Here is a 72,089-nt window from a genome sequence, read left to right on the forward strand (position 1 = left end):
GATCAACTCCCTCTGTATTTTTAGTTCAGTCAGAGAATTTTACTGTCAGGGAAAACAGCTTTTCTACCTTTCTGGTTTTCTACCTTTCTTAGTATTGTGAAGCAGTATTTTTCACATAAATTGTCCTTGCTTCCAAGTACAAACCTGTCCCATTTGTGGTAAGAATGGTGGCAGTTGAATACATTTTCCTTTTTCTGGGTCACTTATTCTTTCCTTGGTTCCTTTCCTCAGGATGGGAGAAGTTAAGCTGTGGGCCAGCAGGCAGCTAGGCCTTTATCAAACTTGTAGGAAATGTGTATTACTAGTGAAATAGCCATTTTTTAACACAATATTTTTGCTGAGCATTACATTGTTTGGAGACACTTTGTTATCAAGTACCTTTCTGATACATGCTTGTCAAAAATGACCACAAACTTCTGTGGTTTCAACCCCCCAATTGTGTGGAAGCAGGTCACTGATATCACAGATACAATTTGTTCTGCCAATATCTACTCCAGATAAATGCTCTCCCATGCCTGAGATTTTGTGTGCTGATTTGGCAAAGGTGCAAAAAAATACTTTTCCATTTACCTTTCTATTTTGTTGGTCTCGTTGGTCTTGTTTGTGACTTGTGGTTTTATGCAAAGTGGTTAGTTCTTTCTGACTATGACAGGGTGAAATAAATATATCTGGAGGTAAGTAGTCCTTATAAGGAAGTGTTGTGGTTTGAAAGTAAAGCGAGTGAGAGGCTCCAAGTCAGAAATACAATTTAATGAGAAGAAAAGGGAAAAAAGATAAAATAAAATAAAATAAAATAAAATAAAATAAAATAAAATAAAATAAAATAAAATAAAAGCAATAATACAAAAAGACCACTGACAGAGTCAGAATACATCCTGAGCAGGGTGATGGAAACAGTCCAGGTGAGATGGTCTTCCTGAAGTAGTGATGCTGTAGAAAGGTCTGGTTCCTCTGGGAATCCAGTGGGTAAGGGCTGCTTGCAGTGTCCCAAATCCCAGCTTTTATCCAGGTGAGAATGCTTGGCTCCTCCCCCTGGGTGGAGCATCTCACAGTGGGATGATGAGTCATACAGGGGGTCCTTGACGGCCCATTAAAGAGAGATAGCTCCTGGAGGGAGTTATCTATGAGTCATGCACAAGGTATTGATGGGCATTAACAGAAGGCACCCCAGAGGGAGGGGGGCCTGGGAAAACACTGCTCCAACAATTGGATTCATCAGTTCCTGGAGATGGTGATAGAATACATCCTATACTACAACCCAGGACAGAAAGAATCTTTGAAGCTTTTGTCTCTTGTAAATGGGGATCATTTACAAGCCATGAGAGTTCAAAAATGGTTTTTTTTTTTTCACTTTTGCAATCAGTGGAATATTGTTAGATTTTAGCAACATCTAGGTGCCAGACAGCAAAGCTGATGAGAAGTGTGGTAGAAGAGCCAAGTGAAGGCAGAGCATGCTGGCTCTTTGTGCTGTAGCTCTGGTGAGCACCACAAGCAGAACTTTACCCTTGTTGTACCCCCCAGGCAGAAGGCAGCAGTAAGGCTGAGGGTCTGGGAGAACCTAACACTGTCATGGATCCTAGACACACCCTGAAACCACAGTATGCCAGGCACTGCTGCTCATACACATTTGACTAAACATAAAGGGAAAAATCAGAGATTTCCTGCTCCTTTTCCATTCTTGACACCCTTCGGAAACTCTGAGTCTCAGCCAGACAAAGGGAAAAACTTCAGTTTTTACAGCTAATTCTGATTTTTGACCAAAGCAGCTAATATGTTTTATGGGACAACTTAAGTGAAGTAGGTTCCAAGGCTATTTATTACAGACAGAGCTTAAATGGGTTTTACAACTTTCTTGTTGAATTAGAAAAAGATCACAGACCTGTTTGTTTACTCCGCTTTCCCAAATGTCACAATTTAATAAACATGATTTTGGAAGATTTACTTCTTTAACAAATAACAACAAATAAGCAAGAAATCCTGTCATTCCTCTGTGGCCTTCCTCCTTACTCCTGCAACCCTGTTAATAGGCAAGCATTTCTTACACAGAATTTTCTCCAGATGACCTAATTTCTCTTTTTGCTTTCTCTCTGTTAGTGACCTAGAGCACTAAGGTAGCTCCAACTGTGTCTCAGTTTAAGGCAAACTTGCCTTTCATGCAATCTGAAGTTCTGATTTTTTTTTTTTTGGACGGGGGGTGGTGGGAATAAGAATGATACAAAAGCTTCAAAGAAGATTCCCAGTGACTGAACTGTCTCTGAGACAATTTTAAACCGGCACATGAAAAATACTAAGGATAATTTTCTAATCAAGAAGTGAAGAAACCAGAATCAAAAAGCTGGAAACATAAAAAAGACAAAAAGAAGGCTTGTGCACTTAAGAATTAAACATGTACAACCTCTTTCTTGCATGCACTACCACCTAATGTTAAATGCTTATTTTTCATATTTCCCCAGAAAGATATTTCCTGTTAATAGAACAAGAGCAACACAATGCTGCAAATGTAGTAGTATTATCAAATTCTTCTAATGGCAGCCTTCTGTACTTCCCTTTTAGATATTTTATCAGGTTATTTTAAGAAGTATCCAAATACATCTGTGTTGCAGTAGTATTGAAGGAGTTATTTTAAAGGTATTTTGCATGTGGTGGAATATAAACCTCTAAAACTAGTAGTTATCATAAACACCACTAGATATGATGCTGTCTCCAAGATGGAAACACCTTTCATTTACAGAGCACACGTGACAAGGATTTATGCCAACAATGCATCAGTTGCTATCATGTGTGCTTGAAAAATTTAAGTTTTCCATTGTGACATACTAACCATGATTCTCAAATTATGGAGCTTGTTCCTTATGTAGGAATTCTGTGTATTTCCTCTGCTGATTTGAAAAAACTTTTTCCTTAAATAAAAGAAGTGGTATTTATTTTTCTGATTCTTGTTTTAGTTATTGATTGCAGTGGCTTCTGACTTTTGTGTAAAAGTACGTTCCTTCCTTGGAAAGCAGATTGTAAAAATGCAAATGGAAGGAAATAACTGATTAGAAAGTTATTGTAAAACCTTTGCAAACAGGAAATCAGCTGCCATGAAATTATATATTAAAGAATTATGTATATGAAATAAACACCACCAGTTTACCAGGTGGTAACCAGATGTATGTAAGGCAACCAGAGTCCTATGTAACATGGCTTAAATATTGAAGAGGAATAATTTCCTTCTAATTTCCATTCTTACATGGTCCCACAATGTCTCATCTCCTGCTTTTGCAGATATGGTTAGAATCATGGGTCTTAATTTGTGTGGGGACTCTGAGATTTGCCAGTTTAGCAGTCAGAGCACTGATATTCCTTCAGCTTCCAGGGAAATCCAAGCTATAGAGAACGAAGTGGGACTTTAGACAACAAAGTCGACATCAGGTCTAGCCTGATTTCCTACTTTTAATTTGTTTGCTGTCACATTCAAAGTAGCTTTCAAAGACCTTTTCAGTACTATCACACTCTCTGGCTTCTTTTCCTGTTCTGTAGGAGTATCTAATTCCTTATTTCCTGTTACCTCCTAACAAATCATCCCAGGCAGACAGGCAACACCACGGACTCTTCAGGCCAACTCCACTCAGCCCATTCAGTTGCAGAAAAGAATCTTTAAGTGTGTAAATGGATATCGGAACTATGAATGTTTCGTTTGTTAACTACATTTCTGAGTAAAAAGCAATGAAGGAAGCAACAGAGTGACTGCTACAATGTGCCTTGCACCAACATAGTGCACTTGATGAGTGAACACTGTGGAAGGGTGGAGTTTGTGAAAGCATTGAGTAATGCCTCCTGACTCTTTAAATCACTACTGCCAGCTGAGATTAGTTAATGAAGTGGAAGGCCACCTGACCATTTATTAGGCTTCAGCAACAGTTCTGTGCAATGGTAGAAGGCAATTAAAGCTGTATTAATTATTTTTTAAATTACACAGTCATTCTTTATTAGCAGTCTGTAGCATCCTGAAGAATCTAAAGTATAGAACAGAGGCATTGTATTGACTGCAGAAAGAAACTAGAAAAATCCATAGTAGAAATGTATGTAGAATTTTGATCTGTTAACAACTGGGCTCTTTGGATTGATTCAGATTTTTCTTCCTCATGAAATTATACAAAATACTGAAAATCATGAGGTAATATAGAAAGTAATAACGCTTCTCTAGGTATAAAAGTAAAGAGATGAAAATTCTTTTTCTAGTTCCCATGAAAAATTGTATAAGCATGAAGCCTCCTTTTCCCAGGACAGGTAATTATGAAAGACAATGACAGTATGCTTACACATAGTTTATGCAGCTTTCACTCTACTTTTTGTTTCTCAGGGTACAAGTAAGGTCAGAGACAAAGGTAGTGACAAAGAAACAGGGAATTTCCTGACTTCCAGTGTCAAATCTCTCTCCACAATTGTCCCATAACCTGTGGGAACTGTGAACTAAACATCTTTCCAGAGACAGGCTGAGAAAATACGAGTTACTCATTAAAAAGACTTCACATATTGCAGGATTTGGAAATACGTTTTTCATTTTAGTACATGAAACTAGCCTCTAATTAGCTTTGAGTATCCTTAGAGTGTCTCCTATAAAAGCCATCCTTCTCAAATAATAGAGGGTGATCAGGCCTTTAGAAAGATGGAGGTTTTTATGGAAATGTTTCCAAATTTAGTGGGACAGTGCCAATTCAAGTGATAAAGCAGAACAGGCTATCAGAGTTTCTGGAAAAGTCCAGTTGTTTTTATGATTTTTCTGCAAGTTGCATCTCAGTGTCTCTGGGATTTTATTACATGCTTAGGTATATAAATGAAGAACTTGATCTATGAAAACCTGTAATGATGACTTACAAGTCATAATGAATAATATAATGAATTTGGGTGGAAACATTAAGCTCTGAAGTAAAAGAGGAACTAAGTAATGTGGAGGAATGAAACTATTGAGAAATCAAAGTTGCGTATCATTGCCTCTAAGGTTTATTCAAAGATTTAGATTACATACCAGATCCAAAATAATTCAAATGCTTCTTTCTCAAAATGCCTATAATTTGAATATGATCAATGTTCATCATAAAATAGTCAATACCACAACTTTCTTTATATGAAAAACGTGTTCTGAAGAGCTATGCTGTAACAATGGGCATAAAACAAGAGCAAGAAATTGACATCACAGATTATCTCACTATTGGTGCAGCAACACTGGCCTTTCTTCATCAGTTTTGCAGAGAAGAAGGAGTGAGAAAAAAAGAGAAAAAAATAGGATAAACTGTATTTCAGTCACATTTGCCAATTCTCTAGTAACAGAATTTCTCCTGTAAAAGGTTTTTGTCATTGTGGAACTACAAACAAGATGAAAGCCTCAAAGAAAGACAGGACACAATTCTCAGGAGTTGTTGATAACTCTGAGATATTTCTTAAGTGGAACACTCTATTTCAAAATATAAAGCTAATTTTCTATTAAAAAACAGGAACACCATTCAAATGCATCTTCTGAGCTTTAATAGGAAGGTTTTGGTTTACAGTTTTAGATTTGTATTGCTGGATCTATCACACTTCTTTTCTGTACGAAAAAGAGAAACTACTTCTCCCCAAACACCACCACCACCAACCAACCCAAAACCCTGAAATTATTTTCCTGGTATTTTCACAGAAAAGAGTGAGTGAGTGAGTTACTGATTTCTAGGATGGATAAGAAGATCTAACAGATCACTGTGAGACTTAGAAAGTATAAGCTTTAGAAATTCCTTCTTGAGACAAGCAGATTAGCCTGAAAAGAATGTGGAGCCAAAAGTGCCCTTGGTGAGATTCCACAATACAGAAGAAGGTTTTGCAGGGTGGCTGTGCAGAATAGGTGAAATAAAGCTTAGAAAATAGGGTATTATTTCCTTTACATTATTCATTAACCGACTCATGTCCTGCCTATACGGTTGGTGAACTTACAACTGCAGACGTAGGTGGTAAGGTTGAAATACTTCAGTTAAAAAACTGAAAACAAGAAAGACATCCTGAAAAGTGAGCCCCTACAAAGAGCTCCTTGCCTGCAAATATTTCATCCTGAAATCTTTAACATTTAAATGGTGGATAGTCTACCATATATTAATGCCACTAGCATGTGATACTACTTCAAGTGGGAGTGTCGTTTCACAGATCATTTTCAAATACATTTTTTCACCTCACAAGCCCTGCTCTTAAACTTTGCAGCACCAGCAATAAAATTATGCATTAAGATGTTCAGGACCAGAGTATATTCACAAACATAATGTCATGTCAATTTTTATTGACTCCTGTAATCACACTTAAAAATGATCATAGATCTAGAGTCAAATTGTAACATTCATGCAGAACAAGGGAATCCCAATACTCAACATATTTGCCTGCAATTGAGAAAATGATAGGAATTGCAGGAAGCAATTTAGACTTTGCTGTCTCATGTATAAGAACAAAATAATGTGTAATTACTCATCACCTAGAGAGTTTTAAACAATATAAATCAATAAACCTTGCTTTCCAAAGAGAGAAACTTCAGATAGCTTTTCCCTTCTCTGAGAGAAAAGTTTCCCTGTAGTATCTACTGGTACAAGAAAGAACTTATTGAATGCATGCATACTTTGGAAACACAGGGATTTCAATAGTGTGTACTCTTATGACTATTTGTATCTGGGAGCTTGTAAGTATGAGTTTAGTTAAGTACAATTGAATTACAATGGCAAACGTGGTCAACAGATGACTGTTAAATGTTCTCTGTAGTTCCTTAGGGTTTTATAAACAAGGCTTTGTAGATTCACTGTTCTGCTATGCAGCTTATTTATTTATTTTTAAACTAAGCCAATTATGAACATTTTATGTTAGCATTTTCTGAATAATTACATGAGGATTGATTTTTATCAATTAAAGTAGCAGCACATATTTTGTGTAACTAATATCCAAACTTCTGCTATTGGGGATTTTTTTTTGCTCTTTAAGACCTTTAGGTTGTATAATTTCATTTGAAGACAGTTGAAGAACATGGATGTGACTTCTCTCCAAATAACAATGAGAGATTTCGACCATAATTTTCCAAGAATACATGAGGTATTCCTCCTGTCTTTTCTTTTCCCATGATTTACAACAGAATTTTGTTCCACACTAACAGGATACCTCACTGAAGTTTCAGTCTGAAGACAGTACAGTACATGCAAAGTTGTTGCTTGGTCACTCAACATAATACCTAATTAATTTTAAATTTTAGTGATTTTTCAAAAGTTTCTAGGAAAATTGCCAAACATAAAGACTTAAAAGACATTTGTGAAGAATTAAATGGCATGCTGACCAATGTAAAATAGCATAAAAGAAGTAATTTTTTTGTTAAGGAATAAATATGATTTACAACAATTTTTTACTGAAAATGTTCAATTGGATAGCACTTGAGGTCTTCAGAATACTTCTGGTTTCAATCCTTTTTCTTCTGACCGAAGGCTTCTTCCATGCTCTCAGGGAACTTAATGTAAGACTCAAGGAATAGCATTACTTTTCTAGGAATGAAACTGATGAGACAAACATTGAATTAACCTTTTTTCTCTTTTTTTTCCAAAAAAGGTACTCTATAAATAAAGAAATGACAAATACATTATATGTGCTCAATACTTCTAATGTTTGGCAGTAACACATTTGGCACTTCAATGTTATAAGTTGGGAAAATGAATGACAGACCAAGAAGTTTTGTGAAAGCCCAGCCTGCAGTGGGGGCAGGGACTGGAAACAGACAGTGCTAGACCAGGTACTGCTCCCAATGTACCATCTCAGGAAAATTTTTGAACTTCCTATACCCAACTGCAGCTCAAAACATTTCTTAGAGACAGAAGAGGCCAGAGGAATGTTATTCACCCAGATTATGAAAAAATAAACCCCACTGTTTCTTTAAAATTTGGTACATGTAACTGGATTGACTGCAGGAATATTAACTAAAGGACTGTTTCGACTAAACTTTCCTGCTGATTTTACAGGCATATGGCAAAGGAAAGAAGGTAATGCTAGAAGACAAGTCACATGCTTACATTTTGAGACCAAGTATGTATACAGCTGGAGGCATGATCAGATAAAATTTTTCCTTTTTAATTGCATTCACAATCCTGCTGGCTGCATACTCTGGATCATAAACAGGAAACAAACAGGGTTTTCTGTAAAACAAGAAAAACGGGTTATGAAATTATAAAACTTTACTTTTGAGATAAATACACGCACATACGTAATGAAATAATTTATGTATTTCCCCCTTCCCCTCAACAAGTCTTGAAAAGGAATCTCCAAACCTTTTTGTCCCTGCTATCATCAAAATAAATTGAAAACACTTTGATGATGTTGTGAACTTAATGACTTTTCTTCTAAGCTGACCACAATGAAGTTGATTGGCTCCCATTGGTTTCAGCTTTGGAAGCTTCCAAGCTCAGCCATACTATGTGCTGTTCTATGCATCATTGCTCTCCAGCAGTCCTTTTCTGCTGTAAACGCTGAGGTGACAGCTAAACAGACCAGGACCAGGTTTGTCACCAGCCAGGAGAAGGGCTCTGCTCTGCATACATATGCTTGCATCATTCATTCACGATGATGAATGGTGCAAGCAGGAGCAGAGCAGTGAAAAACCAAGAGCACTGGTACTGCACTCCTGCAACGGCTCATCCAGTGCTTGCAGCCTCTCCCATCACTGCAGCCACAGAGCCACGCACCAGATACCATCACCACAGTTGCTCTCACTCAGAAGTACAGTACCTGCCAGTACAGACAGTGAGGCACAGTTAATAAGGACAGGTCATGGCTATCCTGAGAGCCATAACTGTAATTACACTGCCCAAATTACTTGGGGCAGAGAACATCAGCTCTCTCTTGACAAATAAGGTTCCCTTAGCCATTAAATATTGTTGTGTATCCCCAGCTGTTCCTTGACTGTGAGGTTATTACACAGTCCTTGCTATTGACTGTATGCAAGATTTGCATTTCTTTATGTCAAAAGACATAGTTGTCTGTGCCAATGGGGCAAAATTACTGAACTGAAAATCGTCAAATTAATTGAATATGATATACCTGGTGAGAGGCAATTATTTTTTAGATATGAAATAATACAAATCTAAGCTTTACTTACGCGCTTTTGAAGCCTTTGCTTAACCTAGAACTAATAAAATAAGGGCAAATGATTGTGGTTTTAATGCCGTGTTTTCCTCCATGATACAGTTCTGAATTTATGGCTTCCATCATTCCAATGAGTGCACTTTTACTTGCACTATAATCTAGAAAGTGAAGAAAGGAGAAATACCCAAAATTTTAAAAGCATCACAGTAAAAGCTATATACAGAACTGAATTCTGTGTAATACTATTTAAACCACAATGTTATTTAGTTCTATCATTACCAGTCTTGTAATTAGTATTTAAAGCATATTGGTGATCCTAACTCTGGAAATTAATGGCTCTTCCCACGAATAATGCACAGTTGCTTAAGAATAAAATGAAACCTTTTCAGAGGAGGGTTTTTTTACAGTACATTTATATATCTATAGAAAGATGCAGGCAAATGAGCTTATTCAGTATTTTCTATAGATTTCCAGATACTCAGATACTAGCCAGGCATTCTTTCAGTTCAGAATGTTTTCAACTTTTAATATCTCAGGTTACATTCCAGAAAGAACTATTCCTAGTGGTAAAATAAAAATACCCTACTTATAAATGCTGCTTCAGCCCATTACTTCTGATTTGCTCTGCAACTATAATACCATTTCGTTTGCCCAGGAAGATTGAAACTCATCTGATTTTTTATTGTTTGATTAATGTATGGAACCCCATCCTTGGAGAGAATCAAAACTTGCCCTCACACAGCCCTGTGCAACCTGACCTAAGCTGGGCCTGTTTTTATCTGGGGATATGGAGCAAATGACCTTCAGTCATTTGCTTCCTGCACAAATTATTCTACAGTTTTCCAGTTGTTAGAAACTAATTTAATGTAGTGCCTTATAAGTAATTGCCCAAAACTTTTTCAAGTGTGTTTGAAAATAGTTGTTAGATACAATGAAATCCAATTTTGCTAAAAGACTGACTCCAAAGACAGAAGTAGTTTGCTATTCTTCAGGAGTTTATTCTCAGTGAATGATGGAACCACACAGCCTAAAAATACATACCTAAGATGTAAAAGGTTATAATGCAGGGATGGGCAGGCCTACTCCCATAAGCCTTAGAGATGAAAGCTGAATGTGACTTATATTGACAATATATATTATATACGAAATATTGGTAATATATGAAGGTAACCCCTAGGTAACAGATGGCAAATAAACACTACAGTAACATCATCAATCAGCAGAAAAGACAAGAGATCCTTATTGCACTGAAGTTCAAGTTCTTATATGGTGACCTCAGAGATACAATCAACATGTACGAGAGGCTTGAGAAGAGACTGGGCAGCAGACTCAGACTGATGAAATAGGTTAGACAAGCAGATTTCTCTCCTGAGGGAAACAGTTGAGAATATTGAGCTTTAAATAGCTTAGACCACTCCATTCAAATTAATTTTACCGAAAATTCTGCCAAAATGCCTTCTGCACTTAAAAAACCATATTCCAACTGAGTGTGTAGTTCCAGGTATAATAACCCTTGTGTTTCTCAGGTCTCTGAACATTCTCCTGCAGGAAAGCTGTGATGAGGAAGTGTCAGACAACCTGTATGCAGGGCTCCCTCCCATTGCACATGTACGAGCTGAACTGTCCTTCTTACATGGGGTTAACCCAGTCTGTAACCTGAATGTAAAATCTGCAGAGAGCTCCCTGTGCCACTCAGGCATCGACACCACCACACTGCAGTAGTGTGTTAGCAGGTTTGTGTTAGCCATCACCTTTGGCACCCACAGGCTCTTGTCAGTACAGGCTGCTTAAGCCAATGAGGTGTCCAAGAAAAGTGATTAATATGTAGATCTAATTTGTAATGGCAATTGACAATAATTACCTGACATCCTGTAGAGTCCCAGTATTCCAGCTCCACTGGCTGTGCTAACCAGGTGCCCCCGGTTACAGGCCACCATGGCCGGAAGGAAGGCCTTGCAAGTCTAAAAGAATAGGAATATATTTATTGAAAAATCGCCTTTATAAATAGGCATAACAAAAAAACTTTCATTCCAAAATTAGGCGATACAACCTGATTTGCTTTCTAGGTCTTCAATATACAGGAAGCCGAAACAACATTTTATGTCCGTAATGATTTTTGAATGAGAGACATTTCCTTGAATGACTTCCCTCTGTATGAAGATCTAACAGCATTAAAATCATCTTATTAAATGCAGCAAAGTTTGTATTTTCTCTGCTTTCCTGGTTCCTCACAATTTGTCTATTGCCAAAGGTTTGGTACACAAGAGGGAGCTAGAAGTCAACACATTAAGGAGAGTTCAGCTCTTTGTGGGCCCTTTTTGTTACAAGCTGAACTGCCTGACAATTCCAGCACTCCAGAACACCACTGTGGGTCATACTAACTGGGGAGAATGCCAGTGTTTTACAAAGGGAGAGATAAGAAAAATAGACTAGAGCAGTAACAACTTTTTTTTCCAATATCTGAGGAAAACTATTAGACTCCAGATGTGAGTGCCTAGTACATTATTATCCTCCTGCCCTGGGTTTCTTCAGACCTGTCAGTCTGAAGAAAAAACCTCTCCTAGTCCATTTTCCTCAAGTATTTGGAAGAATGATGCATTGTGGCTGGGGAATATTTAGAGTTTTGCAATGATTTTCAATTGAGAACTGCCTTTTAACAAAGGAGTTGCAATGCTGTATTGTTCCCGAGGCAGGCTGCTCACTCAGGCATATAAACAAAAAGTGCAAGAGGGGGCAATATACACTCTTTCACAAAAAAACCCCTTCCTAAATCTACTAAAAAGAGACCCCAAATAACTGAGAATGCCTTCAGAGGTAAAAAAACCAAAAGAAATTCTTACTAGCCAGATTAGTTTTCTGTGTACTTCAATCAGATGGTGACTAGGAATGAAAGCACAGCCTGAAGACCAACATGTGCAGCACAAAATCATGGAATCATTTAGGCTGGAAGAGACCTTTAAAATCATTGAGTCCATCTCTAAATGTAAAACTGCTAAGTCTGCCAGTAAACCATGGTTGTATCTCCCTGAATGCTGCAAGTCTCTTAGGCAAAGCCTTCAGACGGCAGGAAACATCAGGAGCAGGGAAGTCACATGCCATCAAGTCAGCACTCCCTTCAACCACAGCTCTTACAGGTAGGGCGTGTTTCATGCTACAGCTGCACAAATTTTGATTTACCAGAGTGCCCAGGCAGGTTTGTGTTAACATTACTGACACATCCTGGGAAGACTGTCTCCAGTCACAGGATGATCATAAAAAGATGTATTTCCCCAATCAAGGTTCCTATTCCAAGCTGAGTTTTTAAGGTAGATGCCACCATTGTGGTTTCCACACCAAAATACTTGTCTGTACTTCTGGTCACTCAGGAGTAAAAAACCCACAAAAACTTTACCCAGACTTGAGCAAAGAAGTTGATTCTGAAGGTCTTTTCAAAATCTTCATCTGTAAGCTCACAGAACTTTTTCCCAATCAGTATGCCAGCATTATTGATTAAAATGGTAACATCCCCAACTTCTTTTCTGACCTGAATAAAAAAAAAAAAAAAAGAAAATAGGATAAACAGAAAGCTTTAGAAAGTATCCTTGCCTTTTGCGCTTCATTTATGAAAATGTTTAGAAATATTTGCAATAATTGATATGTATGAAAACATAAGTCTGCAAGAACTTATGTAAGAACTGTTGTATTGCATCAGATCACAGGTCCATCTAACCCCCCAGCCCTTGTCTCATGGTGGAAAGCAATGAAAAAAAGACCTGGGCTCTGAGGTCTCCCATGTGCTCAGCTTTTCACATGCTGCAACTTAGGATCTTTTAAGAGGTATAAGATACCTTTATCATTGTCTTTAATATATCCCAGTGATTTTCCACACTGCTCCCCTCCCCAGTTTTGTCTAACTGCTCGCTGAAATCCAGAATACTTTTGGCTTCCACAAAAACCAAAGGTAAATGTTATGAAGCTTTAGTGTGCACCATGAGCACGCTTTAACTGCAATTGGAATATTTCCAGTCTCCTATTCTTGGTATTGTGAGTACCTGCATTCCTCTGCCAAGCCTGCTCAACCCCTTTTTTATATAATTCCTACTGAACTAGAAAGAATTAGCTCAGGCAACTGGGGGATACCAATCCTCTGAACACAATAGCATCTACCATAAAATAGACAGATAAAATCAATATTAGCTCCATTTTGATTTGTTTTCAAAAGATTTTGTGCCATGATTTGGATTTATATCAAAGCAGAGGGCCAAGATTTACTTATAGTATGAAGAATTAGTCTCACAGATTCCTCTGCTAAAGGTGGATGATTATCTAGGATCTCAAAAATTGTATTTTGACTACAAAAATGTTAAAATCCTCCATGTGCTGCTGTCAGGCAATTTGGAAGCAGTTGATTGTATCTGGTGCCCCAACATCTGACCTTCCTTTGGCTCTCTCAGGGAATCTTAGCATTCAGTGAAGATTTGTTTGGTATTTCTCCAGCTGTGCCAGGTTTAGGCCTCTGAAGGGCTCAGATACTTGCACCTTTCCACCTGCATAAATGAATGCAAATCTAGGCACAGTTCAGTATGGCAGGAATACTCACTTCTTCCTTTGAGGAACACGTCTGTACTTTCTCCCCACTCTCTTAACTGCTGTGTCAGTCCATATGATGGTTCTCTTTTTGTTAACATGACAACATATCTTCACCAATAGCAGCATTTTATTTACCATGGCATTGCTTGTCCTGTTTACTCACTACTACAAAATATGTGTGAAGCTTGGCTTCCATTTTGAAAAAGTCAAGCTGATTATTCTACATTACGTATTTTTTAGGTGTCTGTTATTTCTTCTGCTAACATAGTTTCTACTAGTTTTCTGTAAGACAGATTCAGAGTGTGTTTGGATCCTTTCGAGTTCCCTTTAAGACTGGCATATTTACTATGCTTTGTTCCTTGATCATCTGTTATAGTGAAACACACATTCTGCATTTCTAGCCACCAGATCCATGTCTGATTTCCTTCAGAATTTCCAGGTGGACACCGCTTGTTCCTGAAAATTAGTTGTTGTTCTAAACTAGACCAGTTTGTTCTAAAACTTCTTTAGAGACTTCAGCGGTCTTTTTGTTTCCTAGAAACAAAACTTATATTATGGGAAAATACTTATGCTTTTTGGTAGTGAGTATACCAAATAAAACAAATTAATTTAACTTTCTTGCTATTGCTTTCTCTTCTGTGTTCAAGCTCAAGGCTCTTCATATTACCAATCAAAAATTTTCAGGTGCTCCTGAGAGCAGTGGAGGCCCATACTCAAAAAACTCTTCATCTAAGAAAATTTCCCTCTCCGCCAGGACTGAACAACACATGCAAGTATCTGTGATTATGCTGGTGTTGTTAACAATAAGTTGACACCTTAACAGCAATTTTTAAACTTTGAACGGCTTCTTAAGTTTCTGCTGTCAGGACAGTCTGTGCCCTTCAGAACAGCGTTTGCTGATTTGGGCACAGCAGATTTCCCAGGCTGCAGGCCTGTGGCTGATTTGGTTAACGTGCTTGGAGATCAGAAATTACTGGGGGGCACAAAATAAATCTTTTGAGACTTGGCTAAAATAAGAACAAACAAATAATTTTGAAATGTTAGTTTTTTTTTTTTTTCTCTGCTTTGTGAGTGAGCTGTGGCCCACATGCTACTTACAAGTATGGGTAAGAGAAACCCTTGCTGATTAGCAAGCATGAGAATTGCACTTCCAGATACTTACAGATCCTAAATCCAACTTACCTTTTAGAAGTACTTTTCCTCAAGAAATGTTCTTGAGGAAAAAAGGTGCTTCAAACTTTCATAACCTTGCTCAGAAAGACTTAATCTGCTTTGGTTAAAATTAAAAACAACAACCACAAAACAAAGAGCCAAGCCCCCTCATGTCCCCTACCTTTCCATCCAGAACTCATAGAAAATTAATATTACATTTCAAGCTTTTTCTGAAACAACCTATCAACATTCACATCATAAAATAATTTAGCTAATTTCTCTAATGTGTGCCTTCAGACACAGAATGTCAAAGATGTGACTTGACTGTCATGTATATAAGCACATACATCGAGAATACAACAGAAGTTTACACTTGGATGAAGTGGCAGAGGGGCTAACTGGATTATAAGTCAAGTTACACTGAGAGTCATTTTCAGGAAGTTTAAGGAAAAGTAAAAATTAATCATGTTAATTTATTATTGTCAGAGTCCAATTTCTGAACTCTGATAATAATAATAATAATAATAATAATAATAATAATAATAGTAAGGCAATAGTTTGCAAAGCGTAGGTCAGCACAGCAGAAGAGTTTAATTGAAAATGGAGCTCTTCTTTACCTTATTTTTCCACCTGTATTAATCAAAAAAGTAACTGAAGCTGAATCATCAGTTTAACAGGAGACCAGCCACATCCTCATGACATGTCTGAAAACATTGTATCTCACATCACCCTTAAAGAACTACAGGTTCCTAAACAAATAAGCAAAGGAAAGGATCCCTCTTTTACAATATCCATTGATTGTTCTTTTCTTTTAAAATTATTTATTGATATCTTAAAGAAATTATAAAGCCTAAGCCATTTAATATATAGAGGTAATCTCTGCTGCATGTTTTACCATTCTCTTAATCTAAACATTCCCATCTCACAATGAAGAATAGAAATGGATAAATCTCAACAAAACTGATTAAATCCAGTTACTTTGTTGCAACCATAGTTTAAGTTCCATCTAGAAACTATTCAAAAGGAGAAAGACATTGCCCTACATGATTACTTCCCCTAGGGAATAGTACGGTTTCTAAAAGACCCAATAAATTTAACAGGATATTCTATTAAAAAGAAGCAAAAATGCAGATCTTACCTTGTCTGCCTGTTCATAGACATCCTCCCTACTGCTGCAGTCACAGTGGTAGACAAACACCTGGCTGGCTCCATTCTGTTGGGCTAATCTGCTTGTTTCTTTGTTACCGTCATCATCGATGTCCCAAAGAACCAAGGTTACTCCCAAAGGAGCCAATTTTAAGGCAACCTGCCTTCCAATCCCATTTGCAGAGCCAGTAATAAGTACTATTTCACCAATGAAACTTTTTTTGCGTCGAGAAAATATACAGAAGGCGTTCTCAATCAGTAAAAACACAAAAGTTTTCAGGTACTGTAGTAACTTCTGGATGCATCTGAAGTTGAACATGATTTCTCAGGTACAAGCACCACTCTTCTGTTGTGCAAACCCAGAAACAAAATACATTACAACAGTGGGATATTGATTGAAAGAAAGAAAAGGTTGACCTTCAAAACATCAAATTCTTTTGCAGTGTTCTTCTGTGGGGATACAAAATACATGTTTAAAGATCTGCTTTGTGAAAGCTACCTTATTAGTAGGTACAAAGCAAATGTTAAAGCAAAAATTTAACAAACTTAAAAATAAAAGCAAAAATTCCTCTAGATCCTACAGAACTGTTTAATCCTGAGTTCCTCAGCTTCTAACTATTTTTACAAACTATTTTTACAAACTATTTTTACAAACTATTTTTGCTAACTTACATTTTAGGCAGGTACGTTGCGGCAATGCCTGCAAACTTTGTTTTCACAGCAAGGTGATGCTAGCTGAACAAAAAAGTACTGAACACCCTGGTGCGGTATCAACCTTAGGAAGGCAGGTGTCCTCCTTAGCAGGAAACGTGACCTGTTTCGCAAGCCAGGCAATTGGCGAGTTCCCACACCGTGTGTCTTTTCCAGCGCCGTGCGGCCGAAATCACACCGCGTATTCCCAACTGCCACCAACTGACCAGCCGCTGGGAAAAGCCTGGCCCTGGCACTCAGGAGCCCTGGTTTTCATCCTGCATTAGGCAGCTCCATTCCCTTTACGGTGTTTGTGACGGGACAGGAGAGGCTGAGGAGAAGAAGCGCCCGCACCGTCCCGGCGGATCGGACCCGTCCCGTCCCTTCCCGTCCAATCCTCCCGGCGCCCTCCCTGCCCTGCCCCCGCAGTCCCACCTTCGCCCCCTGCCTGCTCGCGGTCCCTGCGCACTCACAGCCGCCTCCCGCCCGTCCCGCAGCGCCTTCCCGCCGGGAGCAGCGCTGTCCCGTCGCGGCCCTGCCGGCCCCGGGGCTCGGCTCGGTGCGGGGGCGGCGCGGCCTGCGGGCCCGGGCGGGCGGCGCTTCCCGCCTGGGCGGCGGCGGGGCCGCCGGGCTCTGCGGCACGGGGGGCCGAGCCCGGGTGCCTTCCCGAGGGCGCCTGCTGGATGGCAGCGCCCTCTCCCGCGTCGGTGGCCCTCCCGCGCCCGGCCGGCCTCCACCCCGCCCGGCCGCTCCATCCCGCCCGGCCGAGGGCCCGGAGAGCAAGGGCTCTCTCCTCCCTCTGCTGCTGCTTCGCTGGAGATACAAAGTTAAACACTTCTTCATTTAAATCGTAAATTACTGTCCTCCAGCTTGCCGAGGTGGGAGCAAAAAGGCTGATGATTTTCATAAGAGTGCCCGCTAAAACAGTGAATCCCCTGATTATCGTTTCACACCTTTAAACTGACTTCTGTGTGTCCTCGGTTTCCAACACATGCATTATCCAACTCTAAAACTACAGTCCCGCACCACTGTATCGTCAATATTTTTTAATAGAAAATACTATAGTCCCGCAGCACACATATACTTAAGGTCGGTAAGAATGTGTTTCCGCCTGTGACATCAGCTTGTCCCGATCACCATGACGGCTTCCACACACTGTTTATTTCAAAAGGCAATGAAGAGAACACTACTTACTTGGTGTACTTTGCATTTCAAATGAGTTACATTAGAGGTCTTGCTTATTGGCTAGTCATAAAAGGAAAGAAATGGAACAAATTTGCAGTGTGCTCTGATGTACACATCTGTGTTGTATGACCAGTTTATGGGGATTAATAAGATATTTTTCTGTTAAGCTGAGAAAATGATAGCTCACAGAATTTGATGTAATTTACGCCAAGAAATATGGTGGAAAAGGATACGCTGTCAATGTAAACAGTTGTATGGAAGGGACATATTTCCATGCACAGTTAACTGTTGAATATTCTATTTGGGTGCCAGCAAAAAGGAAGCTGCAATACCCCCTCCTGAGGACGAAGGCAGATCTCAAAGCCTCAGTGAGCTGTGGTTCTAAATAAGGCGTCAAGAAATGCAAAATAGGTGGGTAATGTAACTCCAAGTGTCCCATGCTGTAATTACATTGCAAGAGCAGCAGATTATGGTGAGGGTAAACTGAAATGATTCAGCAATGAATTTCTGGTTATGAAACAAGCCAGGGAAGATGCTTGTTTATTATGATGACATTTCAAGGTGAACAACATCGGTGAGGAATGGTGTTGCAAGGAGAACTTCATGAGCTGCAAGTTAACAGGAGGAGCCTGTTTCCAAAACATGTGCTTGTGCAAGTATGAAAACACATGCCTTCCTTGCCCTTATGCTGAACTGACCTAAGGAGCAGCCAGCTATAATTCTGTAAGTGATGAAAATGACAATGATGATTAATAATTTATATACCTAAATTAGTCTCTTTGGTGTGGTAGTGGAATGTTACAGCTCATTGCTATCTTGAAGTAAAGAGCAGATGTGGTAAGTGACAAGGGTTTTGGGGAACACAGAGTGATTTTGGATAGCTTGCATTCCACTCACTGCCACCTAGATTTGATGATTCCTTTAGAGAATTGTTCAGCAGTTTAAAATTAGGTATTTGTGTGGTTTTTTGTCTCAGTTTTGTCCCAGTGTTTCAAAACATTGAATTTTGTTGTCAAACAGAAACTTATTCTCCTGACTGATGCATATATCTATGCACTGAAACTGGTTTCTAGCCCCAAACTTACCTTTCTCTGCAATTAACTTTGAATTGCAGAAGCTCCATTTCCTAAGTGATTGCAAGAACACAGGAATGAAATTGTCCACATTTGACTGCACTGAAAAAAAGAATCACAAACCTGCTGCAGCTAGAGAAGCCACAGAAACAGTTCCGTGAGTGCTATTTTTATTATTGACCTTCCAGTAACAAACCTTCACATGTTTGGCATTTGTTTTAAACATAACAAATCTACTAAACATAGGAAACAGGATAGATGCACAAATAGATAAATCTAAAAGTACATCACTAACAATATCAAGAGCAGGGATAACCACATGACCAAGAATGCCTAAAAATGACAGTTCACCAGCATGTTTATTCACGTCTATACACTTGTATATACTCCATGTTATGAGAATTTAAGAGGCATGATAAGAGGCTGTTGTCATCTAACCCTAGACATCAATTGAGCCCCATTCAGCCATTTGCTCACTCCCCACAAGTGGGATCAGGGAGAGAACTGAGAGTGCTAGAAAATCAGAAAACTTGTGAGATAAAGACAGTTTAATACAGCAAGCAAAAGCTGTGCACATCAGCAAAGTAAAACAAGGAATTAATTCACTGTTTCCCATGGGCAGGCAGGTGTTTGGCCTTTTCCAGGAGAGCAGGGCCCCAGTACATGTAAGGGTTACTCGGGAAAACAAATGTCATCACTCCAAAGGCCCCTTCCTCCTTCCTCCTCCCACATTGTATACTAGACATGATGCCATATGATCTGGAATATCTCCTTGGTCAGATGAGGTCACCTGTCCTGGCTGTGTCTGCTTCCAGCCTCCCATGGACTCCTGTACACTCATGGCAGCAGGAGAAGCAGAGAAGGCCTTGGTTCTGTGTAATCCCTGCTCAGAAACAACAAAAGCATCTTTACATTATCAACCCTGTGTTCAGCACAAAAATCCAAAACTGAGCCCTGTCGCAATAAGACATGAAATAAAGATGCCTGACTCCAGTCAGAAGGCAGTAGAAATCAGAAAACTTTATTTACAATTCATTCAGTCCTTTTATAACATGCTGTGCTGAAAAGACACATTATTGGTCTATAGGACTGACACCTCTCCCATTGGCTAAGTAACAGAAATAGCAAATAACACCTGTTGTTATGGGAAATTAATATTGTTTACACAAGGTTGTTTTGGGAAAAAGAAAACTGTTGAAAAGTTTCCCTTGGGAACAGTTCAGCAATTCTCAAGCTCAGAAAGTATCAAGCCCACAGAGCCCCAAATCAACCACTGTGAAGAAAACTAGTCCAGCGAAAACCAGTACAGGGGCATGTCAGATTAAGCCTATAAAGTCTCTCAAGCAAGTGTATTAAAATAATTCACTCTCCTTTTTTTATATGCAGAAAAATCAGTCAAACACACATGCTAAAATCTACCCATATAGTGGGGAATTTGGCTGAGGTTTCTCATGGTGTAAATCCTCTGGCATACTTGCAATTGTCAAGGTCATAAATTTCACAATATTTCAGTGAGTATATGCTTGTTTGATCCATGAAATTTTCACTATTGCTAATGGCCACACATAATAATTGCAAGTACAATTAATTTCACTGGCCTTTTGATTGGCAGTAAAGATTAGGGTTAGAGAATTACTCTTGTTCTCAAGCCAGCTGGACGTTTTGAATATTCCTAGTGGATTATACATTGACCAATATTTTTTGTTACTAAAAATGTGAAGATGTTTACTTGAGAGGTGCTGAGATGAATGGTATTAAAAAGTTTCTTCATTGCTGAGCTGCAATAGGCATTTTAAATATATGTTATTAATTATTGGTAATTATTATATCCCACAGCTTTTAATAAATGGTTATTAAGTATTAACCCGTATATTAATAAGTCATTTGTGTATTTTTAGCATGTAAAACTTAAAACTCTACTGCCAAAAAGAAAAATGTGGATTTAGTAGAATAGGATTACTTTATTAAAGCGCTTGATAAATAATTATCTTACTAGGCAGCTGAATTACTTGTGTTTGTCTTTTTAAAACTTGATATAAGCCATTCACCTGCAGCAAACAGATATGACAAGCAAATTCTTTGATAAATACAGACAAGTGATACTTAAACATTTCCTGACAAAACTCATTTCTGCAGGATCTAACAGTCCTTTAGGTCTCTGCCGCATTTGTGGAAGAATTTTATTTGACATTCAAAATGGTTTGATATCAATTTCAGTGCTAACAACTAATGTAGTTGTTTAAATCATGTGGCAATTTGCCTGCATATATTTGGAGGAACAAAAAATTCCCAAATATGCATAATTCTTCAAAAGGTGAAGTGTTTGGCACTGGTAAAGACTGGTGAGGGAAAGAACCTCTCTGTAGGTCACTAGTATTTGTTGAAGTCAGTGAATTGATATAATAAAAAGAAAATGTCCATGTTTATAAGGACCCAGAAAGAAGCATTTACTGTCTGTCTGTGATAGTGAATTAAGTCACTTTTAAGAGTAATCCAATCTGAAATGCAAGATGACAATTGGGAATCCCTTACTACACAGTGTATGTGACAACCTTGACTCCCCAGTTTTAATAATCTTAACTTTCAGAACAGCAGGAAGAGCTCCAGTTGTTTCCTGTGTCAAAACACTCCTCTGATCCATACAGGTCAAAGGCATCAGCCTGAAATCTCATCAGATAGCTATGTTTTATGTTAAATGAAATCAAAGTAATAATTTTATTAATTCATCAGAAGGAAACAAAATCTTCATCACGAATTCACTGTGTCCTTTGGATCTGTGCATATTCTTTCTAACAGCTTTGGCTAAAACTCAGGACTACAATGGAGCATCCACTAGGCAATGCACTCTGCAGTGAACTTGTCATCCTACGTCAAGATAAAGTTGATCAGAGATATGCAGGAAGTGGCTGTACACCCCATAAATGAAGAAGAAAAGGAGTTCTACCTCACAAAACGTGGATCTTGTGTCCTGAATCAAAGCATGAGTTGCTTGCTTTCCAAAGAATAGTAGGGACCACAGACCTTCTTTCCTATGGTTGTTTTTCTTTTTTATTTTGATTGGTTCAATATACTTCATCACACAGTCAGCCAAATAATTTAATCTCTACTGCACTCAAAATTATAGCTGCTGTATGAGATAGCTGTTGCAATACTGCTGAGGCATGATTCAGGGATTAACTAGAGGCTACTGCAGCTGTGGGAGGGTTTGTACTTACAGGCATGTAAGAAAAACTTTCAATACTGTAAAGAAAATCCTTAGCTAATGAATTTAAGCCATCCTACAGTGAGCCTAGAGAGACGCTGCAGCTCTAGAGCTCTGGAGATGTGCAGGGATCCCTCTGCAGGCCTGTACATGCCACACCCATCTTCAAAGATGTTGCTTATCTGCATCCACATGTAACCCTGCAGGTGCGTAATGTTCTGTAATTGCCATGTCAGTCAAAGAGCAACACCCTGTGACTGAGAAGGTGCTTGGAGTATGTGCCCCACCAGCTCCAGGTTTGTGACCTGGCAGTATCTAGGTGTGGTATCTGTGAGATTACAATCATATCTGGTGGAAGGGCACCAGCTGCAGGGCACCAGTGCTTGTCTGCTGCTTTAGTCCAGTGAAAACACACAGCTGATGCTACATTCCTTAGGAAGAGAGCGCAGAGCCTGTCATTATTGTGTCAAAAGACACTTAAGAATTTAAGCTGCAGAGCCTCACATCCCTGGAAATGTGAAACATCGGGGAAAAAGCTGCTGCTGACTGTGCTCTTCACAAGGGAAAATACAGGTATCTTGGGGACAACTTTAGGCAAATGAGGAGAAGACAAAACAGTAAAGTTTTCTATCATATGTAGAAAAATGGCTTTGCTTCCCAGAGTGAAATACCATATTCCCCAAAAGAAGCCAGGGAGGACAATGATGTCTTCTTTAAGTTGGTCAGACATAAAAAGCCATTTTGTATGTAGTCTGACCAGTTCTTCCTTTCAAATGGTATTCCCTTCCTCCCAATTAATTGAAAGGCTGAAATAACCCTCTTTTAACTCTTTTCAACTTGAATGCCAAGTATTTAGACTATTTTACTCGGATGGGTTGTTTATTTACACGTAGGTATAGTGGCACTTGAATGTACTTATAAATAATTCACACTTTTTCTTGTATACCGAAAAGAAGGAGTTCTTATTTAAGTGATGGTGGTACTGAGGGCTACAAAAATGGGTTACCTGATCTCTTTCAGCCTGACTAAACAATATTCAGTCACTGTGCAGCTGTAGAGCCTAAAAGTGATGGGGAGGCTGTTTGTAAGGGGAAGGAAAGATGGTATTCCTGCTCAGGAAGTATCCCTTTTCTGAGACCAGGGATGGGTTGGATTAGGAACTTTAGGAACTCCAAGAATACAGAGCAGAAGACAAAGGGTATGTGCTGAGAGCAGAAGACAAAGGGGATGTGCTGATGGATGTCTGGGCACTTAGGCTGACAAGTGAAGCTGAAGCTTCCTCAAGGTGTGACTCAATGTACCTGCTGAACTTGAATAATCAAATAGTCTGGAAATCACTAACCAGGAAGAAGTACAACCAGGAGACCAGAAGAGCTGGACTACACTAAAATTGCCAGCAAACCCCAAAAAAACCACAAAGCAGTGCAAGAACTGGAGGGGATGTCTTCAGCAGTGAGAGATATTATTCAGAAGAACATTTCCTCTAAGAATTAATTTTATCATTGCTATGCCCATTTATTTTGCCTCAGGTTAAGGTCATTTAGTAATTTAATTGCTCTTCTCATTAAGATACTGAGAAACTGAATGACGATGGTACTCACATTTACACAAAGAATGGAGAGCAGATTTGTTGTCATGCTGTCACCATTTTGGTCGTGATTCACCAGTGATCTTAGCCTTTTCAAGGCCCTCAAGGTTTGGTGCTGGGACAGTGAAGTTGGTGAGTTTGAAAGGCATTTGCAGGCATCACATGTTCTGAATGGTCATGATGCTGGGAATAGATTCTTTTTATGCAGTAATGGTAAAACTCCTGGAGCCTAAAGGGTCTCTGAAGAATCCACAGAGAGAAGATGTTACTTCTGAACCTCATCTAGCTTGAGAACCTTGTTTCAGACTTTTTGTCTGTTACTACAGAGGAATTCAGTACAATGGATACCTGGGAGTGAAACATATTCCCTGTCTTCAGTCTGCTGATCAGCAGTTTTGTTAACAAAGTTTAAGCATGCAACGACTCCCATAGAAGTTCTTTGCTTTGATTAATTTCCACTGTGTCTGTTCAGATGGAAGCTGACAGCTTTTTTTCTGGTTGATGGGCAAAGAATCAGTTAATCATGTTCTGGGAACGACTTTGTCACATTAACTGTGTCAATTGTTGCCACAGCATGACAGCTATGCTGTATTAACGAAAATTTAAACAAAAAAGGTATACTTCCACATGATAGTTTTCTAGCTAGAGAAATGTGGTGCAGTTGAAATTTCAGCCCTTGTCAGCTAGTTATTTGCAGAGATCAAAATGAAGAGAAATGTGGAAATCCCACTGTAAAACCCATTTATACTGCAGGTCATGATTGAAAAATGCTGGTTTATATGTACTAAGAGAGACTTATGTGGCTTATCTGCTTCAACTGCTTTTATGAGAGAAAATTGCCTATCATTTTTGCTGTTGCTGCCATTGTCTCCTGCTCAAGAAAAAAGCATTGCCCTGAATATGTGCTTTAGAATATTTTGCAGGCCATTAAGACTAGAAGTTAAGATTCAGATTCTCATAGGACTGTAGGAGTGGTTTTCCTCATCTGGAATCCTTTAATTTTATATGGATTGGAATTGTGATGAGCTCAGACCAGACAAAGGCATACAGATCTCACTGCAATTGGAGTGCAAGTCAGTGCATGCATTGAAACAGTGCAAACATTTAAAAAGTAGGAAAATACAGAGTCTCCTGTAAGCAACCACACGGGCTGGGGAAGACTGTGTTGAGAAACAGAGTAATGCCAGGAAGAGGCAAAGGTCATGTATGTCATGACAGCTGTGGACAGCTATGAAACATTTTAGCACTTACAATCTGTGCATAAGGAAATATCATCCTTCTCCTTGAGGAAGCAGTACAGCACAGAGCATTTAACTAATCTTTTAGCAGAGTGATGTGCTTTTGTGACAACTATTTAACCTTGAGAGATTTCATTTCGTGGTTTCAGCAAGGATTACAGTACATGATCAATTTAGGTAAAGTCGCAATCTAATTAAACAAATTCAGTCTAAATCCCTGCTGGGCCAGTAAAGATTTGTTTGTCAAATACCTCTAAGCATTTTCATTTTCTATAGCAACAGTTAATTGGATATGCAACTGCCAGTTTAAATGCTTTAAATGAGGCTGATGGGATTAGTAATTGAATGCTTGGATTAATGATTTACAGCTGGCTTTGCTGCCCTGTTCCTTGCTTACAGCTATGCTCATGATAACTCCCTAACCTTCTCAGGTGGATGGAATAGTGTACCTGCACTATAGTTATGATAGAATGAAATACATGTATGATACAGGTTGATGTACCCAGTGTATTCCTGTTGACACATGGAACTATTTTTAATACTGCAGCGAGCAAAGAATTATGATGGAAATGCTAAAAGCAAAAGATCTAAGAACAGCCAGCTAACGTCCACAGCTGGCAGCTGGAATGTAAGGTCTCAGTCACTCTCAAATTAAAGTAGTCTTTCATGGTTTGAGTCAGAAAGCAAACTTCAGTGTGGTGGGTGGTGAAATTAAATCCAAGGCTGTGAGTGGAGGCTGACAAAGGGATTTCTGCAAGAGGTAGTAGGATTTCAAAGGGAGTGGAAGAGATGAAGTCTGCATACTGCCAAAGTGTCTGGTGTTGGAGAAAAAGACCATACTGCAAAGTTTAGTCATGTACAGGAGCCTCATTGGTGATGCTTGAATCTCTCATCTTCTTGGGAACTGAAGAGAAGGATGGAAGCATTATGACTCTGATAGGGAAGTGGTTGCACTGTTCTCCGTGTGATTTTTAAGATCCCTCTCTACTGCTTTAAAAGACCAGAAATACAGTATGCACCTTGGGGTGTCATGGGTTTTAGGGACAGCTAACCTCTTCCAGGAATTTATTCATTCTCATGGCAACCCAGAGTCAGAAAAGTTTGTCATTTGTTTGCCTTTTAAGTTGAAAATTCTAGTATAGTCTTGTTGCTATAAAAAGGAATTTTGTTTTTTGTGTCCAGCTGATCACTGTAGTGCTTGAGGAAGAAAGCTCTAAGGAAACTTTCTGAGGCACTGAGATGTATACAAAAATTACAGAGCTGTGCTATGAATTTGTCATTTTGCCTTACACGTAGGCCTCCTCCTCCTTAACGACAGACTCTTATACACCATAAACTGAAAATTTAGGTTCTTCTTAATTAAGTTCCCTTCAGAATTAAAATGAGTCAGTGCATACTTACAGTCTCTGTTGAACACAGTATAATAATACTTATTTCAGTATATTAAATTAGAACATGTTTCTGTTCTAAAGATTCTATCTTGGGAAACATTATCTGAAAGAGCTAACAACATTAGATGTTATAATTACTTGTATTTATGATATAGTTATAAACAATTATAAAGTAGATTATTGTAACTATTCAGAAATAATTATAAAATAATGATTGTAATAATAACCTTGTAGGTATTTATATTTATTATATATCATACTGTATTTTAATTTACCAGAAATAAACAAACAGGAAATTTAAAGTAATGCTCTGCATATTTCAGCTCACAGAGTATGCCAAATTCAGCTGAAATGTGGAAAGACATTTATGGCCTTTGCTCATTTCCCCACATTTAAGATTAGGTTTTCAGGCAGAGTTTCAGCTGCGAGCAGTTTGGTATTCAGAAATCACTGTATTCATCAGCTTCTGTCTCTCTTCTGTATGTGAACTCCATTTAGTTCAGGAAATACTTTTTTTTGTTGTTCCTTCCTGTAATTAGTTCCCATTAAAAAGCCCAACTCATCCTTGTCTAACCTCAATTAGACTATCTTTTTTCTCCCTTTTGTTCCTAATGCAGAGGCATTAATCTCTTTGACTGGTCTGGACCCTTCCAGCATATATTGTTGATATTCATTTTTATTTTTTTTTTAATACTTACTCAGTATTCAGACCAATGATTCTATTCTGGAACAATGATAAAAGCCAGAAAAAGTAAATGTAGAATCTTGTTTTTGGTCTCAGAGTGACATTTCTTTCTTCAGAATACTCTTCCAATTAATTTTCTTTCTAGACATCAGGCTTTCCTCCTTTCTACTTTTATTTATATAAAGCACTACTTTTATTTATATAAAGCAATACAGATATTTCAATAATCTTCTAATAAAGTGACAGTTTAAGGAATGTATTGTTGGAGGAAAATTAGTGGAGCCTTTCAGAACTTGGACTGAGAGGGAGATGCCTTTTTTTATCTCCCAGTTCAGTAGATCATATCTTCAACCTTATTTTTGATTTTTGATTCAGGAAACCTCGATTGATTCACTGGCACATTTTGAGCTGATTTAATTTGAAATGTTAATTACTGGAAATGTTAGAACACTTTAGAGTTAAAAAGCGCCTCAATGATGGCATAACTGAAAGTCATAAAATAAGAAATTCCACATCAATAGAAGAAATGAGATCTTATTCTAATTTCCACATCTTTTAAACTGTAATTGTTAAAGTGAGAAAGTGTGTGACTGGAGATATTTTCAATTATAATGGAAGAAATGGGGACTATTCAGTTTTACCATTTCATTCTGAGTCTCAAAGTCACATCTCCCTTCCAAGTTCAACCTTGAAGAGACTTACTTTGCTTTGAATGGCCTTATTCCAGTTTTGGGTTGCATGCATATATCCCAGTTGGATGTTTGTACCAAGTGCTTTTGTTTTTCTATATAAATTCACAGAATCAATTAGGTTGGAAAAGACCCCTGAGATAATTGAGTCCAACCTCTGACCCAACACTACCATGTTCAACAAGACCATGGTACAGAGTGCCACATCCAGTCTTGGCTTAAACACGTCCAGAGAGGGTGACTCCTGAACCTTCCTGGCCAGACCATTCTAATGTCTAATTGCCCTTCTGTAAAGAAATTCTTCTTAACATCCAACCTAAACCTCCCTTGGTATGCTTTAAGATGATGTTCTTGTGTCCTGTTGCTGGCTGCCTTGGAGAAGAGCTGAACCTCACACGGCTACAACCTCTTTTTAGGGAGCTGTAGAGAGCAAAAAGGTTTCCCCTGAGTCTCCTTTTCTTCAGGCTAAACAACCCCAGCTCCCTCAAATGCTCATCAGACTTGTACCCCAGATCCTTCACCAGCCTGGTGGTGTTTCTCTGGACACACTCCAGCACCTCAAAGTCCTTCCTGAACTGAGGGGTCCAGAAGTGGATGCATGACTTGAGGTCTGGCCTCACCAGTGCCAAGTGCAGAGGGACAATCGCTGCCCTGCTCCTGCTGGCTACACTATTCTTGATCCAGGCCAGGATGCCATTGACCTTCTTGGCCACATGGGCACACTGCTGGCTCATGTTCAGAAGCTGTCAACCAGAGACTCCAAGTCCTTTTCCATCAGGCCGCTGTCCAGCTACTCTGTCCCCAGCCTGTAGTGCTGCAGGGGGTTGTTGTGGCCAAAGTGCAGGACCCAGCACTTGGACTTGTTAAACCTCATATTGTTGGATTCTGCTCATCCATCCAGCCTGTCCAGATCCCTCTGCAGAGCCCTCCTACCCTCCAGCAGATTGACATTTGTATCCAACTCGGTATCATCTGTGAACTTGCTGATGGTAGATTCAATCCCCTCATCCAGATCATTAGTGAAGACATTAAACAGGACTGGCCCCAGCACTGATCCCTGGGGACCCCACTAATGACTGGATGGAAACTGGATATACCAGCAGCACTCTCTGGGTCTGGCCAACCAGACAGTTCCTAACGCAGTGAAGAATGCACCTGTCCCAGATGTAGGCTGCCAGCTTTTGCAGAAGTATGCCATGGGAGATGATGCCAAAATGATTTTTCCTTTTATAAATTGTTCATATATATTCATAGCTCTGTAGACTGTTATTATATAGTTACACAGTTACCTAACTTCAGTATACTTTTCTTATTAGACAAACAAATTCCTGGGGGCATGTTCTAATCTCACTTCTTATGGGAATCAAAATCAAGACACCTTCCCAAGACACTTTCCCATAAACAACTAGTAAAGAAGGTGTGCTTCAGAAAGGGTCAAACCAAGAGGGGGAATTACTTCATCACCTGTGTTTCTAACTGGAGACGCTTGTCAATTATGCTAATGTGCTAAACATATAAAACTCTACATGCCCTATATCACGTGTGCACCTTTCACACATTTTCAGTGAATATTTCAGGATGTTGTGCGCCTGGAGGGACCTTCATAAAAATCATAACCACATTTTATCACCTAACCTTGTTTGGCTCTTGATTTTAGGGCTCAAAAGGCAACAAAGATGGTGGCAAAGGTGTCATATTGGTATAAATTTAAAAGTTTAGTTATCAAAACACTTCATTCTTCAACATACATACTAGATCTCTTGAGTTTTATTCCTTGTTAAATTACCGAGTTTTTGTTCACTGTGAAGGATGGGTAAAAACAACTGGTAAACTGTTTACATCATCAAGTACACCAATGCTTGTTTTAGTTTGAAGGCAAGCAAGGGTCCCTCTTTGACTAAATTACTTTGGCTAAATTACCAGGTGAGTAACTTTTCGGGGAAAAGAAGTGACTAAATGTTGAACTGAAATATTAAGGATGTAATTTTAGTTCTTCCTTGTTGGATTTAGTTTTTTAAAATAACGAGATGGGATTGCTGGGAGAAGTTCTTTGAGCTTTTATTGCAACATTAGCCTCATTACAGGTGAGACAATTGAAAGATGGCAACAGCTCACGTCTTGCTAACAGTAGATGAAGTTTTAGGCTTTTAAAAAGTTTTCTAAATAATAGTAAATTGTTAAGAGCTTATGGACATTTGCATAAACTAATTATTAAAACTACATGTATACTTTATTTTTAACAATGGGTGCTTGTTTCATTTTTATTGCTTTTTAGAAACTTTCTATACTCTTACAAATAAAGCACAGAGCCTAATTATTAAGCTTTTCTATTATTTTGTTTGATATATTTGTTTACTTTCTAAGATTTACCTCTACATAGCACAGAAACATAGTTTTATTATTGCGTGCCTTTGTTTTTGTATTTTTTTTTTTATTTTTAGGTTTGTATTTATACAGCTCTGAGAGTTTTCTGCTTTTTCTGTTTCCCACATTTCCTGGAGTGAACATTTAAAGTAAACCTGTTGCTGATAGCTGCATCCCGTGTGTGGGCTCCAGAACAGCCCTAGTGTGCACAGCTCAGGGTTCTTGTGGATGAAACCGCACAGGTGATGTGTTGTTCTCCAGCCACTATGGGCAGGTGCAATGGAGGAAAGAACGGGAAGACTTTTCCTTTGGCTGGTGGCACCTTGAACTTCGTAGAAAGGTGATAAGGAACACAACTGAATCCTGAAGAGGCCATGGAGCTTCTCCAGACACTTGGAGAAGTATTTTCTGGATTTAAAAATTTCATATTAATCCTGTACTGCAGGAAGAGGTTCCCTGTTTTTTATTGAAGGAAAAGGAATGCCTTACACTGTAGTGAGCCTTCAGCAGGATTTTGATGACTTCAGACAACCTATACCATCCTCTAAGGGCCAAGCCTAAAATCATAACTAATTGTATGTGATGAGGTCTTCAAGTGCATTTCGAAACACATCTTAATTTTTACAAGTCCTGAGCACCTAGACAATCCCATTGCCTTGAAATTAGAGAGAAGTCAGACCATTAATCTGCCCTTTTTGTAAATAAGTAGTACTGTGCAAAACTGAAATACAGATACTGAATGCAGAGTCACTGAGGGGTTTAGGCAGTGCCACGGTCAAGGAAATTTTCATCATGTTAATTTTGTGGAAGTGACCTGTAATGTTTAGTAGTAAGTGGGGGACAACTGCTCACAGACTGGGAATAGACGGGGACAGTCAGAATTATGGAAGGAGTTGCACACTGGGATGGGATCTGGCCTTTGATGTAACCACCTGTGTAAATTGCAAACAATCTACACTGTTAGTGTTGGCTTTTGTGTTTGTTCTCAGATTTACTTATACTGCCTTTGTTTGAAATAGAGAAGTCTGACCAGCAGTTGCCTATATTTCAGTTATGCCAAAGTGATTTACAGCAGCTGAGGAATCAAACACAAAACTATTCCATGGAAAAACATTTGTCAGCTGCCCTGCAAAATCAGGTATTTTTTTGCAGTTTTGGGTCATCTTTATTTTTGCACAAGCTATCTTACCACTTTTTAAATTAGTGTTTATTTTTTTGAGGCCAAGTGTACAATCCTATATTGGATGTATATCAAAGATGTAACTAATCAAAAATATCACGGTGTTGTAGACTGGAGAAATTATTTTAGTGCTTAAAGTCAAACACACTTGTGATTTTTCATTTTTAAAGTCAGTTGTTGAACACTATGAAGTATAAAATTTGGCTTTAAATATTTATTCTGTTAACTGATCAAAATTATTTATTATTCTAATATTCTAAGAAACAGAAAACTAAAGACAAAAGTATGTTTCAACTGTTGTGTGTGCACTGTGAATTCTGTAATTATGGAAAAAAAGGTTGGCATTGCTCTGATGGCTTAAAGAAAAATTGAAATGACATTTGTTTAAATGACAGAGAAAAAACAGCACTTCAGAATTTTTGCAGTTAGGATGAAGAATTTATTGTATATACAGTTAAGCAACTCTACTGTAGATGTAGTTCCTCTTTAAAGAAAATGAATACAGTAATCAAAATAGTTCTAGCATGGAAATTACAATACAGACTGGAACTTGACTAAACCAGAAATCAGTTATTTGACTTGAAAGAACACGGAACCTGAAACAACAAATTGCATTTGCATCATTAACCAAGGACAGTAAAAAACTGTACAGTACAAGCAACACGTTACAATAAGTTATGACAAATAAGGCAGTCTTTCTCATTTAGGACAAAAGGGATAAAGGGGAAAGTATTAAAATCTCATAAAACCACCATATCTCTTTTCCATCTCTGGGACTTCTTTGGAATAACTTTCCCCATCTTCTTCTGAAGGTAGAATGGAGTCGGCAAAGCGCTTAAGAAACCCACCATATCGTTTCTGGTAATCCAGCCACCACTCTGGCCTGCCCACTCTTCTCATGAAGCCACCGTATCTCTTTTGCAGCTCTTTGGCCTCATCTTCCAATTCAGGGCTGCGCTTTACACTTCTCATGAAGCCTCCATATCTTTTGCTGACATCGCCATCGTTTTCATTTGTCTCTCGATAGTGCGCCGCTTCAGGGTTATCCCCTGTTCCCAGAAGCTCCTTCAGCAGATCAGAGGAGTTGGCAAGGGCATCGTCATCTGAGTCTTTCTTCATAAACCCTCCATACCTTTTAGCCAGGATTTCTCCTCCATTAGCTTCATCCTCTGGTTCTGCCCGGTAGAGCTCATCCATTTTCTTCATGAAGCCCCCGTATCTTTTCATGAAGCCTCCATACTTCTTCGCAAGCAAATGGTTCTCATCCAGCTCTTTCTTGTCTCCCAGAGCAATGTTGCCATCCTCAGACAGATCCAGCTTTGCCAGTTGCAAGAACTCCTTGCAGGTCTCCCAGGCTTTGGCAGAAGGCAGTTTTCCTTCACATTCTAGTGTACATGCCTGAAAAATGGATGCGGTTTACTGAGAATGATTTGATAGTAACTATCACCTCACCACGACCTTATCTTAGATTTACTTGTTTATAAAAGAGCATGAGTGAGCCTCTCTTTGTGACTGGCTTGGAAGAAATGCTCTTTGGGAACAGCTGATTTGGTACCTGTCTGTTTTGAAGTTCTTCATATCCCTGAGTGAAGGACAAGGTAGTCTCCACTCTAAGAGACAGACTACCAGATAGTACAAATTGTAGGTCCTGTGTCAAGGTTGCCCCTATATTTCTGTTTCAAAGGAAGCCACAAGTACATTTCCTGTACCTCCCTTACACTCGTGTGAGTTATGATTTTTTTATTTTAATTTACTACTGGGAAGCTAAAAGCCAATTGTGGTTTGCTTCATAATTCAAGTGTAGAGGTGTATTCAAAGTTCATAATTAAAAGTATCAATCAGAATGTTTAGAAAAGAAGTCGCACAGCATGGTCATTGCAAAGAAGCCAGCTGTACTGTACTGTTTGGTATCTTCAATACATTGCACAGCTTTAAAGGCTGTGTGTTGCCATTAGTTTCTCTTTGTGGAACAGATCATTCCAACATGTACCAACAGAAATGCAGAAATACAGGCTCTCTTAGGGCAGGATCAAAGTTCCATTTTTGCTAGCTGGAAAGCAGTGACCATCAAAGAGAGGGAAAAAAAAATAAATCCTAAGCTGCGTTGTTTCTCACTGTGTTGAAAAATTTTCAGGCTACAACATACGAAAAGCTTTCAGTACCTTATGATATCTCATAACCTGTCTTGGGATGATAATAACATAGATATTAGCTACTATTATCTCTCTTGTGTCAGTGGAATTTACATCTTGTGCAGCTATACCCTTCAGTTGTAAAATAAGGTGATTCCAGTGTTTTTTCTTCTTGCCCATGGTTTTCATACCACAATAGGTAAAGAAAAATCATTAACATTTTCAATAAAAGAAACACTCATTCCAACTATAGATTATGTGTTCTAAGGATCCTAACATACTTTAAAGTGTGAAATTAAACTCCAGCACAGCTCTCTCTGATAGCTCATTGTCCACTGCACAACCTGTCTCTTGAGTCTCATTTTAGTCTGAGAAATTTAGATCACAAGAAAATTAAAGGGATTTATACACTTTGCAACACAATAATTCAACTGGCACTACATGCTTATTACTATATATTATAGTCATGCTGTAAAGAGAATAAGATATCAGCTTGTCTGATTTTGGAATTACTCTAAATCAAAGCAAGAATAGGTTTCTCTCTTTCTCAGTTAGTTTTAATAACCTCCTATTGTCAGATGAACATACTCCATAAGTATGAGTGACCAGGTGAAAAGTCTTGTATCTTACAAATACAATGTGATAAATTCAGTTATCATGTTACTAGATACTAATATCTAGAAACAATAGTTTCCAAGAATTGTTCATACATGTTTAACAAATACAAAGTATACTACATTGCTTCTTTACCTAGTTAGCTAATAAACATTATTACAGAATAGGACTTTGATTCTTTCTTTAATGATTACTGAAGGTGTGCAAGAGAGACTGTCAATATAGACATGCAGAACACATACCCTGAAAAGCCCTCCTTCTGTAACGGCAAACTACTACTACTTTTACCCTAGCTGACATTAAAGCTAAAATTTGATTGAAAGGTAATGTAAGCAAAGGGAAAAAAAAAGGGGAAAAAAATGTAGAGGGAACTATTTTGCCAGCTCTCCAAATAATATTGCTCTTCTGAGTGTGCTATGGTTAAGAGTTCTTGAGCTTTTGGAGTAAGTAGAAGCACTCAGTGGTTCTTAATTCTGTGTAAGGCTAGAGAGCTGAATCCTTCCTTTTTCATGATCCCAAGTAACCAGTGACATGATAGGAACGAACTTTTAAAATCCTTTAGATGTGCCGAGAACATGATCCCTCAATGTGTGCATATTTGAGGTCAGGAACCACCGGTGCCACTGGCAAAGCACTTGGCAGCCAGAGTTCCCACCTTCTTCAGGAAGGGCTGAGGGACTCCAGGCTTTCACTGATCCCGATCTTTAAATTTCAAGTTGAGTTGCCTCTCTGACTATTATTTTAAATTATTTCAACATCATAAAAATTACAGATAACCCCCACCCCCCCAGGCCCCCTCATTCTGGATTTAGCACTGGTTGTCTTAAAAGCCAAAGTCTTTCACAGGCATATTCCTAACGCTGCGCAGCACCGTGCAGAGAGGAAAAGCAGCGAAGTTACTGCTACTCATACAGGCTTTAAACCCAGTTTTTTAGTGAGATGTCAGGCAGATCTTTTCAACTCGGCAGCCATCCTGCCCGGAGAGAGCCCATCTTACCATGGAGCCAGCGGACACGGGTCGGGACCCTCCCTCCCGGTTCTGCTCGGCTTCCCCCCGTCCCGTCGGTGCTGGAATGCCCGGCAGCGACCCCTCCTTCCCCTGCAGAGATTTCCTCTCCGCTCAGATTTCCCTTCCTCCTTTTCCTCGTTCCCCGCGGGGCTGCTCGGCGCTCGGTGTGGTTTGTCCCCGTCGGGCGGCGAGAGGGACGGGCGGGCTGGCGGAGCTCCTCGGGGCGTGCATCAGCGCTCTCCGCTCGCTCCTCGCCCTCTGCCCAGCGCCCGCAAGCCCACTACTCCCTTTGTTCCCCCTTCAGGAAAAGAATCTCCCAAGCCACCCCGGTCACTTCCCCCACTATTTATTTTTCCTATTTCGCTGCTTTTCCCCGCTCCCCGTTTCCTCCCTTCCAAGCTGGCGGGGAAGCGGGGGATTGCGGGCGCGGCGGCCCCGGGGGCTCTTACCAGCGGGTGGATGCCGGCGCGGGGTCCCAGGCGGTAGGCGCAGGCGGCGCAGTCGCGGCCGCACTCGGCCCGCGCCCCCGGGAGCAGGCAGGTGCTGAGGGCCAGCAGCGAGCAGCCCAGTCTCAGGAGCAACGCCATGGGGCTGTAAGAAGGACAGGTCAGCCGGCAGCCGCCTCCTCCCGCTCCCACCCCCGGCACGGCCTCCCCCCAGCCTCGGAGCAGGAAAAGGCGGCGTGGAAGGGTTCAGACCAACTCCGCTAAACTCACGCTTTTAAGAGCCGGGGTGATCGCGCTTGCTAGGGAAGCGGGAGCTTTAACAAAGCAGGCGCTTGGCAGCTGCAAGGCAACTGACCCGCCTTCGGAACAGGAGCGGACCCGGAGGATGAAGCGCCCAGAAGATCCCGTTTGGTGAAAGTGTTCGTCCCCAAACACTTTATCCCTCCCCGCCGGCAAAAGCCGGCACCACGGCGGGAGAAGAGACGCACCGCGAGGCGGCACGCACGGGATCCCGGCCCCGCCCGGGAAGGGTTTCCCACCGGGACGCCCCGAGCAACCTCCCCGACGCCGGGCAGCAGCCCCGGCAGAGCCGCCCCGGCCGTCCCTGGGTCCCGACCGCGGGCAGAGCAGCTCACTCACTCACACACACACACAAACACACGCTGCCCTCGGGGCTCCCGGGAGTTGCCGAGGAAGAAGCTGCTCCTTGCTGAAGCCTGGGCGTCGGAGGCGCTATTATTTATAGCGAGCCCGAGCAGCCTCCGGAGGAGCCCCGGGGGAGGCAGGCAGAGCCGGGGCCCGCTGGCTGCTCCAGCGAGGGCGGCTCGGGGGGCGCCGAGCCGAGCCCGCTGCCGGGGCCGGGCGCGCCGCTGCGGAGCGTGTGCGGGCGGCGGCGGCGGCACTTTATAATTCGTGACCGCGGGGAGAAGGCGGCCTCCCCCAATCGCCGTCGGGCTCCCGCTGACGCGGCGACTACGACATCCCCCCCGGCACCACCGCCCCGCCGTCCGTGACTCCGGCGGGGCTCGGGCTGAGGGGGTGTGTGTGCCCCTGCCATCGCGGAGGGGGGAGCGGGGAAGCGGCCCCGGGAAAAGTTAGCGGGGGAAGTTTTCACCGGGGGCGGGCGGGGAATGAGACAGCGCGTGAGTCATGCGGGGGTGGGCGTGAGGGCTGCGGCAGCCTCCCCGAGGTAACCCCGCTCCCCGGGGCAGCGGGAGCAGGTTCCCCAAAGAGCCTCGCACAACGCCGAGAGTGGGACCGGGTTTGGGAATTTTCTGGTATGGAGTCGTTTTTTGTTGGTTATTTGGTTTTCTGGGTGTTTTTTTTGTTTGTTTGTTTTTAATTCTTTTTTCCCCTTCTTTGTTTCCTCCATCTCTGCCACTCTGCCGAACCCCCAAGATGCTGGTGCTGAGAGTTCTTGCTGCTCGTCTTCTGCCTCCCTTCCCGAGCCACAGATGTGAAATAGTTTGGAGGAAACAGATTTTGTTAGACCAAGGAAGAAGAGAAGGGTTTTAATTCGAACCTAGTGGAATTCACAAATATGGGTAGATTTGCATTGTTGTCACAATTTTGGTGCCTAGGAAAACACAACTAGGAAAGAACCAGAGAGAAGCAAACCTCCAAGCACTTCTACAAGGTTCTCAAGCACAGCAGCCAGGGCTGCTCATTGTTGTGCTCCAACTGACATCTTGGGGGCCAGGCATAAAGCAATGACACTGATCCCTGACACCTCTTGTCTGTAGAGGGCTCTGCCCCAGCCATGCTCAGCTGCATTTCTTTGATTGTCAGATGCCAACTTCTACTTCCAGCCTCATATTATTTCTAGCTGGTCTATATTAACTTGATTTTCTTCCAGCATTGTTCTTCAGTTAAAGGAGCATTTTCCCTGGTATGTTTCTGGGGTGGGATTATTCTCTTTAGTTCTCAATTTGCTGAAGTGAACAAGCTGTGCTTTTCATCAGTCTGTCCAAAGATGTCACATGAATGTTCTGCTCTGCATTTGCTATGGTTGGAGCTCATAATTTCTGTGCATGAGTGATGGGAACAGAACACAGTATGTCAGTTGAAATTTCATTAGGACAATAATGTGTAATTATGTTCCCTGGAGGAAGAAGACACCTCAATTTATACCCCCCCCCCCCCCCCCCCCCCCCCCCCCCCCCCCCCCCCCAGGTCTTATTTGCCTTTCCTGATGCTACGTTGATGTCACACACTCACTGAGACACAGCCAGATCTTTATCCTTTAGAATTAAGAGGAAATCCAGTAGTCTTACTGTATGGAAACCATGATTTTTTGCCACCTTGTCTTTACATCAGCTATCAGACTCAGGTTAAGGATGCTCAAAGGAATGTGTGAATTTTCCAAAATACATAATTTCAAGCTAAAGGCATTGCTCTTGCCAATAATCAGTGCATGTGAGAAGAGAATCAGGCTCTCTGTTTACGGAGTAATATCAGCCAACTTTGTAAGTGAGCCCTCAAGAGAAGAGGTAGACATTTAAAAAATCATCCTAGTGGGTATATTTGTGTTAGCATGTGAGGGATTTGCATTTGGAACAATGAGCAAATTGCTATGCCACTGAATCAGCAGGATTGCTTTTAAGTTTGTCCCTGAGTTGGTTAGGGAAGCACTGACTAACTCCAGGAGTGACACATTTGATGTCCCTTTTGCTATAAAGTTGTTCAGTACAAGCAGAGCTTTTTGTGATGGACATCATCAGAGTGGTCCTCTGGGTCACTTACTGACTCTCGGCTCTGCCATCATTTATTGGCTTGCACTCTAATAGTCAGCATGGTGTGACAGGACAGAAAGCCCAGTAGTGTCCTGACTGTTCCTCCAGCAGTGTACATCCCATGTCCCTGGGCTGAGAGGCTGCTGCTTTCATCATTCTGCACACGAGCATCTGTGCTCAGCTCGCTCACTCAGCCCCTCAGCCTGCCATAGCCTTCAGTACTCTGTTTAATGTCACTCACTGTGCCTAATCTGTTCATGATGAAAACCAGCCAGAGTTAGAATCTTACTGTGTACAGAGGTGTGGATAATCCCTGTGGGTAAAATGCAGATTATAACAGGAAAAGATAAAGGATTAAGTAAGGGTAAAGCATATAAAAGGACCGAATAAAAGCTTGTAAATTCTGTGTAGAAGTGAACTAGTGAAGAGGGTTATTTAACTGCATAAGCCTTTTGGTTGATTGTGGGAAACAGGGAAAAGATGGGAATAGACCTAGTGAAAAATGCATATCTGCAAGGACATTTTCATCTAGTGAGAGAGAGAGCAGGGGTATCAGTGTACAGCCAGCAGTGTGTGCAGAAGAAATCCAGCTGTGGCTGTTGCAAGTGCTACAGATATTCCTGACTCTTTGGTCCTCTGTTTCTCCCTGTCATTTGCATCTTTAGCTGGTTCCTCTCTATCACTGGTCCTCATCCAAGATCCTTATAGAGGTTGTAAAGGGGTCCCCAGGGCCTGACAGGGTGGAGAGTGAGAAGGTCCCAGCTGAACTCTGGTTTTACCCTTTCCTACAATGCCTGCTACATAGAGTCCTTTCCTTCCTCCTGAAAGATGCTTATATTCACATAGGATGTGACACAAGAAAGGAGTGATCTAGAGGGTATTTCCTGAAGAGCTCACTTTTCCCAGTGTCAGCAGATGAAAGCTCTGTAATTCCTTGTCTGAGTTCAGTTTTGTACAGGGAAAAGTATTCCTTGCACAGAGAGGATTAAACAAAGAGAGAATTTAGCAAATTCTGCCAAAGTACTACAGAGCAAAAACTACCTCAGGAAAATTAATTACTTGCTGCAGACATGGAGGATAATATTTCCTCTGCAATGGTGAACTGATAGACAAAGAGATAGGGAAGCAGAAAGAGAAAGAACACTTTTCACAGCAGTAAAGACAATAGCTTGTTTTTTGCTACTAATGTTATAGTAAAAATGTCCTGGTGTTGATAAAAACTTAAGCATTTGTATAATCCAGAATTACCACAGACACCAACTGTTTTTATACTGCCATCAAAATATACCAGCCAAAAGAAAACTGGTTTTACAACAGTAGTGCTTGCAGTGCCAAGGGCCCTGTTGCCCTATGGTTTGCCTAACTCCCAGACTTAAGGTAGAATGATGTGAAGCCAAGATGAAGTCATCTTCATTTTACTGATCAAGAAGAACACAATCTGAATGAATTTCTGAAGTGTAGCAGCTGACTTAGAAATGAAATCTCTCTTAGAATTCACAATGGTATCTTTTCTGCAGGACCAGCTTTCCCTCCAAACTATACTCACCATGGTAATCAAGCTGCTACAAAGTCATTAAATGAAGATGAATTAATATAAATATGAAATAAACATCCTTTTAGCACCTCAAGCAATCCTCCTCCCAACACAGAGCCTTTTTGGTAGAATTGAAGAGTAGGAAATGTAGAGCAGCATGTTGATTATTCTCTTCAGCTCAGTGTAAAAGGTCACAGTATTTCTTAAGATCAAACAGTCGGGTTCCATTTAGCTCAGCCTAAACAGGCTTAATTTTTAATGGGAAAATATGTAACTGGTATCAGAGCCAAGAAAGACATTGCAGGTCAGCTCTCTTATACCAAATATAATCAAAGTCATTAAAAGACGTGAGTTAATAATCTGTATATACAAGACACGCATTGTTACTTTTTAAATATCTTTATTAAATTATGTCTAATGTAAGCAGAGAGAAGCTGTAATAAAGCAGACAGGTAGTCAATTACAGTTGGTATGAGTTGCCTAAAATGTACCTTTACAGGACAGAGATGTTCCAGTGCTTCCCAGATACCTGTATATTTCTCAATAAATGTCTAGGTGTATCATTTAAGATATGAAAAAAATAAGAGGGATCTCAATGATGCAGACATTCCTGCTCAGAGCTGCTGAAGGCTATCTTATATGAAGAACTGGAATGCTAAACTTTGGGTCTCAGATGAAGCTGGGTCTCAATACTTTTGCCTTTGTTCAATTTACGCCTCTTTTAAAGGCAAGTCCATGGACAGATCTGGTGGCAATAGGTGATATTCTCACAGAAAGAGCACTGGCAGCTACTGTCCCCGCCTAGTGGTTGATTCCATGTGGCTTTGTAAGGGGGAAGGAGGCTTCATGCTACTTAATCCTAGTGAAATAAAGACTTTGACATGCATTCAGTGTAAGCATGCAGCAAATGCCATTAATAGTGCATTTATTTACCTGAAATTGTATCAGACATTAACAACGAAGCAAATTCTGTTCTATGGAAATACATGGCGATTCACTTTATTACATTCTTCCCTATTTCTCAGAGACAGATGAATATGTGCACTCCATGATTTCTGAGATCAAGCCTGAACTGCAGTAAACAGAATGTGCTGCAGAGTGAATAGAACAAACTGTAAAAAAAAACAAACCTAAATACATTTGTTATAAAAGCATCATTTCTCTCATTTTCACAGAGGCCATTGGAGAGGTATTTCCAACAAAATAAGAAGAAAACAGGGTGCTCGGTGGCAAAATAAATTGTGATGGAATCCAGACGCAGTGATTATTATTGAAGACAATAACTACTCCACGTAAGTGGAGCGATTTATCCTGATTTTTTCAATTAAGAAAAATCATCCATGAATTACAAAGGAAGTATTAGACTCATCTATGAAAAGGATTGCAGTGTGTAATGCATATGTGGAAGGATTAGCTGAAAATCTTAAATGAGAGATTTTGATCACTTCAGTCATATTAAGAAAAGCAAACAAACAATCTAAATAATGTATTTGGAGTGTGAGTTTCAATTATTTTCTCATTATTCACATTGAGGCAGCAGAATTTTGGAGCTTTTTCTCCAGTTACAGCCTTACATTTTCATTGCTAGTATTTTATTGCCCAGTTGGGGAGTGCTGTGTTCACACTTTAGCACAATATCCAAAACAAGTTGTTTTTGCAGACTGAAGCTGAGAGGAGAGCTTGATGTGTTACATTCAGGCAGGATAAAAGCTGACTGAGCTCCTCCTCGTGGGGCACAGCATGGTGCTGTAGGGCGGGCAACTCTCTTATTTTGGGTGCTTCAGAAATGTAGCTTAAAACAGTGTTGGTGGTTGCTGTGATTCCCAGCAGCATGACACGGAGGGGCTTTCAGGTCACTGGTCTTTCCACTCCCACCAGGAGTTGCCTGAGCACCAGTCCTTTCCTGCCTCTGTCTCTGGGATGGTACAGGAGCAGCAAAGGGCTGTGTGTGCTCTTCCTCTTCTGCTTGGGGGATCCCCCAGAGGAGACTGGGATAGCAATAAAGGACATATTCATTTTGTTACACCTCTGCTGGAAATTCCCTTGTTCGTGCTGGGAGTCTGTCTGCCCCACAGCCTGCCGTGCCTGTGCAAGCAGCATCGAGCCTGCTCTCGATGTGCACTTACAGCAAAGCTTGGTCTGACAGTGGGCTGAATTCCTCAGCTGCAAAAGCAACTTTTTGCTCATCGAAAGTAGAGTCCACTCTAGATTAGCTACTGTCACAGTTGACATCCCTGCGGAATTGCAAACAATAAGCAGATGATGTTTATGCAAAAAAATTGAGTGGGAAAGGTGCAAAAACACAGGGTTCTCATGAGGACCATATCAAAGGTCCGTAATTTTTCTTTCAAGATAAAAGATTTTCAGCTGTTTTACTCAAGTTGAGCCCCCAGTTATGTTCCAGAAAGTGTTTTCCATAGGAAAGGAAAGATTCAATGTATCGAGTTATTTAGTGAGGAAGGGGAAAAAGATGCTGACATAAAAAGAACCCTAAGAGCATTTAAAAATGAAATAATGTAATTATCATCACATTCCCTCATTTTACATATATGGTACCTGTTCTGCTGGCCAGTGTTTGTACCTCTTTGGGCTTTGCATTTCTATAAAAAAACCTGGAAATGGAACTCTGACCTTTTCCTTCTGAGATTATTTTCCTTTCCTTCAGAGCTGCTTGCTTTATACTTGAAAGTCATTTAATTTCTCCTGCTGCATAATTGAACACTTCAAAAACTAAAAAGCAACCTCAGCCAGCTGAGTCCTTCTTGCTTTTGCTGTAGTAAACTAGTGAAAGTATTTCATGAAGGTTGAAGCATTGAATTTGCCTGGGGTCTAGGTTTAATTTGATGATTGAAGATTGAATTTAAGGAGAAGTTGGGAAGATCCCAAATGGCTTTGGAAGCAAAAGAGTTACCACGTTGAGTGAAAATGTAGGTGCAGTGACAGTGCACAAGAAAGGAAAACAACAGATGTGATGTTTTGATTATTTTGAGATGACATAAATGTTTTGGAGGAGACTGCCTTGTGGTTGACTCCTTTCCCAGCCTTCAAAGGGGCATCCTGCATTTTGATTGTTGTATGTCCTTGTTATGAGATCTAGTTTTTCCTTTGTCTATTTGAAAGCTTGAAAAATTAGAGTGACAGCCACTGCTAAAGTGGAGGTACAACATAAGCATATTTTTTATATAAAAATGCTCACGATAACATTTCCACACAGCTAACCAGCACTATCTATCCTGGGAAAAGCTTTCTGTGCCACCTCAAAGTGGTGAATTCAACCCTTCCCTCTAATGTAAAGTAACTGCTACCTATTAGGACCTGATAATGACTAGCTTGGCAGCATTTTGCTGGACAAAGCAATTGATGCCATTTCATAGCCTTTGATTGTGCTAATTCAAATATGAGGTATAGTATTTATACCTCCAAGATAGAACTAAAAAATCAGGTATTTCAGACTTTTAGCTTAGGGATTTGGACATCCTTTGGAGTATTCCTTGTCTACAGTGGTACTCTAGGATTTAATCAGCTGATGTGTTCAGACACATGTAAGGTAAATAGACTGGTGTGTGCTAGTATCTCAGAAAGAAAGATGTAGAATATGAAATAATAAACTCTCACAGTGTTGAAATACTATGTATTTTAAGCAGTAATAAGTTGTATTTCAGCTTGCTCAAGTGCATCAGCACCTTAAGTATAGATAATGACTACTGCAAGTCACAGTTGTGAAGTTTTTATGGGATTAGACCAGTTCATGTCATTAAGCATTCCTCAAGCTGATTATATTTCTCTGTCTTTTCTGCTGTTTCCTGCTGTGCATTTGCCACTTCTCTGCAGGCAGCAGTGCTGATCAGTGCCTGGGGCAGGCACTGCACCTGGTTCTGAGATCATCCTGGTAGCTGCCTTTCTGCCTTACCCATATCCTCAGGATGAAGTGGAGTTTTATCATAGCACACTAACTAGACATAAAGGATTTACTGAAATGAGGACTACTCTCTAAAAGTGCAGCAGTGTACTGCTGGTCAGCTGATCAAAAATACCACTGGAAACCATCAGGAGGGGGTGGGAGGCTTTCAAAGAGGCCAGGGAGCTTCTAGGCAAGGCTGACCACTGTCACCAATCTGGTTGTGCTGCTCCTGGCTTCAGCCCTTGGGGATAGAGCTGTGTATTATCTCACAGGTGTTTTGCTTCCCTTTGGAGACAGGATGTATATTGTAGATGGAAGAGCTGACTGCTGTTTTGAGCCTTAGCCCCTTGATTTTATTTGTTTAGGCAGTGCAGAAGCATGTAGATTTACCTGAAAGTTGAGGGGTTCCTGCCAGGGGAGCCCATTTTATCACTGACAGAATATCCATGTTGCCTTCTAAATATGTATGAGATGTCAAATTGTTTTCTCCATGGTACATTTCTGCTTTTGTTAAGAGAATGATGGAGCCTCTGACAGCACTCAGCAGTTGAGCTTCTGGTTCTTCTGTTGAGACCACAAATGAACTCAGAACAGAGTTGCAGATGGGATGCCCAACATGACTTGCATGTAAGCCTAGTGAAAAGATTTGTCAAGCAACTATAAATCAGCAAACCATAACTATGAATCAGTGAAATGTAATGAAGTTAGAGCTCATGAAGAAAAATGTCAGAGCAAATGCCTCAATTATGTAATTTCCAAGGCTTTCAAAATGTAGGTTTTGTGGAGGTCTGCTGGACACATACAGTTCCAGTGATTTCTGCTTTATCTTTTCTGCAGTTTCCTTTAGTCTTCTGGGTATTTGTTGACCTCCAGGTTCTCTGTGTACTAGATGGATCTCCCTGTCTCCTGGGAGTGTGGTGTGTCATGGCCAGATGAAAATCTCCTTTGAATACTTCTCATTAAAAAAAAAAAATAAAAATTGCAGCAATAGAAAACAGAGATGGGAGAAAATGCAAGATTCAATCATGTTTTTTCATCTTGCCTATTATTTAATCTTATGGTGAAAATCTCCCACCCATTATGAGGTTTAGTCTGATATCCGTATTTCTGTAATCCTATTCACGGGCTGTTGAAAGGTACTTTGGAGGAGACAAGTGATTCCATAGTCTAAGTGTGCACTTGAGTCCAAGGAAATAATAACCAGTCCTTTAATAAAAATGTGCTCCATGTGGAGATAAAGTTTGAAATCCAAGGTTGTTGCTTTGAGCCTGATTTGACTGTTTAACAGTGATGAACTGCACTTGTTTCCGAGTCTCAGTGTTTTGGGTTCAAATCAACCTTCCTTTCTCCTACAAGCTACCTGCCTGCTCTGCTAGGATTCACAGGAGTGTGGACTTTATATTTTACACCTGCAAAATTCTTAATCAAAAAATTAGGCAACTGAATTCTAATTGAAAACTTATGATATAGGTTATTTATAGGTTATTATGGTCAGTAAGCTAATAAGGAAAAAAATGAAAGCAAAAGGCAGGGCAATTCAGAGTTAATTTATTTGATATCTATGTCTTAGATATGATTTATAAGAATATTTTATAGTGCAATACAGTAATTTTATTGCATATCTTCAAAGAAGGAAACTGTAATCTGAGGCATTCCAAATACACTACAAAATGGGTTTAGAATAATGAAGAGAGATGCAAGTTTTAATTCTTTAAAGGGTAAGTACATTTGAAATTAATTAGATATGGATTAATTAGTTTTTGTTTATGGCAATAAAATGCTAAATTAAATGTAAGTAATATGGAGTGATATGAAGTTCAAAGAAAGGTGGTGACTTTACCTCTCAGTAATGTTTTCAGTAAAGAGTTTAATTAAATTATAACTTGGAGTTTCCTCACAATGTTACCAATATGAATGTGCAGAGTCCAGTAATGTCTGCTATGCATACACAGAAGTGAATAACACATGTATTTTTACAGGATGAGAACATTCCTGTAAACCTTTTCATCTGAAAGAAAACTGTAATCAAGCTGAATCTGGTAGTTTCTAATGCATTTTGCAAAGGCAGAATTAATGTCATTCTGTAAAACTCTCAATTTAAATTTTGCAGAGGTTTAGGGCTATTTTCTATGTGACTGTGTGATATTTAGTTCCAGGAAGCTGAATGAAAGCAGAGGTTCGGTTTTAATCATGTACTCCTTCCTAGATCTCGTGAAAAGAAACTCTTCACTTTGAGTTGTGATTAATGTCTTTTGTGCAGTTACCTGAGCTACAAATCAGAACATATGGAAGTTGTGGGGGAATAGTATCTGAAGCACAGTGAACTAAGTATTAAATAATTGCTACTTTTATGGATCATTGCTTCTCACACATCATATTAAAACAGATAGAAATTACAGTACAGAAAAGAAACTCATAGCAATAGTAGTCCTGCTGATATTTACTCTCCAGGTTGCTCCTTTTTGTTCTACCTTTTTTGTGTGTAAGGAAAGGGATACAGGTAATCCACCGGCTCTCTTGAGTGAACCCCAAAAATCAGCATTTACTCTTTAATAAAATATTCCATGAAACAATGAGAGATTGTCAGCACTCCACCTTTCCCTGCCTGTTCAGAGTAATCTCCTTGGCTAATCTTACTTAACCTCTACCTAACAATTAAGATCCATTGTCTCAGTCCCATGAGGAATCTTTCATGGCTGAGGAGTACAAAGTGTCACCCTTTAAAAATTACTGCCAATATCTTGGCTGGTCCAAATCCATGTAGCTACAGTGATGCCATATTTTGTATTCTTGATGAAGTTCAAAACTACTTTTTCTTGTCTATGTGTCATGTACTTACGTTAATATTTTTCCAGTCTGCCAGTTTTTATGGCACTGATCTTTTTACTTGTTATGCATCATTTGATTTAATTCCATTGCAGACAGTGATTTATAACTGCTTTATTATAAAGAAAAAAACACCAGAAAAAAAGGAAGAGAGATACAGGATGGTGAGCACTGACATTAAACTGAGCTAACATCTGATGTAAGATGTAACATCTGATTTTAAGCTAATGATCATTCCCCCAAAATTAAACTGCACATGAGGTAAGTGGTGGCACCCCTATACCTTGATTTAGTTTTATCCAGTTGATTTAATTACGCAGTGTGGAACATGATACCAGTGCAGTATGGATGTTTAGGAAAGGTCACTTTAATTCTTATTTTGATGCTTTAATGAACAGTTTATTTCAATAAGAATGTACATATAAACCCATAAATATATACATTAAAGAGAGACCTTGGAAAACTTGTTAATTCTGTTACTATTGGCAAAGGCAAATTTAACAGAGGAAAAAAACCCCTCTTTTAAAATTCAGTACAATTTAGTTATTTTTTAAAATCTGTGCTACTGCCATCCAAGAATCTCAAAGCTTTTGATTTAGTCAATCTCAGTCTTGCAGTGGCATTACTCTCTATGTGGTTTAGGGATGAATGTAATTCCTATTGATGCTATGTTACCTGAATTGCTTCCTTCCGAATCAACTATTTAGAATTTTCTTCATATAACATTAATTTCATCTGTGCGTTCCTCTATGCTTTGAACTTTTCTGATGTCACTTTGTTAATTTTCTCTAATGTCCTTAAAAATATGGGGGAGGTAAAGACCTGAAGAGTGACTGCAGATTACTAAACCTTTCAAGGGTGACATTTGCAAAAATTTGACATTTCTTTTTTATCTCAGGTTTGTACCCTCATGAGTAGTGAGAAGATCAGAACTTTGTGATTCCTGTTTCTGTGTCCTCTTGAATGACATTTCCCATTTAACACTCACATTGCTGCATCTCAGGCAGCATAATAGAATAGACAACAAATTTCTTTGCTGACAGAACACAGTTTATGTGGCCACATTTCTAAGAGTTGATGTGCACAGATTTCAAGGACTTTTATTGTCTTGTGCACAAAACACATGTGCTACAGATTCTGCTGAATTTTAATTCAGCTAAATTGCTGTTGCATATTTATTATAAATATATAAATATAATATAAAAATATATTTATATATAAATATACTATACAAACAAGAAAAACAATTATTCATATTCAAATAGGTGCTTACCTTTTATTTTAAAGCCATCTGTAGCCCTCAGTTGCTTGAGTTTTACTCTGTCACGCTCCAACTTTATTGCTTCTCTCACAGATGACTCCTCATGCTTTGTGTTGATAGGGAAAAGTCTTATTTAATTTCTTGAAGTTTCAAAAGCAATTCTGTAAACAAGTTTGAAAAATGTAGATAATGGCAGGTAACGATCAGAAAATGTTAACTGTCATGGAAATTGTTTATGAATAAAAGGGAGCTATGTTTAAGAAAATGTTGGTAGCATCATGGATATGAAATTTTGATTAGACAATGATGTATTTTACTATTCAGAAGACAGAAAATATAAACTTTTCATAACACAATTTTTAAACTTTTCCATTTTAGGAGAAGCATCAGAGAGGCAGCAGGTTGCAAAACAGAAGAAGCAAAAAATAAATATATGTGATTACAGATTTCAGTTACAGCATTTAGACCTTTGCCTAACATGTCTACATTTGTCAAATCCAAGACAAACTCTGTAAAGTCTGATAAATAATTTGGAGCTGCAGTTTGCAAGGCTCAGTCAGGCTAAGGTTATCTCGGCAGTAAATTATTTGTCATCCATCACTCTCTGCATCTTGGTTTATTGCAAGACAGATTTGATAAGGCAGGATTACTTGCCTGGGAGGGTAGCTTTCCTCCATTTCAGACTGTACATCACAGGCTGTTGTATGTACTCCTTAAACTGAAAAGCAAGTTTTATATAGTAAATCAGTCATTATGGAAACAAACTTTGGGAAGTAACCTAGACCTAGTCAGCATATTATCTTGCTAAGTCTTGCTTAACAGGAAAAATCTCAGTCACAGAAATATGTTGATTTTTCTTATTTTAAAGTTGACTTTCAAGGGATAAAAATCTATGTTTATTCATCAAGTGTGGGTCTTTAAATAAAATGCAGTCCTGGAAGTCTGCAACATAGCATTGCCTGTCTCATCTAAAGAGGTAGGAAAGAAGGCAGCTCTTCAGTCCTGCTGGCATGGAACGGTGCTGGAATAAATGGGCCACTGACAAATTTACAAAAGCCACAACTTGCTCAGGCTGTTTAGTGGAACAATCCACTATTGAGCCAACACCACAGAACCTTCTTTTGCTGAAATGGCAGAGGATTCTCTCCACGACTTAGTGGGAGATGATAGCCAAACAATGTTGATCTCTGCACAGCAGCTTGCAGGCACAAAGGAAGTGCAGAAACACTCAGAAATTAAGGCTTTTTGAATTATTATGCTTTTGAGGAGTTCTGTGGCTGAGGAACATCTTCATCATCTCTGATTCATGAAGGATTTAGGTTTCATCCAACTTTTATTCAGTTTTCATAGATTTTAGTAGTTTATGACAAATATGTCAGAAATTCCAATCCAGTTCTGTGCTGTGTAGTGTTGCAGACACTGCAATTACTTCCTCCCTCTGAAATGCAGTCCATGGGTAATGTGGTGCTCTTTTGTGTGAGCAATCTGTGTCTGTCTGTTGTGTACTGCTCCCTGAAGAAGCAGTGCACATGTCCCTCTGTTCTGCTAATGCTAATGCTTTTTGCCATCATTATCTTTATTCAATATACATAAATATATTTAACATTACTTTTTAATGAAAGAGGTATTAAACCAAGGACTGAGTTCTTACATTTTTATTTGAATCCCATGTACCCAAGAATGAGTTCATACTAGCTGGGTTTTAAAGAGTCAAAGCCTTTGCTGCTGCTATATAAATGGTGTTAAAGCTGTGCTCAATAAGTCCTTTTCATTGTGAAATACAAAATACAAGTGTTAGCTTCTTTTTTAAGTCCAACCCTCATTCTTGTACCCTGAAAAGCAAAGACATCTTATTTTTTGGTTGCCAGATGATGAAGAGTCATATTTTTTAAAAAATGAGACATGATAGCTATAAAAGAAGAAAAATACCCAATGTCCTCTTATCATAGATATCAGGAAGGATTAATTTTAACAATAATAGAAGGTCCCATTTATGACATTTAAAACTATCACAAGCATAGAAATTATTATTTTCAGATAATCATCATATAAATCAATGGTAAGGTCTGATGAGTCTTCTTGAATCACTTCCCTCCAATAAATTCCATGAAAATAGTGCATGTTGGTTGTCTTGTTCAGATGAAATTGGGCACAACTTCATTAAAAAACTCAAGTGTTAAATCTGGGATTTGTGAAATGACTTTCCATGCCATGTCCTTTTCCATCTTGTCACACGGAGTCAAAGCTGTCTATTTAAATTTCCTCTTTCAATTCCCTAAGTTTTAGAAAGACTCAGATTCTAGTTGAAGTACTTTCCATTCCTGTGTACATCCATCAAGAACCATCAGTCATACACATCAATTCTTCCAAAGGACTTTAAGGTGCAAGTTATTTAATTTGTTTTTTAGTTTTTTAATTTGTTATTCTTTTGTTCTGAAGATGAGCACTGCAAAATATCTGGGAACTTGTTTACATTTTCTTCAAGCATAAAGACAACTGAAACATTTTTTGTTTGTTTTTTTTTCTGCTGTGCATTACTACAGCAGATTTCCCTTTGGGCTATGACTTTGCACCTAAGTCCTGTGATATTTCAGTAGCAGTACTTTTGCAGGAGAGTGGGGATTCCATGAAGTCTGCAGAGCAATTATTAAGCACATTTTTCAGCTTTCTAAATTTTTATTCTTGTTACTTACTGCTGATTTTAAGACCAAAATTGACTACTAAGGCTCATCCTACCTTGTCATCATAGGTTAGTCAACTCCATCCAGTTACCCTACTACAAGGCAGCACCTTGGCTTTAGAAGAGGCATGTTGTTGTAGTGGTATCCAATGGGGTAGAGTGCTCAGATTCTGTTCAAAGTTTTTTCCACTAATTAACCTCTTTCCCCATAATTAAGTAGTGATGCCTAATTTTTAATTTAGATTATTTTTTTTTAGGGTTCAGCTCTTGATCCTTGTAATATTCCTTCTGCATGTTATGCAGCCTTTCCTGTCTGATGTTTTCTTTCCAGGGTAGTATCCATGCACTGTAATCAGATCTTTTCTAAATGTACTTTTTCAAATGAGTTATTAAGATCTGTCTTGTCTGGTCTGTCACAGTAAAGGATTTTGTCCAACTCTCAAATAGTTCTTGTAGTCTCTCTGTTTCCCTAATGCCCTTAGAGAACATTGATCCCAGAAGTGGACACATCATTCCAGCACTGATCTTTATCAATGTTGTTATCTTAAAGAAGGAAATCAGACCTTTTTGACATAACTCTTTTGTCACATTGACAAATGCTAGCTAGTTTTTTATTGGTAAATGCTACTTAGTTTTCTATTGAATCTGCAATTATTTCAGCTCATACCTGAAGAAATAGTCTCCCTGTCTCTAGCACAAACAGAAACGTCAATAAATATTTATGATAAATCAATTAACCAATGATGTTTTTTTTTTCCTCCAACATCCTTGGGAATTGCAAATGCTTGACAGTTTACAGATGCAAGCTTCCCTTAAAAGGTGGTTAACTTCCCCCTTCAATGCTTCACCTCTCCCAAAACGTCTTAAAATCAGGCATGTCAAAGTCTCTGTCTTAGGGCAGGAGGAGGGATTACTCTTTCTGAAAGATGATCTAAATTGTGTGAAAGCTTGGGAGATAATCTGCAAGTTTAGAAAGCAAGCACAAAGCTAAGAAGGAGATATGAACCCTCTCTGATGCCTGGAGATGCCACTGAAAGGAGAAAAGGCTTCTATCCATGCCATGATCTATTTCTTCATCTCAAACTCGTTTCGAAATCCACTCTCAAACTCTACAATACAGTTGTAGGTATTCTGATTAACACTGAATAATATTTGATGAGAATTGCATTGATTTCTGCAGAGCCACACATGCAGCATGATATTGCTCAACGTGACTCAAAATTAGAAAAATTTGGCCCCAAAGAAAATGACTCATGCTCATCTCCCTTTGCAGTTATTTTAATACTGAAGCAATTAGAACAGAGCCTGACTATTTCTCTTGTTTCTTTCTCCCCAGCCCATTGAAATCTCTCTTTTATGCCAATCCACTGGCACCATGTCCAGGTAGCCGATGGCTATCTTGTTAACAAGATAATTAATGATTTTATTCCAAGTAGTTAATGTTCTACACAATCATTTTACACTATTGTCAGATTGAAAGAACCTAAGCACAGTTTTTGCTACTTCAATACTACAAAAAATAATCGTTATAGCATTTTTCAAGAGCTGAAAAATGCAGAAAGCTTATCAATGCTTCTTTAAATTGAATAAAACCCTCTGAGGAAATGGACTTCACTGATCTGAGCTCTCTATCTGTCTTATAGCCTGGGATATGCAGAGTCTTGTGTGCTCCATAGCCACCCTTTTGATGGAAAGGAAACAACCCTGGAGAATGGTTTTGAGAATGGCTCTCGAACTGCAAGATCACAACATACTCTTTGGAGGGTAGCCAGAAAACCCTTGAAGTTTGTAGAGATTAATGATGAAGTAACTCCTATTTTGTGATAATCTTTATAATTATTGTTTTTCTAGTACATTTGTTGAAAATAACTTGATTGCCTCCCTACTGCTGCAATCCTGTAGTCAGAATTTCAAGACTGCTGAGCCCTTGAAATCAACAGGAGCTGAAGATAAGATGTGTTTGTGAAATGTTGGTTTTCTGAACTAGAAACGTGTTTAACCTGAATACTGGTGACATTTTGATGGAAAAAAAAAGTTAAAAAAGGGCAGGAGTCCAGATAGATACTGATGCATTTTCTCTTCATTAAAGAGAAGCACAAGAATTTATGATCATAAATCAAGCTAATTTTTTTGATTTTTTTTTCCTGTTGAAAAAATCCATTTTCCTTCTCTCATCCTAATAAAATTAACCATCCTGGCTTAGATCAACAGCCCATTTAGTTCAAAATCCAGTATCCCACTGTGTCCATAAGCACTCAGTTACATCACTGTCTAGGAAAGTGCATGAGCAGCCAAGCATTTTTAACATTTCCCTCTTATATTTCTTAGCATTTAGTTATTTCAGCATGGACACCTCCTGAGCTGGATTGGTTCCTGTGTGTCCCACAGCAAATGACTCCTCTCACATGAGCAGGTTCCCTGGCAACTTCATGAGTTTTTAGTGTTCTTGGGGTCATCTCTCAGGAGCTCTGCAGATCTGCTACTCTGTATGTGAGAGGCCCCTAACTTCCCCTAATCCAAATCATTTATCAAGATGATTCCTAATAGCTACATTTGTAGTACTGATATGAGAAGAGGCAGTGAACAGTTGAATCCTATCCACTCTTTCCAGCTCACCAATGATTTTGCAGTTTTATTTTGCATCTCCATCAGTATTTCCTTTCCCAAATGGAAACACAGTGGTTTACAAAGTAGTTCTTCACAGATAAACTGGTCTTGACCCTTCCTGTCCTGCCCTGAAAGTTTTCCAGTTCTGTGTATTTCTTAAAGATGAGGAGATCAGAACTGTGTTGTCTTCATGACATGGATGGACCATGAATTTATACAATGAAGTTTTCCTCCTATAACATTTATAGGGATGTTTTCATTAGTTTTGGCTTTCTTACTTGCCTAAAGAAGTCATGTGTGTGAAAATTGGGAGGATATATTATAGCTGTTTTAGGAATCCAGGGGGGAAAGTTGTGTGTATATCTAACAGCATATACTCATGCAACTGCTTATCCACTTTCTGAATACTTGTTTATATGCTTAGGAGCTGAAGAGATCTTTTCTTTCTGTTAGGCTGAGATATTTTTAAAGACTGCTGAGCGCATTTTATGTGTGCAAGAAAACATCACTCAGGCTATAATGTTCTCTATGCTATTGTCATCATCACCCCTTTGCTTCCAGCCACGTTGAGACGTGTATGAGCAGTGCTCACTCACCATACATTGTCTCAGTTCTTTGGAACACATCTATCCAACACAAATTAATACAAACTTGCTTTTCATATCAGCTCAGATGTACTTGTTTTACAAAGACAATCCAGGGTAAAAGTAAAATGCATACCAAAATGTACAGAGTAGATTTTTGCTATATTAATTAAGCATAGAGAGTAGATGGATTGGCTTTCTTTACATTATTGTAGCTGTATTTGATAGACAATGCAGCACCATAGCACAAATAGCAGTGTAGATACATGATTTAGTTTTACACTAGATACTAGTTCTGCACAAACTTCATAGAAATAAGCTTTTACCTTATTGTTCTCTGGTAGGCAAAATGAATAATTGGAAATGTAATTCCAAGCTTCACTGGCAGTAAGAACAGTGCTTGTTTTGTAAGCAGGATAATGTAGAGACATGTCAAAGCATTACTGATTCTTCAATATCTCTGGCAGTATGATGCTCTGAACATATTTCTCAAGAGGATAATGAACAGATGCTGTTCACATCAGCTTGCTTGCCTTTTTTTTTTTTTTTTTTTTTTTCTGATTGACTTTATCCTCACAACAGAATTTCTTTGCTGTTGTTTGGCAGCAGCAGCTGTTCTGCTTTACATTGGTGCTCCATTCCCCTTGATGGGTTCTGAAAAAAAAGGTGGTGATCCTTTTATTTTTTTTCACTATAGAAAGATGCAAGCTCAAATCCAGGTTCAATTCTATTTTAGAGTTCTGCTCTGAGGATATGGGATCTCTCTTTCTCTTGCTCTAACTTCCAAGGAATTTGGTGTAAATGTAAAAGGTCCCCCAAAGAACACAACTGCTAGAATTTCTAGAAGGCAAATGAAGTTATGTTGTTATATGTAGCCTGCTTTGTATTTCCATGAGGTAACTCAGTAAAGCTGTACAAGTGAAATAATGTAGGGGTCTTTCTTATAGGTGTTACTCTCAAGAGATAGGATAAAGCAATTTTTAAGTAGAAACAATCTATAGTATATTCTTACCTGCAGAGTTGTGGTTGTGTTGGAATTAATTTAATACATACATTCAAAGAATTTTAGCTCATGGCAAGCTACATGTATTTTCCCTGATTTGCAGCAGTGTTCCCTGAAGGCCTCCTCTCCTGCTTTTATCCAGGTTCCTCTCCATTACAGCAGGGATTACTTGCCTAGAGTCATGTAGAATTTAGCTGAATTAGAGAACAGTTACGCAGTTAAAAAAATCAAATAACATTTAGCAAAATATCTCCTCTGAATGAGTAAAAAACAGAAGCCCCCTCAAAAAACTAAAAACTACCGAGTTTTTAGGTTAATTTCAATAAAACCCTGCTGATGTTCTTTACAACCTGATTGACTGAATCCTTTTTAGGATTATTAGTAGTTTGAATTTCTGCAAACAAAAAGTTGTTTTCCATGGTGCTGGTCAATGATTGTTAAGTTTATCTATGCCTGTCCTACATTTCCTACTAGCTAATATCTTATCTAAAAAGTCATAAGATATTTCTTGAGTACCTTAACTAAATAGAATGAAGAATCAGTTCACAGTCTTTCTTTGATGTTTTGCCAAAACCCAATGAAGAAATCTTAGAATGTTGATGTCATTCTATATTGAATTATTCTTTTGATTAAAAGTATCAGCACTAAAGTAATGCTTATTTTATCACTTTTTATGCCCTATGCACATAAAATCATAGATACTATTGCAGGAGTCTTTTGCCTTAATGTAGTAAAAAAGCAAGATTTTTTTTATACTTTCCTTGTTGCTGGGATTAAATACTATTTAAAACAATATGAAGACTCTTTTTGGTTAAAGAATGGTGTATTCATGTACAAACCAGTAGAACTACATAACCTTGCTACTTTCTGAGGGTAAAATGACAATAGTTTCAGGCATTATTTAAAAGGATGGTATCCACAGTAGTATTAGTAGCTGTAAAACTGCCAAGTGAGTGAAACCATGCATAGGAAAACTGCTGAATACTTTATTGAAAGAGCTTGTAAGCTACTCATCCCTGAAAAGGCAAACACTATGGAGTAAGGTAAGGACAGTGAGGAGGATGAGAGAATAAGGATTTTTGCTCAAGGTGATAAAATTTAGAGCACAGGTTCTCTGTACTTTTGAATGGAAGCTACCTGATGGTCTTGGAGTCTCCAAATGTAGAGGAGAGAGAACTGAGTGAAGGTGTGGTGTCAGCTCTTCTAGGGGCAGTGTATAACAGAGTTATGGAGCTGCAGGTCAGCAGTTTTAAAATAGACAGCTTCCACATTGGAGGCACATTGCTGCTCCTTCCATGGATTTTGGTGCACAATCAGTCCTCCCCTCTTTCTCCCCCTGTGTCCAGAAATTAGCAAGACTATCCAGAAGAGCATTTAGCTCTTCCCGTGTATGAGGACAAAAGAGGGTCTCACTAACTAGGCATATGAAACTAAGGCAATCTCAGTTACTCAAATTTCCTGTTTATTCTGGGGCAAATGAAGAGCAAAATGAACCAATGTGTCTCACAAGTAAGTTTCATCTTATTAATTAAAAAAAAAATCAAACTGAGACTTTTTATTTTTACATTTGTGTTTTCAAGCAAAAGTTTCTGAAGCGATGCCTGCATTATTGGGATAGAAAGCCACATGTTAGCTCTGCCCATGTTCCAGGGCAGCAAAGAACAGAGCCAGAGCAAGTCTCAAAAGTAGGAAGACAGGGCAGGACTTACCAACTGCACTGAGCTGTTCCTGTATCAGCCACTGCTGGCTTATCCATGGAAGCCCCTACACGTATTCCTGGTGACCTGTGGCAAGGTACTAATTACTTTTGTGAGTTGTTTAATTTTTGCTTTAGATTATGATAAATTCTGTATTTTGACTCTACTTCCCCTCCCCCCTACCAAAAGTGAATGTAAACAAAAGGGAAAAGAAAAATTATAGAAGTCAGCATAAGAGCATAAAAGAAGTGCTGAATTTGAAATTAAATTAGGTTCAGATAATTATCTGTCACTCAGTTTCCCAGTATTATCCCTTAATAACCTTATTTTCTCTTTGCCTATTTGCTTCTTGTCTATTTAAAACAATTGTTTATCATTCACAGCCTGATTGGTTCATCATCTGTTTCTAAAAGAAAACGAAGATGATATTCCTAGGACCCAGATAGTTGGTTTAGTGTGTGGTGGTTTTTTTTTTTGTTTTGTTTTGTTTTTTTTTCATTAGTTGATAAGAAAGCAGGGAATTGGCATAAAAACCCCCTAGCCTTTGCTAGCTCTACATTAAACAGGGCCTTGAAATGAAGGGCTTGGAGCCAGATCCATCTTTCCCAAAGTTTAGATGAGATCAGATTTGGGCTTTAGGGGCTGGCAAGAAGCTCATTCCAGGCTAGCAAAGCATAAAGCCCAGGAAGAGCACAGCCTTTTGTTCCAAGTGAATAACTGAGAGACACTGAGGGCACCAACTGTCAATTGCTCAACATATTCAGTGTGTGGAGCATTCTGGGCTCCTATAAATCCAGAATTAAGCTGTATAAAGTGCTAAAACACGTACTGAATTTGAAGTGGTCAAAGAACCTCAAGCCCAGCACAGTGACCCCAAGAAGATATTGCTGTGTATGCCTACAACCACATTCATCTCCACTTGTGCTGTAATTCAAATATAGTCAGTAGGTCTGGTTTTACTAGGCAGTAAGTGGATGCATGTGTGCTCCAAGAATGAGAAGGTCAGCTTTGAAATAGCACAATTGGGAGTAGTTAAGTAAGGGATGTTTTACTTTGTGTCAGAGTATTCATACATCAGCCCATTTTTAGACCTGTTGCTGCAGTGAGGACTGGCAGCAGAGCTCTATGTTAATCCACATGTATGACCTGAAGCCCTGTCCCAGATGTTTGTGTAAGGATGCTCCCTTCAGACCCAGCAGTAAATTTGTGTTAGAAGTCATGATGGATGTCAGCAGCACTATTCTGTGGTGTGCTGTTGGCTACAGAAATACTTTTGCTGTTCCAAATAGATTCAGGCGGGCTGCAGGCTGCAGGTCATGTATGTCGTGTGTCATGTATGTCATGTATGTCATGTATGTCATGTATGTACCATGTATATCAGTCTCTCCTGTGCAGAGGAGAATAAACATCATGTACCAACTCCACAAACACCTAATCATGCCTTTGCCAGAATCTCTTGCCTATATTTCTTTGTCATGGTGCACAGGAAGTCTTTAAGGTATTTTGGCACACACTGAAATGGGTAATGTCACCGAGTTAAATATGAGTAAAATCTGATAAGAGATCCACTGCCATCTTCCCTTCAGGTACTCTTAGGTGAAATCAAATATTGATTGGTTAAGATGTTCTTGCATCCTCAGTTTCCAGCCTGATCTGTAAGGGCAATATTGTGTGCAGAGCCTGGAGGGTGCTGGCTGAAGGAAAGGATGGGTTCAAGTGTCTGTGAGACAGAATGGGATCGTGCTATTGCTTTCAGGATCTCAGTCAGATGTTGGTGTGATAGCTGAAGAAGTTACCCCAGCACTTCATCTGTTGGGGAATGAGCATGAAAGAGCCTGAGCTATTTTGAAACAAACCAGGACTGATGGCACAGTGACTCACATGCTGGGCTGTTATTGAGGGGGTTGGAGAGCATGTTCACCTGTGGTGTGGGTGGGACTGGGGCTAGGGGATGAGGGGACAGAAACCACTACTGCTGTGGCCGCACTGTGGCCTGTCAGACGTAATGAGGAGGAGGTACTTGGCAAAGTCACCTTGCTTGTGGGGTCAGAATGAACTGGAATGACTGAAATGCACCACTAGTTCCTCATCTCCAGGAGTGTAATCTGTAGTAATTACTGAACTACGTCAGTTTACAGATTGAAGTGAATGAAAATGATGTTTCGTGCCCCAGGCTGTAAACTGTGGAAATGGGAGAGTTGTCACAAGACTGCTCCGCTGTGGTCCAGGCTGGTGCCTCGGGTGCAGGACCAGATGAACAGCTGAGGGGGAAGCAACTGATCCAGCCTATTCAAGGGAAAACACCTCTTTCTTCCCTAAAATGGTAGATATTTCTGTTGAAGCAATCAGCAGTGAACCAGTTCATGGTGTGACCCTTGAACGTGGGCCCTGAGTTTCTGGAGGAGCACTTCACAGCCCTTGCTGCAGATTCTGGCGGGGATCTGGGTGCATGAAACTGTCCCTGAGAAAGGCAGATGTCTCTGAGATTCTTCCCTGTGCATTCACAATTGAATAACATCCCTTTGGCAGCTAAAGCAATTGTTTACAGGGAAAAAGTAATGTTGTTCACTTTTTTTTTTTTTTTACTTCTGCATTTTTTAACCCATCTTTTAATGTGATTTAACAGCTGGAGATGAGGAAAAGGCAGCTTCAGAAGAGCAGCCAACTCTCTGCAGACAGACAGAGAGTGCTCCAGGGACTACCACTGGTCCATGTATGACAGATGGGAACTTATGGTCTATAACTTAACAGATGGGTCACAGATATGTTTTTTACTTGAATGGAGAAAATCAAATGATTATGGGGCAGCTAAATAAAATCAGAAAGATCAGTGATTCAGTGTACTGATTTGGGGGATGTAATTTGTGAGGATGAAAACCTTGTGGCAGTGACTAATGTGTAAAAGTCATGGCAAGAAGTGAGCTATTGTCCTGATTCATGTTCATTAAAACTGTATTTCATCACATAAACATCTTTTTGGGGTTATTTTTGTGTGCCACTCACAATTTTATTTCTGCAAAACCTACAACTTTCCTTCAGAAAGTGCAATTCTAATTTATTGTAGAGAGTAAAATAGAGATGTAATGTTACATTTTGATGTGACATGCTAGGTATACAGTTATATAATTGTATCTATTTCCCCACCCCAAATTTTTTGTTTTTGCTTTACCACCTACCACTAAATTGACAAAATCAATGAGATTTTTTATGACTTCTATTGATCCCTGACCCTTTGTATTGCAGTGAGACAAGGCACATTTGTGTATTTGTAATTGCTAATAGTGTGCTGTCTTATTTATTTCTATATTTCATGAATGTATTCATGTATTACCACACTATCATAGTAAGGTTGAAGTTACTCTGGGGGCAAGAATGGTTGCTTCTGTTTAATTTTTATTTTTATTAAATTTTGCTTTTTTTCCCTTTTAAAGTAATGTTTTCTTTTCCCAGAATCAAGATGTTGAGTTTCTCCTCATAATTTTCCACCTTTCTTCTAAAGGTATGTTTTACTTTCATATTCTGTTTTTCTATACCTGGATTTCTGTAGGAAATAAGATCTGTGTAGTCCTATTGTGTGTGCATAGTTTGAACTTGCCCTATTTCAACCTCGTTTAACAAAACTTTGGAAACCTCTTAGTTCTTAAATTCCTACAAGACTTAGGAGAAAGAAGGACACTTGTAGATAGAAGTACTGAGAGGTTCACTCTTAATCAAACATCAGAATTCACAGACAGGACTCCAAATTTAAGTTTCATTAGTTCTGCTTTTTATCAATTTGATTGTCTTTAGAAACTTTCAGTGTTGTTGCTTCAAAGATTTTTAATCCTGAAAGTTCTTGCAATGCTTACTTTCAGCACAAAAAATGGCTTCTGACAATTACTAAATTATAATAACCCACATAAATTAGACATTCCGCTGCTGATTTATGTGAATTCAGCATTTCATATGATTATTCAACATTGTGTCATAGTTTATGGGATAATTATATAAAAGAGGGAGGAAAGGAAGCCTCCAGGAGAGCACAGACATGAAACCTAATAAAAAGAAACACCAGAAGTACTTAAAATACTTGTTTAGTCAAAAGATGACAGTGCTTGCAAGAAGAGAGCAACACACCTGACATGCTGTCATGTCATGGCTGTAGATTTAACACTGTCCTCTGACTGAATGTAAAAAAAACCTCCTGTATGAAGTAGATGTGTCTCACTTGAGTCTAACAGACCATTAATGCCTTCTGTATCTGTCCTGAACATCACAGAAAACAGCTGGTCATTACTGCCTCTGTTGTAAGAGAAGTTAGAAATATTCATTTCAAAGCTCCTCTCTCAGATTTACCACAAACTTTAGAAGTGGTTATACTCAACAACTTCAATGCTATGTTGTATTTGGGACTGGAATCAGAAGCCTTTTTTAGCAATCCAAGTATCTTTCCATGCTGCTCATGGTATCCTCTCCTTGTATACAACTGGAAGTGTTTTTCTAGTGGCTGACAAGAGCGAGAGTCCTATTGGATCTTACTGTGGCACATCTGCTCCTGTGCAGGTAGCCTCCATTCCAGACACAATAGTGCATGTGAGAATAAAGAATCACAGCAAAATGAGGGCTGGAAGGGATCTCTGGATGTTGTCTGGTTCAGACTTCTGCTCAAAGCTGGATCCAGTACTCCAGGACCTTGTTGAGTCAAAGTTTTAAACTCTCCAGGATGGAATTGCCACAACCTTTCTGGGCCATTTACTCCAGTTGTAGACTTATTTTGGTCTCAGTCTTGTCATGAGGGGTGTTTTAACTTAAATGCTCACATTCATTCCCTGTTGTCTTCCTCTTTGCTTGTCTCTATGCTTATGGTGGGCCATTTTGCACTGGGAGATTGTTCAGGAGCGTGAAGAAAGATGTCTAGAGCTAAAATCATGTGTTTCTTGAGATACTGTTGTTGCTTAGGCATTGCAGCTAGGATAAGTAACCTGGGCAGACTGGCCACAGCTACAAACTAGTAATAATTCCCAGAGGGTTTCTGTGACTCAGAACCCTGAAGGAGCTTTCTTTTAGCACCATTTCCAGTCGTTTCAGCTTTGGTAGCTAAATATGCATGGGATGACATCAGAGCATTTTGCATGAGAATGCAAAATGGAGTAGTTTTGATGGAGCCTCAAATCTTTGTCAATCTCTTGACCTGCACCTCCAGAAGACGAGCAAGCAGAGCAATTAATGATGATGGACCCTAATGGAGTCTAAAGCAGCACTCTGTTTTGGAGGGAGGTGGGATGATTCTCCAGTCAGAGTCATGTATCCTGGTAACTGTAGGGAAAGAGGATTTGAGCTGTATTTTCTTCACTCAGTTTAACCTGAAAACATTAGGGATGAAATGATGTTGATGGCAAACCTTACCCCAAGGATTTCATGAATACAGTGACTGGCTTCCTCCAGAGAGGAGGAAATATTTTGCCTCCTCCCCTGAGAAAGCTGAAATAAATAGGGAAAACCAGTGTGCAAAATAAATTTTTGTCTGGACATAAATTGTTTGTCTGAACATAAATTTCCATAAATTGAAAGAATCAGCTGACCTGTCAGAGCAGAGGGTGTGAGTCCAATTTGGCAATTACCAAAAAGTTCAGATATTTGAACTGCTACAAAGAAGGTTTGTCTGTACTAGTATGGAGAGAGAGGAAACATGGCAATTTGACTAGGATGTAAACAAAAGGAGGAATGGGTGGCCCAGCTAACTAAGATTTCCACTTTGTTTGGTGCTTTTAGGACACTTAAGTGTATTGGCCTCCTGTTAATACAGAAACTGTATCATGGCTTACACCCTCAATTGCATAACGTCTTTGTGGCAGGGCTGCTGTTGTTTACCGACTAGTATTTTTAGGAATGTCTCTTGTGTATGTTTTTTAATCCAGTAATGCAGTTTGGCAGCTGGAGAAAAAGAAGGTCAGCCAGCTCCCCACAGACATGTGGAACATTCTCCTTTGAGTGTGGTGGGAAGACAATTGCATGTTTAATACAAAGCTGTGTAATTGAAAAGTCTCTTGGTTTTGGGGATGTGGGCATTGGCAATCATAATCAATTGTTCCCTGAGGCTTTGTGGTTACATGGCATTATCTATCACTTGATTGTACACTACAGTGCAATGTGGGAAAATCTTCAGAGTGAATGGCTTGTAAAACTCAACATCCACACACACTGTGACCTAGTATTTACTTGAAATTCAATATGACTATTGCCATTGTCATGTTAGGTTTATCAGTTTCTCTTTTTAATAACTCTTGAAAAGTCATATACAGTTCTTATTGCATATTTACATTGAATTTTTCCATTTCTACATTGTGAATTTTTGTTTTAGAATCACAGAATCATAGAATGATTTGGGTAGGAAGGGACCTTAAAGACCACCTAGTTTCCACATGTCTGCTGTGGGCAGGGATGGCACTCACTAGATCAGATTGCTCAGAGCCACATCCAACCTGGCCTTGAACACCTCCAGGATCTAAATTAAGTCCTTTTGATCTGCATGAAACACTTTTGATCTGTATTAAATCTTCAGTGAAATATTTTATTAATTATTCATTGGTCAAGAGATGTGCTATCATCTTTTCTCAAGATGCATTTTGATTTTTCAGTACCTCAGCAATTTGAGACCCAGGAAAGCTCAATATAAATCACTTTTTCTCTCCTGTTGACCAAATGCAGTAGTTCACATTTTTTTCTGCTGAAGAATGAGATAACCCATCTTATGCAGGATGTTTGAAAGGATTAAGCAAATACATAAGCATAGGAAAAATCTGTATTTAAGTTTGTTTCGCACCCTTCTTCTTTCCTTTTATAATTCACACAATCAGGCCTTGGAGCTACTTTCCATTGTTGGATTTGCCTTTCCAAGCCTACCTACCTTACTGGGAGCAGCTGCTGTGCCTCTCTGGATCTCCTCCCTTCCACTCAATCCATTGCCCAGGTCATTTTAGCAGGAGATACTAGATGTGAAATGTTGTGGATATCTGATGATCCGGCATTTTGTCACTGTGATGGTGAGCTCTCCTTTGCTTTCTGCTGGTCCTTAGGACATTGCATCTGAGTTTGTCTCATGGTCACAGGCACATGCCTACCCTGAGCTTCCTCATGAGTGAATTTCTTTGTTCACGTGCTCCACTGATGCCAGCTGGTGCTAACTTCAGCTGTGAGTGTGGGTATGTCCTGGTCTGAAAGTCCTCACCATGTGACACCCTCTGTACACCTGGTTAAAATCAGTGCCTGTTGTGGCCAGACAGTATTTGGGGTCTTGGTCTAGTCCCACCTGCAGGTTCCCCCCAAGTTGGATTTCACACACAGTTTGGCTCTTGTCCATGGTGATGTATCTGCTTTTGCAGATTAACCTTTAAAAGGCAATTGGTGCAGACTGTAGTGCTGACAAAACACAGATGCAGGACTTGCTCTTTGTAGCTTAGCTGTCTCTCTCTAGGTGGACTGAAGAGGATGTCACGAGTTTCATATTTTGCTTTAAAAGCTGAAATAAGAGGCTGCTGCACTGTCTTCTGGGCTCAAGGCTGACTGGAAAGGTAGAGAATGTTTAACTTCCCACACAAACCCTGGCTGTACATCGTGTGCTCTTGTGCTGAGTGGCTGTTCCCTCCTCTTCCCACTGAGTTCAGCACAGCCTCTTCTCTTCCCATCATTTTAGGCACTCTGGGGCCTCTTCTGCACTGTGAGAAGGGTCAATTACACTGTGGAAAAGGGAAAAAAAGTGTCTATGCAATTATTCTTATCCCCTCTTTTATATATGTAGAACTGCATCTGGGTCTTTCTAGCAACAGTTATCTAACAAAAGCCAAAACATTTTTAGTGAACTGGAGTAAACACCTAGATAAATCCTAACTCCCTGAAGGAAGGATTCAGGGATGAAGAGATTCCCTAGAGCCTCTCTGTTCTGTAATATGTTATGTGATATGTGATATGTGTTTTAATCCTTCTTATGAGGCATATCTTGAATGAAATGACACATTTGGTACAGCTTGAAGGTAGACAGAGATGGGAGATTCTGCTAAAGGCAATGGTGTGATTTAGTTTTTACATCCCAGGTTTTCAGTATTTGCATAAACTTCTAGGAATCTCTTTCACAAAACATAATCCAAATATGTGAAGTGAAATAAGAGAACTGAGAAGTGATTTGCACAAAGAAAGGGTTCCTGCACACACAGCAGCAAAACAAGATAGCAGCAGTGTTTCTGCCCTGGTGCACTTGAAAACTTTCACCTGTGCTCCTATTTCTTTGTCTTAGTTCTTAAAGAAACATTAAATGAAAACAAACAAACAAACAAAACCCCTAACCTCCCAAAAAAGATGGATGTGCAAGGGAACACAAATGCTGGCTACCTCCTACCAGCAAGACTGATCATTCCAGTATCTGTGGGCCAAGGAATTAAAAAGAGTAAGTGTAAAGTACCATCTGAGTCTAGCTCCACTGTCTGTAGGACAAGCCATTTCAACCAATTTATTACAACATATTTGTTCTAAAGACTACTTTCTATAGGTCTACTAGCCTATAGGTGAAGTAGGCTATGGCCAGACAGACAGATTTGAAGCACAGTTTCTCTCTTGAAGTGACTCGGAGGTCGTTTCAGGTTGTACAGGTGATCTCAGCTCTGATAAACAATGTTTGCTTTCGACAATGCCAAATAATTGGAGTTTTTTTCCTGATGATCATACCCTTTATGCAAGGGCATAGTTTGCAGTGACAGGATGAAGAAAAGCAGATTTAGAATCGATAATAATGAGAAATTTTAACTGCAAGAGTGGTGAGACACTGGGATAGGTTGCCCAGAGAAGTTGTTTATGTCCCAGCCCTGGAATGTTAAAGACCAGGTGGGATGGGGCTTTGAGTGACCTGGTCTAAGTGGGAGGTGCCCTGCCCATGGCAAGGAGGTTGGAACTAGATGATCTTGATCCCTTCCAACCCATACCATTCCATGATTCTATGACTGTCTTCTAAAACTTGAATTATTAGTCTGTTGGAGAGCAAGGATTGAGTCAGGGGGACTATAAATTTTTTTCAGAAGATGCAAGCAAAAATTATTTGGATCACCCCTCCATACATTTTCCCAGGTTATTCACTGAGTATGAAGGCAGATGTGCCCTACCAAGAAGAAAAGATAAATGTACAGTCATATTTTCAGGTGTGCGTTCCACTTGGCCATGCTCAAATGTTTGCTTTGTGAGCCCACTGTGTTTCACACATTTCCAGTGTTACCTGTCACATGAGCATCAGTGGAAGTACCAATGTTCCTAACACTGTTTGTTCTCTTCTTTCACCTGCAGGCAGCTGGTCCTTTGCAAGGGCAGCTGCTGTGTCAGAGCACCAGCTGCGCTCCCAGGCTGAGCCATGCACAGTGAGCGCTGCCAGCTCTGTGCTCTGTTGCACAGTTCTCAAGCTTTTCTAGTCTGAGATCTTTACACTCTCTCTCTCCTTCTCAATTTCTGTCAGATTCTGGCCCTGCTGCATAGTTTGAATTTATTTGCATAGAATAGTTACTTTTACAACTTCTAACATAAATGCATATTCAATTTCCCTGCAGCTCATTCCGTGCATCACACACTGATGTTTTACACCCCTCAATGTCCCCAGCAGCACTAAAACAGTCATTCTCCATAAAAGTACTTTTCAGGACGTAAACTGAGGACAGCACAGTGGTGTTGCCAGCCTGTGCCATCGAAGCACCACTCACAGTGCTGTCTGCTAACACTCTGGCTTTATGGCAGACAGGTGAATTTTCCAACTCACCTATAACAGAAAGGAGTGTATTGCTTGGGTTGTTTTAATGACAGAGAGGAGGATCTGAAAATTAAATGTCAGAATAATTGTGCTCAATAAGAGGAAAAAGAACAATTTCTAGCAGTGTTAGTTTAGGTTCCTAAATAAAGGAAGGAGAAATGAGTATTTATTTGTTTTGAGTAAGTTCACAAACCATGTGTTCACTATTTCTGTGCAGGCTGGTGAATGCATATTGAAGTGGGAATGAGATTACTGAAAAAAAAAGGAAAAAAAGCAGGGGCAGCTGTGAAAGCCCTGGTTTTCATCAGCCAGCTGGCAGTCATCTCTGGGGCACTGGCCAGCCAGCAGGAGCACTGCTGTGGAGGTGAAGTGCTGGAGCATATGTGGATACAGACGATTTTTGTGGTAGCATTTAGAAGACAAGGAGCAACCAGCCAGAGCAAGAATGGAGGAACATGGATATGTTGCTTGTGGAGCAGTGTTTTTACAACATCCCGACTCAGAGAGGCATGATTTTGGAAATCTTTGTGGTGGGAGTAGAGGAGCTGATGGACCCACATGTACAAAACTGCTACTTGTTGAACTTTGGGTTAAAAATCTTTTGCAGCCTATTTCTCTCTCACCGGTTCAGGGAGAGGAAGAATCAGCTACATCCTCAAGCCCCAGGCGTACTGTGTCCATATGTTGCAGCATCCCTCACTGTTCATGTCAGTTTTGACACTCTGAAACTCTCTGAAAGCAGCTTTCTTACTAATTTCAAAGCTTTGTCACCCCATAAAAATGGATTAATGCAGAGAAGGTTGACGGACCAAACAAATATGAGGATATCAGAACAGTTTCAGTCCCTGGACTTGAGGAGCAGTGATTTTAATAATGAATATTGATATTGAAAGGGGATATTTCAAAGCTGACAGGAGGCTATTTTCTCTTTTATAACTTGATAAACTATAAACATTCCCTTATATATACTATCAAATTGATTGTTTTTACTCTGTATTTTTCAAGCTGTCCTTTATTACACAATTTTGGTGGAAACAGGAGAATAAAATGTAATGCCCCAATATTTCTTCATCTTTCTCTGACATATATTCTGTGCCCTCGCTTTCAATTTCATCCACATTTCATACCTTGTATATGTAAATGTATTTGCTCCTTTACTCTTAGCCTGAGTTCAAATATTAAATAGGCCCACAGGTTTGCATTTTTGTTGTGATTACTCTCTAAGTGCCTTAGTTAGGGAAGGCTCACACACTATTCAGTTTGCCTTGAGAATTTCTAGAGATTATTTTTATGATAATCAGTAGTTGGTAGCTTTTTATATCCTCCTGTAAGCTTCTGTGAACAATGGAAGACACAGTCTATATATCCAGTGATAAGTGCTGGTTAATATTAATATACACAATGTTAATGTACATTCACTTGCATAATGCCTGTATCTCATCACATCGATGATTGTAATCCATCACATTTTCATTTACAATTTTTCAAGAACCACAGTGCCAGGTCCCCTGAATTCTGCAAAATTAATTTGCTGCATCCTAATCCAAATGTGTTGCAGTGTGTCTGCTTCAGCCTCCTGCAGCAGGGTCGCCCTGCAAAGGCAGGAAAGTGACGTGTGTGTGTCACTGCTGCTCAGAATGGCGTTTGTGGAACAAATAGAGAAACTGCTGAGACAGTCAGGTGTGGAAGGGATTGAAGAGGGAGCTGGAGGAGATCAGTTCTGCTCTGCCATAGCCTAGCAGTCTGACATTCATAGCACAGCTCTCTTCTTCCCTCCACATTCAGCCCAAATGGATCCAGCCTGGCTGGTGTTAGCAGCAGCAAGAGGCAGCTGCTATCAAGGGTTGAGGACAGCATACTCACCTACTTGGACATTTAGAACCTTTTGATTTATTTGACAGCACATCTGCACATGTAATTATTCAGAGGTGGGAATTTTTACTGCTGTTTTTTCATTGCAGGAGAAGACAACCATGAGATCAAAAGAAGCAAAGTTGCTTTAGGTATTGATTTAGAATTTTTTTTCTTATAACAGTCTGTTTTTTATAACTGTTTTATTTCCAGCCTCAAATATCTTTCATTCCTTCCAGTGCTCAGCTTGATGCATGTTTTTTGTCCCTGGTACTCTTTCTTCCAAGAGGCTGTTTGCTTCTCTCTCATCCCTGAACATGTCTTAGTTTGAAATAGCCCTGTGCAATGTCCTGTTAGCAGAGACATGGGAAAACTCAACACTGTATTAGAAATTATTTATGTATTTTTTTGTATGAATACAGTAATGGGACTAGGAATTCAGGCTTATGTATGATCTTTTGTTAAAGCTTATAAACTACAGTAAGATGAAACATTTAAAGGCGATGAATCTGTATTCTTGTGTCCCCTGCTATTAAATCCTCCATTTTCTAATGCTCTTTTGCATCTGTTTTGTGTTGTTATGTGTGCTACAGACCTAGGCTGATGTCAGGGAAGAGAACTGCAGCCACCCAGCCAGAGTCTTATCTTATAAAGTGAGCACATTTACCTTCAAGACAGATGCCAGCATGAGCCCTCTTAGCTCCCATTTCTGAGGAAATCTACTCTACACAGGGCTACCTACAGTTTGAGACTAATCCTGAGACATTTTGGATCAATTATTTGACAGATTTTGGATTACAGTAGTCTTGCATGTAAAGAGGTCTCCGAACTCTGTGCAATGCAGGAGGAGAGGCTTCCCACTCCCTGCTCATTCTGCAGCTCCTCATGCCATGTACCAGCCCTGAGCCTCTTGTCTCTCTGCCACAAAGGAGAGCCAGAGATGAATAATGGAGAATGGAAAGGTCTAACCAGCACGGAGTTTGTAGAGTTTTAAAGTTCTAACTTGCTTTTTTTTCCCCCCTCAGTGCCCACTTTGGTGACAAATTCTGCAGCCTGATTATCAAGGGGGAGCACGCAGTGAGTGGCATTGCGGGGGCTGTGGAAGGCTGTTGCTAAGGTGAATTTTAATTTTATTTTTTCTTTAGAAAGTATCTTCTTTTCTTTTCATGATTTCCCAAACACTTGCTTAATAATTGATTAGCAGTTTTAGGAAAATGCTTTATACTGCAGATCTCTAAAAACTGAGGTGATTTAATTTTATTTTTTATTCAAGTGAAATGCAAAACAAATATCAATAATTGCTCATTTGGCTTCTGGATTTCTATGTAGACATCACAGGCATCATACAGTAAGAGGAAAGGGATGGACAGACAGGCAGAAGACCATGAAACCATCCTATTTTCCTGTGACTGCTCCATATGTAAGGGTCCCAATGCAGCCAGCAGCCAATGCCAGTCACTCTGCAGTCATCCCATGTTTGGGAACACAATGCTGGCAATATATGTCTCTTTTGAAACACAGAGTTTGAAATTCAGGGCTCAGAGTTAACTGTTCTCTTTTCATGACTTCAGTCTCAGATGGGAAATACCTCACACAGGATGGCAAAAACGGGGAACAAGCTGCAAAACAGGCAAGGTGAGGGTCTAAACTAAGCTGTGGGGCAGGGCTGGCTGACGGGTTTGGCTTCCAGCAGGGTAAGCACACTGCTAGGGGAAAGTGAGGAGTGGAGATAACCAGAAGTGAGAATAGGCCTAGCCGTACTCAAAAATACAGGATTGAAGGGGTTACTGAATGCTGCTTTGCAGTTTGCCTTGATACAGGAGAGGATCCAAAAGTAATTTTAAGTTGCAGCTGTTCTGTGAGCATTGTAATTTCTAAGCAAGAAGTAAATGAGGAAAATTTTTGACTTTGGAGTGATTTATTGAGTGAATTTTAATGTATTACGCACAAGTTTAGGAGGCCAAATATAAAGGAATTTGAAATAAAGTATTTCCACTGATCAGAAGTTAGCCTCTGCCTCTGAAATTTTCCTGTGAGAAGGTTTAAGCCTTCAAATTTAGCTGTGTCTCAGAGATTTCAAAATTCTCATTGAAAGGATGTTTCTCTAAAGCTTTGCAATTTTTTCTGTACTTTAAACCTGAAAGGTTTAAAAATATTTACAGAGATGTATTTAAAAAGTGTTAGCTTTGTGCACCATCACAAAGCAAAAATGGACTTATTACGGTCACAATTATCATGGTCTGCCACACAGTTATACTAAAATACTGTATGTGGTGCCATTCTTAAAAAGTTAAAGTTCATGTGACTGGTAAAGTTCTTGTTCTGCAGTATTAGTACAGTTAAATTAAGACTTTTAAGATAGATTCTTTTATATTGTTAATGTGGAATTATACTTTTTGAATGGATAAAGGTATTTTTCTATGATTTCCTTTTATACATTTAAATTAATTTTTTAAAAATTTGAGAACCATAAATTATATGCCGGACTTGGTCTCTGGGAGGAATAATCTATTTGTAGAAAATAAAATCAGGGGACATATCTGACCACTACAGATTGCGCTACCATTGCATGCTCTGCTGGGTAGCAGGAAGAATGATTTGTTCATCCACTCATTCGAAATTCCCTTGTTTTCTACTTCCCTTTTTTTGGTAAAACATCCACGTATTTTAAATGTCTTGTTAGTCAGTTTATACAGTGTCAGGCAAACAACTATGCCATTGATGGCTTAAAGAGTGAGTCAGCTCTAGAGGACATATTTTTATCATCTTTGTGTTTGAGGTAAATCTCCAATCTGCTATTTTTAAGCATATCACAAATACAGCAAATGTCTGTATCAATTTGCGTGAATGTAACCAGTATTTCTGTGTGATTTTAATCACATCCTATTTTCTTGGAATACATTAATTATAGTGTCTTCATGCCTGTAACTTATGTGTATTCATATATGAAATTTATATCTGGATTATATTCATAGCATATTTTACATGCTTCTTTTTTTTCCTTTTGGATCAGCGTAACTTAATAATAAAGTTCTGGTAAAAAACTTCATAGTTGTGAGCTTTTTGTAAATATTAAGAAGGTATTTGTTGTCTCAGAAAATTAATTCCATGAATGCTCTACGTAGTAAACTTTTTTTAGAATACTCAAGCCAAGTATAACGTGGTTATTAATTGTGAGAATGGGATATCTTTATTAAGAGACACCAATTAGATGTCTGAATTTGTTTATCAGGCTTTAAATTGCCTGATAAACAAATTCAGATATCTAATGAATAGTTTAACATCTAAGTTTGGTTTTTGAAATGTGTTTTTACCTGCAAGCTAAATGCACCCACCTCTTTCTCCCCAAAATAATGCTCCACAATGAGACCTACAGTATATCTTTTCAAGAGAGGTTTGTTGTGGTGGTAAAAAGGAGGTGGATTTTCTCCCCATTTTCAGATTTGTCATTAATTGTGTTAGAAGTTTCATTAATATGTAGAATCTGCGTGAGATATTTGTTAATGTGGTGGGTAGTGAGGAAATAGCAAAGATGTTAAAATTTTTTTGTTGTTTTCCAGAATGCAGTGATATAATTTTCTTTTATTGTTTAATAAAACTCAGAGGAATGCACAGATGAATGACTTTAATACTCATCTAGCACTGATATTTCCAGAAGTGCCATATTTGAGACAAATCATTGGACAACAGGCTTTGCACTGATAATTTCAACTCCCCAAAACACACACCACTGGAGAAACATATACACTCCTCTTCTGAGGGCAAAGAGGTCTGGAAATCTGTTAATGAATCACATAAGAAAAGGGATTTTGAAGTCTTTTGACTGTAATAACATCTTCCCTGCTGAGAAGTTAATCATCTGTTGGCTCTCTTTTCCTCTTTTGAACATTAGTTTGAAGAGCTTCCCATTATTGTTTTTGTCTCTAGCTGGGAAGATAACAAATTCTTTGACCTTACTATTATAGAAAAAAGAAATATTTTCCTTTGCTCTTTCAAAACAAATAGTCAAACATTTTTAAAGAACAACCTTCCTTCCCCGTCTGACAGAGTTATCATATGGAATTTCAAGTCCATGCCCTGTATGAGTCCTTGTGTTAGGACATACTCAATAGTATTTTTTCCTTGAAAAAGAAGGATCCTGGATAAGAGCCAAGGTTGCAATCTTGTATTATAGCATGTCACTCTTTC

General features: G+C 39.4%; 2 protein-coding genes across 4 annotated transcripts; both read right to left on the reverse strand.

Annotated features, from left to right (window-relative positions):
• Positions 1–6,266: 6,266 nt before the first annotated feature.
• Positions 6,267–16,432, reverse strand: LOC136370226 (epidermal retinol dehydrogenase 2-like). Its single transcript, XM_066333584.1, has 6 exons — positions 15,971–16,432; positions 12,503–12,634; positions 10,973–11,072; positions 9,125–9,269; positions 8,043–8,165; positions 6,267–7,532 (listed from the first exon to the last, which is right to left on the reverse strand). Exons 1-6 carry the CDS (start codon positions 16,295–16,297, stop codon positions 7,439–7,441), a joined length of 921 nt encoding a protein of 306 aa, XP_066189681.1. The 5' UTR covers positions 16,298–16,432; the 3' UTR covers positions 6,267–7,438.
• A 15,247-nt stretch (positions 16,433–31,679) lies between these two features.
• On the reverse strand, positions 31,680–36,331 carry PENK (proenkephalin). 3 transcript variants are annotated; one of them, XM_066331402.1, is made up of 3 exons: positions 36,109–36,331; positions 35,469–35,610; positions 31,680–32,661 (listed from the first exon to the last, which is right to left on the reverse strand). In XM_066331402.1, exons 2-3 carry the CDS (start codon positions 35,604–35,606, stop codon positions 31,996–31,998), a joined length of 804 nt encoding a protein of 267 aa, XP_066187499.1. In that variant the 5' UTR covers positions 35,607–35,610; positions 36,109–36,331; the 3' UTR covers positions 31,680–31,995. The 3 variants fall into 3 exon arrangements, with proteins under 3 accessions (XP_066187499.1, XP_066187483.1, XP_066187489.1); XM_066331386.1 differs by having other exon boundaries at positions 35,821–36,331; XM_066331392.1 differs by having other exon boundaries at positions 35,736–36,331.
• Positions 36,332–72,089: the final 35,758 nt, after the last annotated feature.

The sequence above is a fragment of the Sylvia atricapilla genome, chromosome 1 (genome assembly GCF_009819655.1).
Source record: "Sylvia atricapilla isolate bSylAtr1 chromosome 1, bSylAtr1.pri, whole genome shotgun sequence".
Taxonomy (NCBI): domain Eukaryota; kingdom Metazoa; phylum Chordata; class Aves; order Passeriformes; family Sylviidae; genus Sylvia; species Sylvia atricapilla.

What these genes read in the sequence shown, in the direction of transcription:
- PENK (XM_066331402.1), bottom strand. Translation starts at nt 35,606, where the DNA reads ATGGCGTTGCTCCTGAGACTGGGCTGCTCGCTGCTGGCCCTCAGCACC. An exon ending in GCGCCGGCATCCACCCGCTG is followed by an intron (nt 32,662 to 35,468) that starts GTAAGAGCCCCC and finishes TCCATTTTTCAG; the next exon opens with GCATGTACACTAGAATGTGA.
- LOC136370226 (XM_066333584.1), bottom strand. Translation starts at nt 16,297, where the DNA reads ATGTTCAACTTCAGATGCATCCAGAAGTTACTACAGTACCTGAAAACT. An exon ending in GGGACTCTACAGGATGTCAG is followed by an intron (nt 9,270 to 10,972) that starts GTAATTATTGTC and finishes TTCACTTTCTAG; the next exon opens with ATTATAGTGCAAGTAAAAGT. An exon ending in TACATACTTGGTCTCAAAAT is followed by an intron (nt 7,533 to 8,042) that starts GTAAGCATGTGA and finishes TTGTCTCATCAG; the next exon opens with TTTCATTCCTAGAAAAGTAA.